This window comes from Budorcas taxicolor, chromosome 13 (genome assembly GCF_023091745.1).
Source record: "Budorcas taxicolor isolate Tak-1 chromosome 13, Takin1.1, whole genome shotgun sequence".
Classification (NCBI taxonomy): Eukaryota; Metazoa; Chordata; class Mammalia; order Artiodactyla; family Bovidae; genus Budorcas; species Budorcas taxicolor.
In genome coordinates this window covers 77,880,514-77,949,854 of record NC_068922.1, presented here as the reverse complement: position 1 = coordinate 77,949,854, position 69,341 = coordinate 77,880,514, and the positions used below count along the sequence as shown (strand labels likewise).

The window sequence follows — 69,341 nt, the reverse complement described above, 5'->3', positions numbered from 1 at the left end:
TTCCACTCCATCCCCATTCTCACTAATATTTTTTCTAAGATTTTTTTCAAAATATGGACCATTTTTAAAGCCTTTTGAATTTGTTACAATACTGCTTCTGTTTTGGTTTTTTGGCTGCAAGGAGTGTAGGGTCTTGGCTCCCCCTATCAGGAATTAAACCCGCACCCTCGGCATTGGGGGTCTTAGCCACAGGACTGCCAGGGAAGTCCCCACTCTCACAACATTCTGAGTCCCAACGTGTCACCCCTTTTGGCCCCCAGTCGGCCACAATGGAGACATAACTCTCCCAGAACTGATCTCATGGCCAACCTCTGATGTCAGTCCACGGGAGTCGGGTGAGGCCATGAGGGACCCTGGTCTCAGCTCCTTCTCGGTCAGACGTGCTGAGTATCTCTGAGCGCTCAGAGCTGCTGTGAGGATGAAGAAAGAGGACCCATGAGAGGGGACAAGGTGATGCTGGCGCAGGGTCACCCCATCGCCACGCTTGTTCAGACCCAGACCAGCTCCCTTAGCTCCAGCAGCCACAACAAATCGAAAACACGATATTCCATCGAACTTGTTGGACTTTGCTTGAAATAATAGTAATAATAATAACCTATTTTTTTTCCAGCCTTTAACCCATGCCGAGTACCTTACCCGCTTTAGAGTTTTCAACCCTCGTATGAACCACGTTACAGATGGAGAGACTGGGACACAGACAGAAGTCCCATGCCCAAGGTCACACAGGCAGGCAGTGGCAGAGCTGAAGTTCAAATCCTAACACTTGCACATTAAGCCACAGGGATGAAAGGATAGCAACAGAACTGCCAGCCAGTGTTCTCAGCATATGTTATAACTCTTTCTTCAGTCTATCTGCCAAATGTGTCTGATAGAGAATTTGAATCCAAAATATATAAAGAGCTGTCAAGATGCGATAAGAAAAGAAACCAATTCTAAAACAGACAAAGATTTGACTATTGTATATCTTCACTAATCAAGATCTGTGATTGTGAACAAGTGTGTGGAAAGAGGTTCAGTGCAATCTAAAGCCACGATGAGAAACCAGTAAACCGCAGAATGGCTAAAATCTAAAAGACTGGCCGTGTCAAGTGTTGGTGAGGACGTGGAGGAGCTGGAACCCTCGTACACCGCTGGTCAGAAGGCAAATTGGTGCAGCTGCTTTGGAAAATGGTTTGACAGTTTCTTAGAAAGTTAAGCCAATGCTCATTGTTCAGTCCAGCAATTACACTCCTATGCATTCACCCAAGAGAAATTAACACAGATGCCCACGCAAAGACTTATCCATGTCTGCAGAAGTCCTGCTTATAATCCAGCCCTCAGGTCTCTTCCTGAGGCCTGGAAGGCCACCAAACACAGGTGCTAACACATGTCTGTATTAATGCTTGGAATGTTCTAGAAGGGCCTCTCTACCTAGAGGAATTCTTTCCCACCCCATTGAGCCCCATTTTTTTCTTTTTTGCTAACTTTTACATTTTTATTTTTCTAAAAAACTTTTTATAATTTTATTTATTTGTTATTTTTGGCTGTGCTGGGTCTTCATTGCCATGGGAGCTTCTCATTGTGGTGGCTTCTCCTGGTGCAGAGCACGGGCTCCAGGGCCCATGGGCTTCAGCAGGTACAGTTCCCGGGCTCTGGAGCACAGGCTCAGTAGTTGTGGCTCACGGGCTCAGTTGCCGTGTGGGATCTTCCTGGACTATGGATTGAACATGTGTCTCCCGCATTGGCAAGCGGTTTCTTTACCACTGAGCCACGAGGAAAGCCCCTGAAAAAGCTTTCTGAGGACAAAGAAGATTAAATAAGGACCTATATAGTCAGACAGGTCCAGGTTCAAATGCTTGCTTGGCCATTATCACCCCAGGGGCAACTTTGGCAGATGCCTCCTCCCTCTGGGACTCAAGTCTCCTTATCCGTGTAGTAGGGATGTGATAGGAAGAGCCTTGGTGTCTCCCAAGGGCTGTTGTGATAACTTTCACAGAAGGGCTTTAGAACCGGTTGCTCCACCTCAGTGAAGATCCCGCAGAGCCTCTGCCCTTCCACAGGCCTGGGTGAGGAGAGGGAGAGTGAGAACTCACCCTCCCTTCCTCCAGACTCCTCTGTGGCTCCCTAGTACCATACTCTGCACCAAGGTCATCCACAGCCTCCTTTAACTAATTCACCACCTATTGACTGAGAGCCTGCTGCATGCTGGGCCCCGAACTGGCTGCTAGTCCTGCCCTCTCAGAGCTGGTGGCTGGTGGGGGAAACTCACTGAGGCCAGGGGAGGGACCCCAGGGAGGGAGTTGCGGGGCTGGGTGGGAAGGTCCATAGCGTGCAGGGGGCTGTCCACTTGGTTGCTCGTGGGAACCATCGAGGTCAGGCCTCGGGCTGAAGGAACATGGAGGTGGGGCAGGTCAGGGGGCGGGCTCCGGCAGAGAAGGCTGGGGGAGGCGCCACCGAGAAAAGAATTCTGAAAATTCCTCCATCTTCTTTCCACCAGCCCTCTTTTCCAGCCAGTCGTGCCAGAATCCTTCCTCTGCCTTGTCCCCTCCTTCCGTTGCTCTCTGACCCGGCCAGCCCACGCACAAACGCACCTCCCACCGGGTCTTCCTCAGCTGACTCTCCAGGCGGAAGCGGCTGCCTGCAGGTGCCTCCTCTTGTCTCCTGCTTCCTTTCAGTCCCCTCAGTCTATTTCCCACACACAGCCAAGGGGAAGTCTCTCCTCCGCATAAAATCCCCTGGCAGCTTCCCATGGCTTAGGATAAGATCCAAACACCTGGCCCACAATGCCCTGCGGGGTTGGTCCCTGCCCGCCTCTCCCATGCCCTCTGCCATCTCTCTCCCTTCCAGCCACACTGAACCACATCATGAACATACCAAGCACATTCTGACCCCAGGGCCTTTGCACTGGCAGTTCCTTCCACTGCAACTTCCTCTTCCCACTCAAGTTCTCTTTGCCCGGCTCACTCCTCTTCTCTGCCATCTTGGGACACCTCCCTAAATACCCCCACACCCTTAAGCTGGCACCTGCTCATGGCACCCTGCACCCTCTCACTCCCCTCCCTTAACTGTCAGCTCCCTGAGAATACACAGCAGCCTCTGTTTGCTCCTGCAGCAGGAGCACCTGGGACCAGGCCTGGCACACAGTAGGTGCTCTGTGCAGGCAGAACCGAGTTCCAGTCGCAGGGGCTGGTGCCTGGAGCTCCAGACCTTCTGCAGACCTGTCCTCTGCTGAGAGAAGAGACCCAGATGGCAGAGTCAGAGCTGAGGCCCACTGGACACTTCAGCCTCTGTGCCCCAAGGTGGTGGGCCCCACCAGTAGAAATCACCCTGGCCTTGGGGTAGGGCTGACCTCGGTTCAAATCCTGGTGCCTAAGCAGAATTACAACATGACCCCAAACCTCCTTACTTCCCAAGAGATTAATTTATCAAAAGGTATACTTTATCTTTGGCAGTTTATTATATATCGGTTGCATATCAGTTACATACATACACACATTTATGCGCTAAAGTGGCAAAAATAACAAATGCACGTGTGCTCAGTCATTTCAGTCATGTCTGACTCTTTGCAACCCCGTGGACTGTAGCCTGAGAAGCTCCTCTGTCCATGGGATTCTCCAAGCAAGAATACTGGAGTGGGTTGCCATGCCCTCCTCCAGGGGATCTTCCCCACCCAGGGATCGAACCCGCATCTCCCGTAACTTCTGCACTGCAGGGGGATTCTTTACCACTGAGCCACTGGGGAAGCCAAAATAACAAACAGAAACCAGTAATAACAAAATGCTGGCGAGGATGTGGTACAGCTTGAACTCTCCCATAGATTGCTGTGGTCCACGCAAGACCTGCTCAGGAATGTTCACAGCAGCCCTCTTCATTAGAGCCCCAAAGTGGAGACAACCCATATCCATCCAGCAGATGAATGGATAAACAATATGTGGTATATCCATCAGTGGAATCTTCAGTTCTGTTCACTCACTCAGTCGTGTCCGACTCTGTGACCCCACGGACTGCAGCACGCCAGGTTTCCCTGTCCATCACCAACTCCCGGAGCTTGCTCAGACTCATGGCCATCGAGTGGAACATTACTAGGCCATGAAAAGAATGAAATACTGATACAGTACAGCATGGATCAGCCTCAGGAACGGTCTGCTACGTGAAAAAAGCCAGGCATGAAAGGACACATGCTGATTTGTATGGTCCATCTGTGTGTGTCGAGAATAGGCCATAGAGACAGAGAACAGATCAGTGGTCGCCAGCGGCCAGGGGAGGGGAAATGGGGAGTGGCTGTCTCTTTTTCCGGTGATGAAACGTTCTGGAATTAGAGGGTGGGTTTAGTTGCACAATTTAGTGCATGTACTAAAAACCACTGAATTGTACCCCTTAGTGGATGAATTGCATGGTAAGTGAGTTGCATCTCTATAAAGTCGTGGCAAAAAGAAAATCCTGGTGCCGCCAGTGATCTCACAGCTGTATGTCTTTGGGAAAGTCCCTTGCATTTCCTGAGCCCAGGTTCTGCCTCTCTCAAAGGATTGACCAACTCACGGCCGGTAAGCAGCCATGCAGGGTAACCATCCACGCTTTCGGGGAACAACAGCCCCAGTGGAGCTGGAGGACGGGCTGCGCATAGACACAGGATACGTTCAGCCCACGGGCAGTGCCCGGGATGGGTGATGGCACTTAGCATCACCCTGCAGCCCTCAAGTAAGTGACAAGGTGGACGGGATCACCAAGCGTGACTTCCTTCACCCCGGGGACATAGCCAACTCTTGAATGCCGTTCTTCTGTGTGTGGGGGTGTGTGTTTCTGTTCAGAAAGAAAAACACATGCTCATTATAGAAAATTCTGAGATCTATGAAGAAGGGAATTGAAACCCCAGCAAACCTGCCATCCTCAGAGAACCACCTTTGACCCCTAGAGCACATCCGTCCTTCTCTATGAAGGCAGGGACGGAAAAAGATGAAGGAACATTTTTGTGCATCAGTTCCTTTTCAAATCAACTTGTGAACATCTAGTTTATTTGTGAAAATTTTGATTGATTGATTGATTGTAAATCAGGGGTCTTCCCTAGTGGTCCAGTGGCTAACACTCCACGTTTTCAATTCAGGAAGCCTGGTTCGATCCCTGGTCAGGGTTCTAGACCCCACATGCCGCAACTAAGATCCAGCACAACCAAATAAATAATTACCGAAAAAAAGAGAGAGAGATGCTCACCAGGGAAACAACGATAACACTGCAGTGGAAAAGGTTAAAAATGATGTGAAATAAAATGCCCTCCTCTTCTCTAGCACCTCAACCTACCTGCAGAGATGATCACTCTGGGTCATGGGTGCATGTCTTACACATCCTTCTTTTTCTTTTCTTTCTCTCCTTCCTATCAACAGTTAGTGAGAACTAACCACCCATGCATTTATTCACCTCATCATTCAAGAAATATTTAAAGTGCTTGTCAGACGTCAGACATTTGTCTTTCTCAGTCCACACGCTACCTACACAAAGTGCTAATTGTTCAGTCACATCCGACTCTTCGTGACCCTATGGGATTCTCCAGGCAAGAATTCTGGAGTGGGTAAGCCGTTCCCGTCTCCAGGGGATCTTCCCGACCCAGGGATAGAACCCAGGTCTCCTGCCTTTCAAGCAGATTCTTTACCTTCTGAGGCGCTCAGGAAGCCCCACCTGCACAAAGTATATTTTAAAGGTTGCCTGGACATGTATAAAGCAGCTGCAGAGTTCTCAGGATGCCACACGGGCCCCTTCCGCTGGGCACTGGGGTTGTTTGCGGTGTCCCCCTCTTCTGCAAAGTGCAGGTGAAGTGTGTTCCTGTCCTTTCTATTTTATGATTGGGCCAAGAGTTGAGCACGTTTTGCTGACGTAAAAAGGGAGAGCTTGGAAAGGCAAGGACTCATCTAGGATCACAGAGTGAGGCCTCAATGGCACTCAGACCCACAGGGCAGGGACTGAGCTTCTTAGGAAACCCCCTGCCCAGCCCCAGGTCATTTCCCCAAGGTAAAAATGGGTTTCCTTGGGGGATTCCCGCCCCAAGCACCCCCCTTAAGTGATACATGGCGCTCCTTTCTCCTTGCTGTTACCTTTTCAGCACCACTAAAATGTTTATTTCAGGCCATGTGTGTGTGTGTGTGCTCAGCCGTTGTAACTCTGCAACCCCACGTACAGTAGCCCGCCAGGTTTGTCTGTCCATGGGGTTTTCCAGGCAAGAACACACGAGTGGGTTGCCATTTCCTCTTCTGGGGATCTTCCTGACCCAGGGGTTGAACCGATGTCTCCTGCATTGGCAGGCAGGTTCTTTACCACTGGGCCACCTGGGAAGCCCATTTAAGGCCATAGCACCAGCTGCTGCTGCTGCTGCTGCTGCTGCTGCTGCTGCTGCTGCTGCTGCTGCTAAGTCGCTTCAGTTGTGTCCAACTCTATGCGACCCCATAGACGGCAGCTCACCAGGCTCCCCCATCCCTGGGATTCTCCAGGCAAGAACACTGGAGTGGGTTGCCATTTCCTTCTCCAATGCATAAAAGTGAAAAGTGAAAGTCAAGTTGCTCAGTCGTGTCTGAATCTTAGCGACCCCATGGACTGCAGCCCACCAGGCTCCTCTGTCCATGGGATTTTCCAGGCAAAAGTACTGGAGTGGTGTGCCATTGCCTTCTCCAATAGCACCAACTAAATAGAGTCAGATTTGACAGCACCTGTTGCCCTCACCACTTCCCTTGTGGCTCACCTGAGGCTCTTGCAGGTTGTCCCACAGCGGGGTAGGGGACGCAAGATTTCACAGAAGGTCTTGCGCTCCACTGGACCCTGCCTCCTGGCCACTCCAGGCGACACAGGATGCCAGACCCTGGGAGTCAGGCCTCAGACTTCAATAAGGGCCAGGAGACACAGAAGAGCCAGCATCATTAGGATGATCCTCTATGGGACCTTTGGAAAATACTCTTTTGGAGCCTCAGTTGCGCTATCTGTAAAATGGGCATAATAATAGCCAGTGTTTACAGAGGCTTTCCTCTATGCCAGGCCCCAGGCCAAGCAATTTATAAGTATCCATTCATTTAATCTGTTCAACAGCCCCCAGAAGGAGGGGCTGTTCTTCAGATGAGGAAAGATGACACAGAGAGGTTGAGCAATATGCTCCAGGTCACACAGCAGGGAGGCCATGGGGGAGACGTGTGAACCCAGGTAGTCTGGCTCTAGAACCTTATACCTGTATGGCCTAGGGTTGTGCAGATGAAACCAGGTAACCTGTGCAAAACAGACAATGAACCATCATGAGATGTTTACTGGTGTTATTATTACTGTTGTTATTATTTGCCTGATTGGTTGCTCTTCGCCTCGCTTAGTCTTATTTCCCTCAGTTGCTGAAAAGTCTCAACAAGGCCTGTCCTGGCCTCTCCCCATCCCAAGTGTCTCCCCATTGCACCCGTTCCTCGGCCTCATCTACACCCTCTCCAGTGGGCCGGCGCTGCCAGCTTTGCTCCTACACAACTTCCCATGGGATCTTCCCAGAGAATATATCCACTCAGGCTTCTCCCCTGCTCAAACCCTCCCATACCCTCAGGATAAGCCCCAAACTCCCTACCTGGCCCTGGCCCTAATCCCAGCAGACCCCTCCCTCCTGGCTCCTAGCCCCTCTCATACTTCTGAGACTAAGGGAGAGTGGAGTTTTTGTCTAAAGACTTCTATTTTCCAAGAACCACAGAGACAAAAATCCAGCTCCCCAGATCTCCTCCCTAGGGTCCTGTTCCTCCATGCCAGTTTTCCAGCTCTCCCTCCGAGTTCGTTGGTTGAATAATAAAAAGTTCCCAGATCCATTCCAGGCCCTGCGAAAAACTGGCCACACCCTTGGCTGTAATCACCTGTCAGGAGTTAAACTGTGTCCCCTCTCCACCAAAAAAAAAAAAAAAGAGAGAGAGAGAGATGTTTAAGTCCCACCCCACCCCCCCAGACCTGTAAATATGACCTTATTTGGAAATAAGACTCTCCTCGTGGCTCAGATAGTAAAGACTCTGCCTGCAGTGCAGGAGACCCAGGTTCGGTCCCTGGAGAAGGGAGTGGCAACCCACTCCAGTACTCTTGCCTGGGAAATCCCACGGACAGATGAGCCTGTCAGGCTACAGTCTGGGGTCGCAGAATCGAACACGACTGAGTGACTAACACTTTCACTTTCACTTCTTTATTAAGTGGATGTAATGAAACTAAGATGATATTGTACGGGGTTAGGGTTGGCTTTACCTCCAGTGACTGATGCCCTCAGAGGAAGGGGAGCGGCACACCCTGGAAGGAATAAAGGCAGAGAAGTGCACGTGAAGAAGGAGGCAGAGGTCACAGCCGTGCAGCCAAGGAGCGCCAGGGTTACCTGGAGCCTCCCTCTAGACGCTGGAAGAGGCGAGGAAGGACATACTCCCTCTAGAGCCTTTGGGATTCGTGGCGGCTCAGTGATTAAAAGAACCCACCCGTCAATGCAGAAGACCCGGGCTTGATTCCTGGGTCGGGAAGATCCGCTGGAGGAGGATATGGCAACCCACTCCAGTATTCTTCCCTGGGAAATTCCACTGCCAGAGGAGTCTTGTGGGCTATCGTCCATGGGGTTGCAAAAGAGTGAGACACGACTTAGTGACTAAATGGCAAGAGCCTTTGGAGGTAGCATGGCCCAGGTGACACTTGACTTTGGACTTCTAGCCTCTAGAACTGTGGCAGAATAAACTTCTGGGTTCCCCTTGGGCTGGGGGCATCCCGCACAGTATGTGGGATCTTAATTTCCCAGCCAGGAAGCGCAGAGTCTTAACCACTGGACCACCAAGGAAGTCCTGAATTTCTGCTCTTTTTAAACCACCCAATTTGTGGTAATTTTTTATGGCAGCTGTGCAAGCTCAGTCACTCAAGTGTGTCCGACTCTGCCACCCCATGGGCCCTGCAGCCCACCAGGCTCCTCTGTCCATGGGCTTTCCCAGGCAAGAATATTGGAGTGGGTTGCCATTTCCTCCTCCAGGGGATCTTCCCCACCCAGGGATCGAACCCACCTCTCCTGTGTCTCCTGCACTGGCAGGGGGATTCTTTACCACTGAGCTACCTGGGAACTGTACGGTAGCCATAGGAAACTAGTATATCACCCAACTGTGGGCACAAAGAGTGGGTCTCAGGCCCAGGGTACTGAAGGAGGTTGAGCAAATAACCTCTGGCCAAGTGGGTGGTCCTGCCCTCATGGAGTCTGGAAATTTTCCTAGTCCTCAGGGACCACACAGCATACCTCACCTCACAGGGCCGTATGGAGACTGAACTCTCTTTTCCTGGTCCTAACCCGCGCCCCCATCTACACACACCTTTGGCTATCTACCTGGCTGGAGATGGATGTTGAGGTTTCTATTAACAGAAGACTGGTTAAAGCACAGAATGAGACCGTCTATTTGAGACAGTCTAGACAGGCAAGTGTAGTAAGTAGACACCCAGATTATGTTCCACTTCCATTTAAAAAGTTTTAATTGCACCCACCCAAAGGGAGAAGGAACAAAATGACCACGATGATAAAAGAACTGAGATTTGGGATTTCCCTGGCGGTCCAATGAGTAAGACTCCGAGCTCCCCGCGCAGGGGGCATGTTTCGATCCTCGGTCAGGGAACTGGACCTAACACACAGCAACTGAAGATCCCGCAGGCCACAACTGAGGTTCTGCATGCCACCACAAAGGTGGGAGATCCTGTGTGCCACAACCAAGACCCAGCGCAGCAGAATAAACCAACACATGAAAACCAATACTAAAAAAAAAAAAAAATTGTTTCTTGAAGAGAAAGAATCAGGATGTCAATCCGAGCTCTGCCATCTGCTTGCTGTGTGACCTTGGGCAAGTTACTTAACCTCTCTGGGTCTTGGTTTCCTTTTTCTCAAGTCTGTTGTGAAGGTTTAAGGAGTCAGTCTATGCAAGGTACTCAGCACAGGGTCATAGAAGCACCCCATAAGGATGGTGGCAATGATGTATTTCCTAGGGACACACACATGTTCATCATTCACTCAGCAAGGTTTCACTGGCTGTGCTCCTCCTGTGAGAGAGACTGGACAATGAACAAAGCAGACACCGTTTCCACTTGCATGGAGCTGATATTCTGGTGGGGAAGACACTCAAAAGAGAGCAGTGACGAGTGAAATATTTGGGTGAGTGCGATGGTGACAAGTGCTACGGAGAAAAATAAAAGCACGGGGAGGGGCTGGAATGTGAGAGGGGCGGGGCGGGGCGGGGAGACCAGCTGTGTGGCTTCTCTGGGGGCTGAGTCTTCCTGGCAGAGGAATAGCAAGTGCAAAGGCCCTGGGGTGGCAGAGGGTCCCTCATGGCTAGAAGGAGGGGGACTGGGGGAGGGGAGGATCTAGGAGGCGCATTCCCCCCTGTGGGCCGAGGCAAGGGCTTTGGCTTTTCCTGTGAGTGAGATTGGAGCCATATGTGCATGTGAATATATGTGCTTATTTGTTTAACCTAGAAAGATGTCAACTAGGCGCTTCACAGAGTCACGATGGAGACAGTAAGGGCATCGGGGTGGGGTGTGTGGATCACACATCCCTTGAGCCTCATATCTACTCTTTTCATTTTTTTTTTTAATGAAAGAATAAATCCCCATAACATTTGTGCAATTGACCATTTGAAAGCAAAAAAGGGCAAGGACCCAGATCTCTGTTCGCCAGAGTACGCCCCCATCCCAGCTCAAGGGACATCCATGAGAAAGCCACTGGACCACTAATGGGGCCCAGATGTGCCCAGAGGTGGCCCTGGCCCCAGACCTGCCTGCCTGGACACTCGCACGGAGTTCGGCTTTACAGCCAGTTTATTTCCTGGACTTGTTTTAAAGAAAAACCCAGGGGAGGATCTAAGGGCCTGGCCAGCCCCTTGTGTTCCCCACCCAAGCTCTCCCAACCCACAGCTCTGAGCTGCTGCCCAGAGGAGGGCAGTTCTTCCCTACAGTAGAAAGCCAACCAGTAAAAATAGAAGGAATGATGGAGCTAGAAAAATCGCCATTTGGCAACCACCATAGTAATAATTGATTTAGGCAGAAATCACCAGCGAGGGCTAAACCTCGTGGGAGGAAGCTTGAGAAGTAACAGGATATTCACATGGTCCTGGAATGTCTTCCCGCAAGATACAGATTAAATACAAAAAGGGAGAAAGAGGAACTTTATCCACCTTAACCAAGTGGTCTAAGGTGACGTCACCAGGAATGGGACGGGCTGACGTCACGTGCCGCGTGATAACTTGCCCTGGGAAGGGCATGGCCCGACCACTGTGGTTCTGCCCACAGCGCACAGCCCAGATTTTAACCACGGGGAAGCATCAGAAAAGTCCAAAGTGGGGGACATTCCATGAAAAGACCTGGCTTGAATTCAAAAATGTCAGTCACAAAAGACCAAGGAAGGAGTTGTTCCAGAAGAGACTGAACAGACAAGACAAGGAAACTTCACGCGTGATCTGGATCGCTCCCCACCCCCACCCAGGAAAGTGCTGCGGAGAACATCACTAGGACAGTTGGGGAAGCTTGATTGTGACTGTGGATTGAATAATAGCATTGCACCAATGCTGAGTTTCCCAATTTTGATCATTAAACTGTGGTCATAGGAAAGAATGTTCCTGTCCTTAAGAAATATCCACTTACATAGTGGCAAAACGGCATCGTTTCTACTGCTTCCTCTCAAATGGTTAAAAAAAAAAAAAAAGTGGGAATGTGTACCTGTGTAGACAGAGAGAGAAAATGCAAACTTGATAAGATGTTATTCTGAAGAATCTGATGGAAAGATTCCAGTTTATTGTACTTTCCTTGCAACTTTTCTGTCAGGTTGAAATTATTTCAAAATAAAAAGTTTTAAAGAAATCTAAAACACCTGTCTCCCTTCTCTCTCCTAATAGTTTCTATCCGCCCCATTTCACCCCTACACCCCCCCTAGAGACCTAGGCTTTGATGCTTTATTATAAATCCTCCTAGAGTTTCTGTAGGCAAATGCAAACAAGAATGAAGACCATGCTCAATTCCACCCTTCTTCCCACAAAAAGGAGCATGCTCTGCATGTCATTTTTTTCCCTTAGCTAAATGTGGTTGAGTGGGGCGGGTCCACATCAGGACAGAAGAACCGTCAACTGTTTGATCCCCACTCCCGCCACCCGGTCCAACATCTTTAAAAAAAAAACCCTAGGAACTCGCACCCACCAGCACTCAGGTATGCCTGGCACAGGCCTAGAGGCTCAGCCGTCACACATTCTTCGACCCAACCTTCCCCGAGGCCTCCACCCCTCTGGGCCGGCTCAGCATCATCCCTCTTGCCTTGGGCCTTTCCCTGGCTCCCAGCTCTTGTTTCTTTTCCTCTTCTGACTTGGCTAACTCCATTCTCCACCAGGATGGGAGGAATCAGAGTCAAAGAAAAGCAGGCCTCATGGCTCGTCCGCTTAAAAGGCTCTGTGCCTGCCCTGGGGCTCAACCAGAGTCTGATTCCTCCTTGCCACCCACACAAGCGCTGCAGGACATGGATCATCTCATCAACCCCACAGGGTCCCCCCAGCCCCTCTCGGCAGGAGGACAAGCTCATTCCAGCCTCAGAGCCTCTGCACTTGCTGCTGGCTCCCAAGGCTGGAGCCCTCGCCTCCTCCAGCTCCACTGGAACGGGCTCTGGGCTCCGGCTCTCCGGGCCTTATCAGAGGGCGCCCCACCCCATCGCTCCGAAGCACATGCTCTCTTTAATTCCATCTTGGCCTGTCACTGTAGGAAAGCAGCTTGTTTATTTAGTCACTTGTTTCTGTCTCCCCCACTAAAACATGAGTTCCCTGAGCCCAAGGACTGTCTATCTGTTCAGGGCTCTAACCCCGGGGCCTCGAACACGCGGGTCTCACCCAAACCGACTGCATGGACGTCCTTTTCTCTCGGGGGAGGAAGGCACTATCATCACCCTATTTCAGAGGCAGAAACTAGAGGGGGTCTCCAGGGGTCTGAGATGGGGAGAGCTTTGCTCCAGGGCCTGCGAGCCAAGGGGGTGTGAGCCTGGTTCTTGACTCCTGGGATAAGGGGAGTCTGGTACACCCTGGTTGAATGCCGGCTGGGGGTTCCCATGAGGCCCACCCCTCAGGGAGTGTGTGAGAACGATTCTTCACCCCCCACGTGTCAGCACCTACTGTGGGTAGGTGGATGCCCCCCAGGGACCTGGGACACAGTAGGCCCTCAGCAAACTGATGCCCACCCCTCACCCACCCCCAACTCCCTGACTTCCCTTCAGGGAGGCCAGCTACAATTTGGCGATTGTTAGAGAACTTTTTTTTCTTTTGGGAGGAAAGCTGCAAGTCATTAAGGGCTGCTCCCGGCCTGCGGGTCACCATTTCCTGTTTAGAAGAAAGAATCATCTCTCCTTTGGAACACGAAGCTCCCCCACCCCCGGCCTGGCTCTGGGGCTCCGGGGCGCCTGTGACGCCTGCCCCGCTCAGCTCCCCGCAGGAAACTGGCACCTTCAGCACCTTTTGTGCTCAAAAAGGACACTCATTTTCTCCCGGCCCCAGGAGGGCCCCAGAGGTGAGGTCACCATGCCAGCCAGTGGGGAGTGAATTATCTCAGTCCCGGAACGCAGTGCTGACCGCCTTCCCGTCCTGTCCTCGAACAGGAAGTAGAATGACCCCTACCCTTTGGCCCGGCTTCTCACCCTCCCGGCTCCAGCCAGCCAATTTCCTCGCATCAAAGGCCATTTGGTACCCAGCAGTCAGACGGAGGTGTGGGCCTGCCAGGGAGGCCGGAGCGGGGCCTGGAGCCCTTGGAAACAGGAAGGACATCCTCTGTCCCTCCTGGCTCACCGCATTCCACTCTCATCTGGAGCAGCAGCCGCGCCCTCTCCAGAAGACCTGCCGGGCTGGGGAAGGCCCCACAGCAGGCCTGCTTGATAAGACCTGGGAGCCAGCTTCCTTCCCCGTGAGCTTGGTCGGCTTGAGAACAGGAGGGCCACAGAGAGGATAAGGAACCTGCGTGCACAGCTCTACCGCCCACCGGCCCGCAGGTGTTTCCCGACCTCCGCATCGGACAGGACGTCCACGCTCCGAGGAAAACCCACCTGCACAAACAAGGTCCCCTGGCAAACCCAGAGGGCCAAAGCGAAGACTGTGGGCCATTGGGAGCACTTGAGCTCCCTGTATCCCTGCCCCATCCTTCCTCCCTGGAGGCCATTGAAAATACCCCTGCTGCGATAAAACCAGGTAGACTTTTTATATATAAATTAACCACTTTATTGAATATCAATAAACCGTACATATAACTATACAAAACGTTTCCTTAGTACAAAATGTCGCTTGCGATATAAATACCAGTGTACCTTAGAAAAATTGTAAACATCTTCCTCCCGGGCCCACCTGTTGGGCCCCGAAAATAGTTCTGGGAGACACAGTGGTGGGGCTGGAGTGCCCCACTTGGGCCCCCGACAAGGGAAGGCAATTATTCACAGTCCCTTTGGAGACATCGTTAAATTGCCCGTGAAACAGGTGCCACCATGACACACAGGAGGCTGAAATAGCTGCCTGGGCCCAGGGGCATCCTGGGGTCCAGACGCAGTCCTGGCATCAGGGGGCACTGCCGCGGGGCGCCTGGGGGTGGCCGCTTGCATAGTGAGGTGCACTCCTGGAGGGGCGGACTGGGGTTCCCTGGGGGGCAGGCCGGGGGCCCCTGAGCGGGGCAGGAACTTCTCAGTCTGCCGGCTCTTGTCCCCGAGCTCCAAGCAGCTGCACCCGAACAGCTCTGGAGTCACAGAGCCGCGCAGAAAGGCCAGCTCCACGGATGCTGGGAGCAGCGGCTGCCAGGAGGGTCCCTGCGGCAAGCCACCCCCCCAACAGGAAGCGCCCCTGCCCCCCACCCCCCGCCCCGAGCCTGGCAGGGCATCCAGAAGACCAGGAAATGGTCCCCAGGGTCCACCCGGACTATGGAGCTCAGGAGGGGATGCTGTGGCAGTGACCAGGAGGCAGGGTACTTCCTTCTGGAGCCGGGGGAGGCCACCCCGGGCTGCAGGGAGGGCCCAGAGGGGCAGAAGGAGCCTTGAGAGTCAGCGCGGCCCCCCTGAGCAGCCCGACTCTTGGTGCTTGTGGAGCAGGGACATTCGGGAGAAGGTTCTGGAGCATGTCTTGCACTGGTATTTCTTGACATCCGAGTGGGTCTGGAGGTGGGCCCGAAGGTTGGAGCGGTCGGCAAAGGCACGGCTGCAGTGGGGGCAGGAGAAGGGCTTCTCGCCTGGGGAGAGATGACAGGAGGGGTTGGTGGAGGTGCAGTCACTCAGGAGAACAGCTGACGTCTGCTGACATCCCCAGCCACCCCCAGCCTCTGCCACCTGGCTCACCCCAACCTTGAAGGGCTCCCGTGACCCAGAGAAACCAGGGGCCTGGATTCGGCAGGGAGCGCTACCGCTTCCCACCGTGTGGCTTCTCTGAGCCTCCATTTGCTCATCTGTAAAATGGAGCCGTTCAGCCCCCACACACAGGGGTTGGTAATTGAGAGAAGGCTGAATCAAATACTTTTCCTGCCCTGCCGGCAGAAGTGCTCAACAATGACGCGGCAGTGACGGCCGCGTGTTTGCTGAACGCTTTGTGCCAGGGACGGTGGAAGCACTTCCCACTATCTCATTGAACCCCACCTTCGTCCTGAGTTTAGGGATGGAGAAACTGAGGCACAGGGAATATGCAGGGTCTCAGCAAGAACCAAGCAGCCCGACTCCAGCGCCCTTGGTTTTAACCACTACAGAGACTGCCTCTTAGTTAAGGAGGCTGAAATGGGTGTTTCTTATTATCATCCCTGTATTGCTTTCCTGTGGGGACAAAGCTTAGCTTAAGAGTCACCCTAAAAGCCCCCCCTCCCCTCCTCCCCAGGTCACTCCTTTTCACTGCTTCCCCATCACTGGGATCACACTCAAGAAAGTGTCTGTCTGTCCCCCCATCAGAGAGTCCCACAAAGGCAGGAACCTCCCCACCCCGAATCCATTCCAAGCTTCTAGAATCCCCAAGAGGCTACAGAAATCTTTTCACCTTGTGACTTTTTAAAAAAGAATCCCACCTGAGGCCCTCATGCCACCTGGGCGCCCAGGCTGTATTGGGAAGAGCCTTGCACTCAGGGCTGGATACACAGTAGGAGCTTTAAGTACTTGGACAACAAATCTTTTTTTAATAATAAATAAGAAAAGGTCTCAGAAGAGCCTGACTGCTCAGTCACCACCAGACAACACCATTCACCAGCTTTTCATAATTCCTGCTCCAATCAAGAGACTGTAACTCACATTCCAGAAACCTTCTAGCAAATGCTGCTTCGCTTTTCCTTGGGGCTGCGTTTCCCAAATAAAGCCAGAAGAGTAACTCATTAAATAAATACTAATCAAGCCTCTAACTCCACCCAGGCACTGTTCTATAATACTGAATATTCTTTTCCCAGAAAAGACATTCTCTTCTCCTCCCATTCCCCCGTGTCCCTAGGCCAAGGCCTCCTAGTTAAATCCTGGTGCTGGAAATAAATGAATGCCAGCAGCCCTCCTGGGTGCCTGGGGGCACTGCACAGTGCTGGGTGGGTGGGGTACAGAAGCCAGGTGCCTGCAGCCCACAGGGGAGCCTCGGTCACGGGCTCAGTCTCCTGGGGCCAGGAACCGAGGCACCAGCAGGACGGGGTCGGGGCCAGAGGACTGGGGAAGGGACGCCTGTGTGACCTGCTCTGCCATGACTGGAGTGCCTCTGCATAGAAGGCCCGAAGGCTCTGATGACTGCGTCCTGCAAGTTCTTCCTCATTCACACCATGCTCTGAAAACTCAGGCCCTGGGCTCTGCAGACCGGGAAAAGCAGATGCGGTGCCTGGGTTCCCTGCTTCCCCTCGCCCCCCTCAGGTGAGGTGCAGGAGCCCTGACTCCGGCCTGTAAAGCTGGGACTTGGGCAAGTGGCGGGCTTCTCTGCGCCTCCATTTGCTCACCGCTGAGACGGGGTGAGGACAGCTCCGCTCTCAGGGCGGCTGCTGGACTGACTGCTGCGACACAGGTGACGAGAGAGGTCTGGAGCGTGTGCCTTCCCGCCTACGGCGCTCAGCGAACGTTATCTTTATGTTACGTGTGATTAGACACAAACCTGGACAAAGGGGCCGGCTGGATGGGATGGGATGGGATGGGTGGAGGTCTGTGTGCAGAAGCAGGAGGCCCGGCAGGCCTCCACCCTGCACAGACCCACTCCCCAACCCTGGCCCGGCCACGTCTCTCTGGTGCTCCTGGAGTGTGAAATGGGCACCAGGCCGGCGGGGACAAAGGCCGCCAAGGGGGGCAGTGTACATGCGATACTCCCTGGATTAAAGGGGCCTGACACGCTGCAGGCCGGCAGCTGCGGCCCGGAACAGGTGCTGGGCACCGCTGCCCCGCGCACCTGCTCCAGCCCCCAGCCCCCGCCTCCCGGGCGCACCATTAAGACGCACAATGGGAGGCGATGAGGATGGCGCTGGTGCATTTCAACAGGCTTTGTGTGTCTGGGCCGTGCCTTTACATGAAAATAATGTCCGAACGGGTGGGGAGAGAAGCTGGGGAGCGCTGAGGGGAGCATCGCAGGGCTTCCGATGTCCCCAAATAGAGACCCCCGTCGCTGGGCAGCCACACAGGCCAGGCAATTGGACCTTTACATGTTAAAATCAGGGCTTTTGTGTACCAAGGAAGAAATTGCAGACACGGGCTGCAAGCTCTGGAGGTTGCCTGCCTCCACCCGTGCCCCCTCCCTCCCCCCCCCCCAGGAGGAATGACATCAATAATGCCTGCAAAATGCCAGGCTTCACACACCACCTCACTGACCCTCACAGCTCAGAGGTCAGCCCCTAGGCCAGGAAATGCCAGAACTGAGTCTCCAACCTGGCCAGGCTGACCCCCAAAACCAACAGTCATGACCCTTGAATCCTCTCTCTGAAGAGCAGCCCCAAGCAGAGAGGCCTCCCCCATTCACCCTCTGAAAAGGTGGAGTGGTTACCTTTTCTGCACTTCCGGAAAGCTAAAGGCTAGGACGGGTTCCATCTCACAAGTTTCTACACATTTAGCATTACAGTTTTTGAAATGCCAAGACCTAATTGTGTTTTCTGCCAGCAAAGGAGTTCCTGGGCCTGCATGATGGGATTAAGTTTATCTGTTCAGCAGTGAGTGGGGGTGGGGAAAGCAGGTCTGAGAACCATCATGATACTATAACAAGTCATTATCAAGTGACGAAGCAGCCGCTGAATCTAGACTGCGCCCTCTACAATACTACCGTAACCCACTCGGTATGATTAAGTTACAATCAGAGAGGCTCAGAGAGTTAAATCCCGTACTCAAAGACACACGGCTTGAGAGCAGAACAAATACCAATGACGATTTTTGTGCCTGCTGGTCGTGTCTCAAGCATTTTCCCAGGTTCTTTCTGTCCCAGGTGTCTCATTTAACCGGCACAGAAACCTCACAAGGTGTTTTTACGCTTATTTCACAGATGAGGATACAGAGGCTAAGGGAGGTGAAACGCCAGCCCAAAGTCTGGGGAGGATCCCAAAGCAGGATCCAGAGCAGAGGCAGGTGGGCAGGCTGACAACATCCTGTCTGGCTAGGGTGGGAGTGGGGGTGGGCCAGGGGAGGGTGGAGCAGGGTGGGCCCCTTCACACCTGGCCCCTACAGCAAGGTGTTGTTTATACCTTTCCCATATCCAGCTCCAACCCATTTGGCTGAGAGGAACTGAGCCTGCTGAGGGACATGTAAAAGTTATCTACTCAGCCCGAGTGCTTAGCTGATGAATGATGGCATGTTTCTGCCAAACTTCAGAGCCAGGCCTCCCCGAACTCTCGAGCTAGGTGTCAGGAGATGGCGGGGGCCTCGGTTCCCACAATCTGAAAGTAACAGCAAAGCCCATCTTACAAGCGCTGGCAGCGAAGGCAGAGAGAATGGGGGCTGGGGGTGGGGTGGGACTCACCGGTGTGGGTCCGGACGTGGCCCTGCAGCAGCCAGGGCCTGGAGAAGGCCTTCCCGCAGGTGCTACAGACGCAGGGCAGCGTGTGGCTCCGGATGTGCATCTTGAGGGCACCCAGGCTGACGTACTCCTTGTTGCAGTATTTGCAGTTGAAGGCCTTGCGAGACTGGGGGTCCTTGGCCACGGAGAGCCCGGTCAGCTGCTTGGGCAACTGGCCCAAGCCTGGAAAGGCAGCATAGCCCTCAGCCTCCAAGGAGGAGGCTGAAGTGGACGAGAAGGACGAAGGGGCCGGCGAGGGTGGGCTGGGGGGCTGGGAGCCTTTCCCGCTGTCCTCGTCGGACAGGGAGGTCAGCTCGCCAGCCTTGGGGATCTCCTGGGGCAGGAGAGAAGCCCAGCTGATGGGCTGGGCTTGGGGCGCCAAGAGAGAGTCCCAGATGAGTGTCGGCAAGGAGGCGGTGGGATTGAGGACCTCGGGCGGTGGGATGGCTGCCAGCAGGTGGGCCTGGTCGTAGGGCTGCTGGAAAGTGAGCTCTGAGCAGGGGACAGAGAAGAGGGCAAGGTCAGGCGTGAGCTCAGTCAGCCAGCAGACATCAGCCTGATGTGGGCCAGGAGCTGAACGGGGGCTAGCACTCAGGGCTTATCAGATGAATACCAGATTCACTACTAGGACCGGCAGTCTGAGCCCCTCTTCACCCAGGTCACCTGGTTCTCCCTCTTCCGGGAAGAACCCCCTTCCCTAGCTCCGACTCAAGGGGGTCATTTCCACATCTCCATCCTCCTGAGGTACCCAAGTACCCAGCTTGAGGCCAGACCCCAGCATCCTGGCCCCTCGTCTCCTCAGCTGCCAAGGCACCACACCCCTGTCCCAGGCCCCCTTCCATACACATTTCTTCGCCCACACCCTCCCCCAAATCCCCTGGACTCTTTCGGAGCCCTCGGCCCGGCGTCTGTCCAGATAGAAGGCTCCTCTTCTCACTTTTGGGAGGGGCGCCCCTCTTCTCTGCGGCTGCTAAGTTTCCGTTTCCTCAGCCCAAGACCACCGCCCTCCAAAAACCCTCTCCACATCTCCCAGACCCACCTGACCCGAGCTTATTCGCACCCAGGCTCTATTCTTTGACTCGACTCTCGCCCCTCGACTTCGTCCCCAAGCCCCCTGCTCCTCCAATGCTCTCCCCATGCAGCCTTCGCTTGCCTCCCCCGAACTCCCCAGGGGTCCGGTCCCCTCACCTGGAGAAGAGTCGTGCAGCTCACTGTAATTGGGTCTCCGGCGGGAGCCCGCAGACTTCCTGACGAGGAAAGAGCGCGGCATAGTGGCCGAAGCAGCGGGTGGGGGGGTGGGGGTCTCGCCGGGTCGCGCCGGGATCGCACAGCTCTCCACCCACGACGCCGTGCAGCTGCGCTGTGAGTGGAGACGGGCCGCCGATTCCCTTAAGTACGCCAGTCGCGGGTGGGCGTGGCCCGTCCCAGTCACGCCCCTTTGTCACCTCCGCGCCAATCGAGACGCGCCTTCGCCAGCGGCCCCGCCCCGAGCAGGTGCGCTGGGGGCTGGCGGGGCTCGCGCCGCGTGGCGCTGGAAGCCGGGCGGGGCCGCGCGGACGCCGGGCCTCGGGCGCGTGCATGGGCGCCGGGCGGCGGGCTGCCGGGGGCGGGGCGCTGGGAACCCCTGGACGAGGCGGGACCCCTCTTCAGGACACGGGCGCCCGGGCCGGCTCGGCGCGGCAGGCTCTCCCGCCTCTGGCGCCCCCTGGCGCCACGCGCCGCGGCTCTGGGCACCTGACTTTCGGAGACCGCCACCTCCTCGAGTGTCGGAACGGGGCGGGGGGTGCCTTCGCCCGTAGAGTGCCCCGCAGAGAGCGTGGGATTGACCAGGGGCAGCACACAGTTCGGGGGCGGAGAGAAGCAATGGATCCCTCCACGTGGCTGCTGACAGTGTGCAATGCCACGGCCCTTTTTTTTTTTTGCAAAGCAAACGGGCATCAGCTAGAAAAACGCACATACTGACTGTGTGCCCACTAACGAACCAGGCACCCCTCCCGGCGCTGGGGGGGATACAACCCTGAACAAAACACTCGGGGTCTCTGCTGAAGGGTCGCTCTCCCAGTCACGTGGGGGAGACAGGCGAAGTCAACAGCCAATTCCAATGCAGAGGGAAGTGTATTTCGATGGGTTGGGGGGGTGTGGGGTGGGGACCACAGGGCACTGTGACAGTCAAGAGGCGGGTCACCTGACCAAGGGTCGGGGCAACTTCCCAGAGGAAGTGAAGAAAATGCCGAGGGGAAAGGCCTGAGGTTAGAGGCAGTAACCATCTCAGAGTCATTGAGAGCCTCTCTCAGGATGGGGGTGGGGTGGGCAGGGCGGTAGGGTCAGGGCCTGGAGGAGTCTGGACTTTGCTCCAGGGGCCCTGGAGAGCCGAGGAGGGACCTGTTTGGAGTTTGGTTGAGAAAGATTACTCCGGGCAGGTGGGAGAAAGAAGTGGGGAAGGGCGGAGCTCAGGTAGTTGCCTCACTCGTCTGGGGTCATTGAAACTGTGTCTAAAGGACCTGAGGCTAGGCTCCACCGGGGGTTCACTGACTGATTCAGCTGTGGGCTGGGCCCAGGGGAGGGACTGACTTCACCCCCAGCTCTCCTCTGAGCCCACTGACTGTGAGAGCCACTCCTGTCCTGGACTGGGGATGGGGCACAGGCCTAAATCCAAAGGTCTCTTCAACTTGTTTCCACCTGTGGAAACCTGTTAAGTCCCTCCACTCACCACCCTGCATGAGAGCAGGGACAATTGTCTGGATCCTTAGGTGCTGTGAACAAAACAATCAACCTTTCCCTGTTCTAGCTGGGGAGAGGGGGAGGCGGGGGAGACAGGCCACACACAGTTACTACGAAGAATACGGCCTTCTGTACGTCTGTTTACTTACCATCGTGATTTTCCACCTACATCCAGAGGGAGGAGTAACGCCGTGTCCCTCTGCTTCAAACCTCCTGTGTCCCTATCTCACGCAGAGCAGAAGCCGAATTCTTCACCACCGCCCTCCACCTGCTGACCTGACCTCTGCTGCACTTATCTTGAGCCGCTCTGCCCCTCCCCCTGCACAAAGATCCACCGCCTTCTTTCTGTTCCTCCACATCCCAGCCCTTGGCACCTGCCGTTCATCTTCCCTGACCCCCTGAAATCTCTCTTCCGCAGGATCTTTACCAGAGAGTCTCTTTCTGTCTTTGTTTCAGCAGGAACTTCGCAACTGTTCAGCCTCATTAGTAAGGAGAGAAATGCAAATTAAAACCACAATGAGATACTATTTCACACCCATCAGAAAGATAAAAAGTTAAAATTTGGTCATAGCAAGTGTTGAGGATGTGAGGGCAGGAGGACTTTGGTTCCATGTGGGGGAGAGTGTTCTGGGTATGAGCCACTTTGGAAAAGTTTAGCATCAGCGAAGAACAGGTGACTCTCCTAGCGTTCTACTCCCAGGCCTGCTGCGTCCCAGCGGTTCTTAGCCCTGGCGGCAGATACCCTCAGGGAACACCAAAGCCTGGGCCCCACCCTTGCAGCCCTTCTGATTCAATTACTCTGGGTGGGACCCTTTGGTAGTAGCATTTTTGAAAACTCCTCAGGTGATTCTAGTGAGCAGCCAAGGTTGAGAACTGCTGCCCAGCTCTAAACCCAGAAGAAATGAGAATATTTCTTGCACCCTCGTTCATGATAGGAAACAAACAAACAAACTGGAAACAACCCAAATGTTTATCAACAGTAGAAAGGATTAATAAACTGTAATTAATAAATTACAATCTTATAATGGGATACTATACAGTGAGAAAAACAAACTAAAACTCCATGCAACAACTGGGATAAATCTAAAAACATGGTGTTAAGCAAAAAGAACCAACTCAAATACAGTTAGTTGGATTTACACAGGTTCAAAAGCAGGTAAATGAAACCCTTTATTGTCTAGGAATGTATATGGAGGTGGTAAAACTATAAAGAAAAGCAAGGAAATATTTACTGCAAAATTCTGGAGGGTGGTTAGTTGGGGGCGGAGGTGCTTCTAGAGAGGTTTTGATAATGTTTTGGGATTTTTTTTTTTTTTGAGGGGGTTAAAACATTTTTTTTAATTGGAGTTGCTTTACCATGTAACAGCAAAGTAATCAGCCAGAAACACAGATATCCCTCTTTCTTGGATTTCCTTCCCACTGAGGTCACCACAGAGCATTGAATAGAGTTCCTTGGTTCTCATTATTGGTTATCTATTTTATACATAGATATTTTATACATATGGATGTCAACATCAATCTCCAAATCCATCCCAGATAATGTCCTATTTTAAGCACAGAAAGATGTTATTATTAGTCTTGAAACTGTACAATAGGCAATTTAGACACTTTCTAAGAATGATATATTTAACACATATTTTAAGTCACCTGAAGGGAAGCATCTCTGAAGATCCTAGCCAAAGTAGGATCCTGCCTTACAACATATCTTTTTTATTCCATTGCCTGCATGCTCAGTCATGTCGGATTCTCTGCGACCCCATGGAGTAGTCCGCCAGGCTCCTCTGTCCATGGGATTTCCCAGGTAGAGTGGGTTGCCGTTTCCTCCTCCAGGGGATCTTCCCCACCCAGGGATGGAGCCTGTGTCTCCTGCACTGGCAGGCGGATTCTTGACCACAGAGTCACCGGCGAAGCCCTTTTATTCCATTTGCCCCATTCAATTTTCTTCAAAGCACTTAGTAGGGGCTCAAACAAGTGTTTGGTGAATGATTACTGGCTGGACCTTCTCCTAGTCACCCTGTGCAAGTCACTCAGCCTCTCTGAGCCTCAGTTTCCTCATCTGTACAAGGTCAGCTTCCTGTCTCCCTGCGATGCCGGATGGGTAGTGGCCGGAGGCGGCTGGTCCTCGAATGCCGTTGCCTGGGCCTCCTGCTCTCTCTTTCGCTGCGGACGGACACCCGCGCCCTGGAGGAGGTGTAAGGTGCCGGTGGCGGGGCCTTTCTCCGTCTGGCAGTCCCTTCCCTTCCGATTGAACTGTCCGGGCGCTTTATCCTGCCGGTTCGCCCACACACCCCTCCCTCCCAGAGACGGCGACGTGGGAGGGAGCTTTGGGCGAGGCGAGGCCCAGGGGCTCCAGGTCAGCTCCCGGGGATGCGGTCCCGGACGATACTTAAGATGCTGCGGCGTCAGGTCCTCCCGGAAATGGACCGGCTCTGCCCCCCGCCCCACCCCGCGCCCTGCGCCCGGGGCCGCGGCCCTGCGGCGCCCTCTGCTGGCTGTCATGTGGGGCTGGACGCGCGTGCCGTGGATGGGGATGAGAACTGTTCCAACTGCCTTGAAGAGCAGTTTGGGAACACTTCCTACAGCCAGGACGAGGTGGCCGAGTGGTTAAGGCGATGGACTGCTAATCCATTGTGCTCTGCACGCGTGGGTTCGAATCCCATCCTCGTCGGCTTGTGGCTTCCATGCCCTGCCTTTAGCTGGGGCTTCCCAAGTGGTGCTTGTGGTTTTTAAGAGGGGGGGAAAAAAAAACAAACCTCATCTGCCAATGCAGGAGACACGGATTCCATCAGGAAGATCCTCTGGCAACCCACACGAGTATTCTTGCCTGAAGAATCCATTTCCCTCAGCAAAGGCAATTATTTTTACCAGCGTCTTGTATGACCTTCCAGAGATAGTCTGTATAGAGACAAGGAGATATATATATTTGTGGATGTTAATATGTACACCTCTTTTTATATAACACCAAGGGGAGCCTGTACTTTAGCCTACTTGCTTTTACCTCTCAAGTAACTAACTATACTGCGTGTCTTGAAAGTTGTTCCATATCTTTACCCGTAGCTCCGGTAACCCCTTATAGGGCTGTAGACTCTTTCATTGTATGGATTATACCATAATCACACAATTTATCTTACAAGGGGACTTGTGATAGGCATTTAGATTAGAATATAATTTTTTGCTACTACAAACAAGGGGGCAATTTCAGTGAATGTCTTGTACACACATCTTTGACCTGAAGTGCAAAGATATCTCATAAAAAATATTGAGGGAATTCCTTGGCAGTGGTTAGGACTCTTTGCTCTCATTGCCCTGAGGGTCTGGGTTCAATTCCTGGTCAGGAAACTGAGATCCTGCAAGTCATTTGACATGGCAAAAAAAGTTGTTGATACATCTGTCCAAATGTCCTCTAACAAGGTTAAACTAAATTATACTTCCACCAGCAGGGAGTTGGGGGCCCTTTTCAAAACCTGGTAGAGGCAGGGTGTTGTCAGCTTTTTTTTTCAATCTTTCCCCATCTAATAAGGGAAAGTGAGATCTCCTAGTTACAATTTGCATTTACGTGATTGGGGTGGAGCAGTTTTAACAGCCTGTGTCCTTTTCCTTTTCTCAGTGTCCTGAACTGCATCTCTGTCGTTTGGTCACTGATTTGATGAACTTCTTAATCAATAAAAACTCTTTGTATATTAGGCTAGCTGACCCTGTTGATTAGATCATTAACCGCTGAGTGGATCAATCAGAGAGTTCATCTCTGCCGGGAAGAAGACATTACCCACGAAAAGTTCAATGAAGGAATCAAGGCTCAACCTCCACCCTTACCCTTGATTTCAAGAAACAAAACCTCTTGAGTGTCTCCCACCTGCCTGGACACAGTGATTCAGCCCTGGGCCTGACTCAGAAGTCCCTCTGAGAATCAAAAGTCACCATCTCAGAATGCGAAAGGGTTTCAAGGGAAGTTTCTGGGTCCAAGTCTGTTGGGCGTGGCCCAGAGCTGGGGACTCCAAGATGGATGAGCATTTTTTGTTCCCATTTGCTGAGCATCTGCTGTGTGCCAAGTTCTGTGCTTCACCCGCGTAGGTGTCCCGTTAGCATCCCCACGTGGTATTTGACACTCTTGGGGAACAGTTAATACATTACAATGCAGACAGATTAGCCATCTGTCAGAAAGGAGAAAACTCTAGATGTAATGGAGTGGCATCATATCAAGACATGAAGTGATAAAAAGCCAGGTGCAGAACAGCATGTACAATGTGATGGCATTTGCATAAAAGAGGGAGAAATATGTGAGTATTTCTTAGAAACACAGAAACAGCCTTTGGCAGGGGGACTGGAACTGAGGAGGGGATCTGAGTGGCAACCAGGCAGGAGCGGGAGAAGATGGTCTGTTACACGCCCTTTCCTGTGTCTTAAAAAATGTTTAAGTCACTTGCAAGTATTAACCTCATTAATTTTTAATAGAGTAGCAAAAGTTGTCCATCACAGATGATCTGTTAAATACATCAGTCCAATCAGTGGAATACTTTGCAGCTGGCAAAATCTCAAATCCTGTCTAAGAGTATATAGAGCCTCCCAGGCTCCCATCTCTCCCATAGAAAAAGCCAAAATGCTCATGATACCATGAGGCTCTGTGGAACTGGGCCCCTCGTGGCCCCTCGTGGTCCCTCTGAGCTCACTTCCAGGACGAGGCTGCAGCCACAGCGGACCCCGCCAGCCTCAGCCACTTGGCACGCAATGCTCCCTTTCTGTGGAGTATCTCTCCCGGAGACGGCCACCCGGCTCACCTCACCTCAGGGCCGTCTCCTCTGGCACCGTGCCACCCCCTCTACCCTCCGCCAGTCTCACACTCCTTACCCATCCACCCACCGCAGTATTCCACACATATCTGACACCGTGTGTATTTTATTTGTTTTGCTGATTGTCCTTCAGATCAGAGGTTGGCAAACAAGAGCCCCCAGGCCAGATTCAACCTGTGGTTTATTTCTCTATGGCCCTTGTGCTACAAATAGCTTTTAAAAAAAAAAAGAAAAGAAAAGAAACCACTGGACACCCAGGGAGGTCCACGAACAGCTTTTATAGACAAACATTTTATCAATTTGAAGAAAGGAAGCTCTGCCCAGGCAGGAAGTACCTGTTTAGTTCACTGCTGTGACCTAAGCCTGGTTTACAGTAGGTGCTCAATAAATGTTAGCTGAATGAATGAATGAACCGATATAACCTTTTAAGTGAAAACAAAACATTCAGGTGATCAGAATATCTCATAGGCTGCCTGTTGTGCAGAAGTTAATAAATAATATCTACATGTAGGCCCAGACTGTACAATTAGACCCAAGAATCTGGTTACTTCTGAGGAGGAAAGCAGACAGGGGTAGGAAGGAGACTTCTTTTTCTCCAAACTGTTTTGGTTTTTTAAAAATTATTTTATCATTCTTATTGTTATTTATTTTTTGGCCATGCTATGAGACGTGTGGACTCTTAGTTTCCTGATCAGGGATTGAACATGCGACCCCCTGTGTTGGAAGCATGGAGTCTTAACCACTGGACCAATCCCTCCAAACCATTTCTGAGTGGTATGAATGTTTTATTTCAGACAAGATCAGGCAGATTCAGGGTGGTATGGCTGTAGACTCAATGTCTATTTCAGATGCATGTCACCATTTCAAATAAAATACTTTTTCATGAAAAAAATCCAACCACAAAACCCAGGCAAAATTTAACTGTCTGCCGCTGAGACCTGGTTTCTTCATCTAGTGAATGAGGATAGTAAGTAGGGTGACCAGCCGGCCCTGCTTGCCCAGGACTGCGGAAGTTCTGGGATGTTCCTGGGCAACCAGAAAGAGGTGATTTCCGTGGTTAGAAGGCAGTCGTCCAAAGCCTTCAGGGTGGCAGGCGGATGTGTGGGGACTGGGTGGGGCCCTGAAGGTAGACGTCTCTACACCTGCTGGGCCAGCATCGTACCTGGAGGTCCACTGATGCTCCAGACCCGACATGGGTCCCTGGGATCTCGCGAAAGTGCAGTGCGCTTCTTGCCCGGCTAATCTCCGTGCGTTTGCCACGGGGGTGGCCACGCATTATCTCACAGAGTATCTGGAGCACTAATTTGCTTTGGCAGCCTCGCCCCTCAGACTGCTGATAGCGCCATTATCTCCACTTCTGGGCAGAAGGCTGAACCTGTTTCCAGGAAAAGCCCCAGGGCCTCCTCTCTCCCCACCTGCGCCCACCTGAAGAACTTTGTGCATCTCTGGACAAAGATGTGTGGGAGATACTGCCAAGGAGGGGAAAGTGAGAACAACCATGTCCTTAGGTCAAAGGCTGTCACAAGATGCTACCTCGCCTGGGGCTCATCTCCCCCTCTCTCCCCACTGCTCACCTGCTCCAGCCTCTTCCTGCTCCCTCTTCACGCAGGTTCTGTCCCACAGCAGGCCTTGGCCTTTGCTGTTCTCTCTGCCCGGAATGCCCTTTGTCAGCTCTTCCTAGAGCCGTTCCCAGCTCATCCGTCACCTCAGAAATGCTCCTGTCATCGCCCTTTGCCACTGCTGCCACACTGGCCCATCTGGACGCCCCAGCAAGCCCTGAGTGCTAGGCGAGGTTGTTGTTCAGGTCACTAAGTCATGTCTGATTCTTTGCGACCCCATAGACTGTAGCCCACCAGGCTCCTCTGTCCTCCACTATCTCCTGGAGTTTGCTCGAATTCATGTCCACGGAGTCTGTGAGGCTATCTAACCATCTCATCCTCTTCTGTAAAACAGTCAAGATTATCAACCCCATTTTACAGATAAAGAAACCGAGGCTCAGAGAGGTGACATGCCAACATGCTCAAGTTACAGTGAGCAAGCAATGAAATGTCCCTGGCTTAGTGGGTTAGGATTTAATAATAAACCAGCCAGACACAAACAAGCTCCTGTGCCCATGGAGCCCACAGGTGAGGGAGGAATCTTGCCAGTTTGAGGGACCCGGCTGAGTCAGAGGAGTGAGACCCCAAGGGACCCCACGCTGAGGTCACAGGGATGGGCAGGTGAGAGAGGGAAGTGAGGAGACATTCCCAGCAGCAGAGACTGCTGACCACCGTGACTAAGAAACCCGGGGGCAGCTGAGTGCTCCAGGATGTGAGAGCCCCAGGCCCCTTGGGCCCACTCCCCGAGGTGGCTCCAGCCACCGTGGGCCAGAGCAGGCACGCTCCGGCCTCAGCAGCTTTGCATGTGATATTCCCATTCTGTAAATAACTTCCCCACAGGTGGCCCTGGCAGTTCTTCAGATTGCCAGTCTTTTTTTAAAATTAGAAATGTCCAAATGAGAGTTTAGAAAACTATGGTCTGAGGACTTCCCCAGTGGTCCAGTAGCTGAGATGCTCCGCTCTCAATGCCCAGGTTCCACCCCTGGTCAGGGAACCAGATCCCTCACACTGCAACTAAGTTTTGTGCTGCCGTGAAGACTGACAATCCTGCGTGTTGCGACTAAGACCCAGTGCAAATAAATACTAAAAAAAAAAAAAAAACTGTTGTGTTTTTAATGTTTGTATTTAATATGTTAACACTTTAAAGACATGTACACACATCTCTGCAGAGCACAAAGCTAGGGTCCTGCCTAGCCCTACCACCTGTGATTGTATAATCCTGAATAGATCCCTTCTTTAGAACTACAACCACCACGTAGACTGGGAGCTAAAACCTGAACAAGCCGTCTCAGAAGCCCTCCCTGAAGGCACGTGTACACAGACACACACACCCTCTGTTTCGACTTCACCTTGCTGTTCTCATTGATTCTAGAGATAGGGTTGCCAAACAAAATGCAGATATCCACTGAAACCAGAATTTAGGGGGTCTAGGATGGTTATGCACACACTGCTATAATCAAAATGGATAAATTACAAGGACCTACTGTATACCAGACGGAACTCTGCTCAACGTTAAATGGCAGGCTGGATGGGAGGAGGGTCTGGGGGAGAATGGATACATGTACATGTATGGCCGAGTCCCTTCGATGTTCATCTGCAACTACCGCAACACTGGTAATCAGCTTTACCCCATCAAAATAAAAAGTTCTAAGTGTGAAAAAAAAGAATCTCACATAACCACAATAAACTTTTAGTATCAGACCGCACGGGACAGACTTCTTTATCTGAAATACAAAATTAACTGGCCCTCTAGTATTTTAGGGCTTCCCCGATAGCTCAGTGGTAATATGCACCTGCAACGGAGGAGATGCAGAAGAGCTGGGTTTGATCCCTGGGTTGGGAAGATCCCCTGGAGAAGGGAATGACTACCCACTCGAGTATTCTTGCCTGGGAAATCTCATGGACAGAGGAGCCTGGTGGGCTAGAGTCCATGGGGCCGCCAAGAGTCAGACACAGCTGAGCATGAGCATACACAAGCACAAAGGGCTCGCATTTTTATTTGCTAAATCTGGCAGCCCTGCTTAGAGGCTGGCGCTGCAACACTCAGAGTACAGTCCCTAACCAGTCCCCCACTGGTGACTTACTTCTCATCTTCTGCTTACCGGGAACGATAGTCCCAGGAAAATCCTTGCACAAAGGGCACTGACCTCGTCTACAATTGTATCTCTAGGGTGTGTTCCTCAGTCGCTTAGTCACTCTCTGCCTGGATTCCTGTGGCCAGAATGTCAGCGTGTCCACGCCTTAGACCCGCTCCATCTCCCCCGACAGCAGCCACCTTCTCTCTCTCAGGCTATCCCTCGACCTTGCGCTTTCTCCTTGTCTCTCCCCATCTCTCTTTCACTCTCTCTCTGGGTGTCTCTGACTCTATTTTTCTGTCTCACCTCGTGTACGTTTCTCTGTCTCCCTGGACTCTATCTGTCTCAGTCTCTCCTAGTCTTTCTCTATATTTCTGCCTCTCTCAACTTCTCATTTGACACAGCACCTCTCTCTATAAAATACTTAATGTTTTGAATTTTTTATAAGGGAATTAAAACCATTATTTTAAAATTAATGTTTTAATTGAAGGATTACTTGACAATATTGTGATGATTTTTGCCATACATCAACATGAATTGGTCACCGGTACACACGTGTCCTCTCATCCTGAAACCACCCCCAAGTTCCCTCCTCACCCTATCCCTCAGGGTTGTCCCAGGGCACTGGCTTTGGTGTCCTGCTTCATGCAAAGCTTTGAATTAAAAAGAAATTAACTTGGTTGCATCGGGTCTTAGTTGTGGCTCGAGGAATCTTCGCTGCACACAAGATCTTTTCGTTGTGGCCCCTGAACTCTCGTTTCGGTGTGAAGGTTTAGCTGCTCCACGGCATGTGGGATCTGAGTTCCCTGACGAGGCATCCAACCCGTGTCCCCCTGCATCGACAGGTAGATTCTTAATCACTGGACGGCCGGGGAAGTCCTGTATATAAAGTACTTAGATGGGTGGGCAAAGATATATTTGGAAGGATGTTCGCTGTAGCATGGCCCATAACATAGTTGTGAAAATTAATAAAGGGTTATTGTTGTTCAGTTGCTAAATCTGAATGATTAGTCTCTTTGCAGCTTCATGGACTGCAGCACACCAGGCTTCTCTGTCCTGCACTATCTCCTGGGGTTTGCTCGTTTATGTCCATTGAGTCAGTGATGCCGTCTAACCATCTCCTCCTCTGCCGCCCTCTTCTCCTTTTGCCTTCAATCTTTCCCAGCATTGAGGTTTTCCCCAATGAGTTGGCTCTTCACATGAGTTGGCCAAACCTCACTAAAATGGAGTTGGGAGGCCAGAAAGAGGAGCTCTCACGCATAGACCACTAGAAGTCAACACAGACCCCGACAGGAGATGTCCCTCGCATCTGCGGTAGGAAGGGACACTATTTTACTACTGCCAACAGTAATAAGAAAGATTTCCTCCTTACTCGTTAACAGCTTGGCCACTGAGAGACTGTCACCATGCAGCCAATGAGAAGGCACTGTCCTTCAAACTCCCAGTTCCCTCCAAGGGCCTTTGTGTTTACAACAGCCTCTCCCAACTTCCCCTTCTCCTCTATAAGAGTTTCCTCTCCTTTATTTTACTGGACTCGCATTGAGTTTGCCACCTGTGCATGTCTCGAGTTGAAATTCTTTGCTGTTCCTGAATAAACTCATTTTATTAGTTAAAATCAACAACAACCGATTGTGTTATTGTTTTAGGTTAACAGAGTCAAACTGGAAACCTAAATACTCATTGATAAATAAAAGTAAGGTCCATCCTCACCAGGAGGGTCAGGCAAGCGTTAAAAATACCACCACGATGACAGGAAAGATGTTGAGAGAGAAATCATGGAGTGAAAAATGCAGGTTATAATATAGACAAGAAGTAAAGCATTCACTTAAGTTTCAACCAAAACTATGACCCAAGGACATGTATTTCATTACTGAATGATCACTGATTGTCTGTGGGGTGGGATGAGTGGTTTCCACTTTTTTGTTTTTCTGCTTTACCTGTCTTCTGCTATTTTCTAAACAATAAGCATTAGAGTTGTTTGTTTAAGGGGACCCTGGTGACTCAGCGGTTAAGAATCTGCCTGCAACGCAGGAGATGCTGGAGATGCAGGTTCAATCCCTGGGTCAGGAAGATCCCCTGGAGGAGGGCATGGCAACCCTCTCCAGTATTCCTGCCTGGAGAATCCCATGGAGAGAGGAGCCTGGCGGGCTACCGTCCCTCAGGTCACAAACTGTCAGACACAACTGAAGCAACTGAGCATGTATTAGTTTTTAACATCGTACATATTTGCTCTTTATCATTTTATGTATTTATACACAGGGGCACATTATTTTTTCCTGAGCCATCTGAGAATAACTTGGAGACATCATGTCCTTTACTTACATCATTTTGGGGTGGCTGCTCCTCGTGGCATGCAGGATCCTAGTTCCCTGACCAGGGACTGAACCTGTGTCCCATGCAGTGGAAGCAAGGAGTCTTGACCCCTGGACCACCAGGGAAGTCCCATCACGTCCTTTAAACTCTTCCACGTCTATCTCCTAAGAGCAAGGACATTCTCTTATGCGACTGTGGTGTAACTCAAAATTAGGAAATCTCACACTGATAAAATACTGTTCCTTGTTCCACAATCCTTATTCAATTGTTAGCAATTGGTCCATGAACACCCTTTAGAGGAACCCCCGTAACATCAAGGATCCAAGCCGGGATCACGCAGCTTTGCAGCTGGTTGCAGCCTCTCTGGTCTTCTTCGACCTTGACATTTTGGAAGAGGTGGAGCTGTTTCGTAGCCTGCCTCCCAGTTTGGATGAGTTGCCTGACGTTTCCTTACAACGGTCTGTGTGTGCGTGCTCAGTCGTGTCTGACTCTGCGACTCCAAGGATCGTAATCTGCCCGGCTCCTCTGTCCACGGGATTCTCCAGGCGAGAACACTGGAGTGGGTTGCCATTTCCTTCTCCAGGGAATCTTCCTGATCCAGGGACCAAACCCGGGTCTCCTGCATTGTCAGGCGGATTCTTTACTAGTGCCACTTGGAAAGCTGTTTCTTACAATTAGACTCTAGTTAAATGTTTTTCTGTCGGGACTCTCAGAAGTGCTGCATTCTCCACTGTGTCCCATCAAGTCACCCGTGACTTGTCCCATTATCAGTGATATTAATTCTGATCCCTTGGTAAAGGAGGAGTCTGCTAGGTTTCTCCACTGGGAAGTTACTAATTTTCAGTATTTACTTTTACTTATTTTGCTGAACTGTCTTAGTTGTGGCACGTAAGATCTTTAGTTGTGGTATTCAAACTCTTAGTTGTGGCGTGTGGGATCTGGTTCCCTGAACAGGGGTCGAACTTGCGCCCCCTGCCTTGGGAGCATGGAGTCTTAACCACTGGGGCACCAGGGAAGTCCCAAAGTTAGTGACTTTTCCTTTGTAAATAATTTGAGGGGTGATCATTTGAGACCAAACAGTCTTGATGATTTTTATAAGCAGAAAACGTATCATTAAAGTCTTGCAACCTTTAAGAACTGAGCTTGCCCACCCAATTCTAACCAACAACCGAGTGGCTGCCCTACCCCAGCAGCCAACAGATGTGTTCTAAGACTAGCCCGTCTTATAAGACAGAATTTCCTACACTAGCCTAAGGACGGCTTCCCTGGTGGCTCAGGCGGTGAAGAATCTGCCTGCAATCTCTTTGCAACCCCGTGGACCATAACTCACCAGGCTCCTCATCCACAGGATCCTCCAGGCAAGAATACTGGAGTGGGTTGCCATGCCCTCCTCCAGGGGATCTTCCCGATCCAGGGATGGAATGCGGGTCCCCTGCACCGCAGGTGCCTTCTTTAACTGAGCCGCCAGCGAAGCCGCACAGGCAGAAGGATCCTCCATGAGCCTCTTTAGCTCAGAAGGGGAAGCACTTTCCAGACATCCCACAGCCGGAGGCCAAGTGCAGAACCGCGACAGGCCCATGACCTCAGACCTCCGCGTGTGGAACCCGCTACTGCGATGTTTCAGGGCTGTTGCTAAGGCACCGAAGGTCTTGTTTCATGGAACAGGGTCACTTCTTGCCTCACTGGAGCTCCCAAACGTGTGTCTGTGGTGGAGGACAGTGGGGACAGGGGTGGCAGGGAGGTGGGTCTGTTCTCCAGAGAAGACAGGCTCGGTAAGGCCAGCTGTTGAAGGGTCAGAGCTGATATCAGAGCCAGATGGGACTCCCTCGTGACAGACAAGAACTTCCCCTTAAAAAGCACAACAGTCTTCTGGAGGCTCCCCAAGCCCAGGCTTCAGCAAACTGAGGTTAATAAAAACAGGCATTACAGGGTACCAGTTGGATAAATCATGAGATTTATTTATATTTCACTTTAAAAGCCAGAACATAACAAACGTCATTTTCTGGAAAGTCATCTTATTAGAATACATGAAGTGCACTTAATACAATGAAATTCGTTTCTTGGTACCATTGTGAGACCACCATCAGGTTCCCTCACATGAAGGTTTTGTTAAATTTCCCTCTAAACCTAGGCTGAGATGATCTCAATTCAGGGGGATCAAAGCGAACTTTTTCCAGAAATTACAGTGAAGAAGCTGTTAACAACACCCGGGCCCTCCCAAGCGACAGCACATTAGAGAAAGTTACTTTGCCCCACAGGACCCGGTCCCTGCCGGTTCCTGAGCACGTGCGATCTCAGCGGCAGGGAGGGTGAGGCCCCAGGCAGCGGTGTCCAGGCCCAGAGCCCTGGGTCACCTGCAACTTCAGCCACTAACCAACAAAAATATCCCTATTCAGACAGGAGGTCTGATAGGGAAAAATGAACCTAAACAGGGAGCCTTCTGGTCTACCAGAGGTTCTGCTCCTCCAGATGAGACAGCCCATGGCCTTATTTGTTAACATTGGTGAAACAGGGTGAACGTGAAGCTTCTTGAGCTGTTAGCAAAGCAAGTTTCCGGCGAACAGCTTCCACGACCAACTGCTCCCAGAGGTGTGCTGTACCTCCTGACCTGCAGGTCTCATCAGAGAGACAGCAGGCGGGGAGGCTGACTTCCCCTAACCCCTAAGCCTCGAAGGCAAGTCTTCACACACTGATTTAATGTGTTGAAACCAGTTTTATAAGGAAAAAATTTGTGATAGGAAAGCAACCCTCAGGTTAATCTAAGCTGCCAAATAAGAGATGAAAGAACTAGTACCCACTGGGGCCCCAGAACTTCTTACTCATCTGAGGACCCCTCTTTGTGCTTCGAGGACAAGAATGTAAGCAGGTTCCCAAAGAGAGAGGCAAACAGGAATAAATCATTGGAAAATAACTCGCTGGTTTGAAAAAAATCAGAACCCAAAGCTGTGGCCCTCCCACCTCACTTAAGTTGACCCTTCTCCTTGCTTAGGAATAAATGGAGTTTAAGTTTCCTAAGTCAGAAACACCTCTTTTCACTAAAAATATGTGGTTACACCTTACCCTAAGGCACCATGCAGGCATTTAAAGTTGAACCAGTTAATCCCAAGGGTGTGCAGGAATGGGAGGGAAACAACCTCATCAGAACTTCCAGGATCAGACCACCGTAAGCTCAGGACACCTACTCCCACGGGACTCATGAACCGTTTCCCATGAGGCGACTCCAGCTTCCGGCGGCTGCTGCCAACAGCCAACAAACAGGAACTCACACAGCACGGGAGCAGCTCCATCACCCACGAGACGCCTGACCGCCAGAGCCCACACCGCCCGGGGGCAAGGAGAGGAGACGCTGGTCTCACCTGCGCTATTCATGACCCAGAAAAGGTCCTGGCTGGCTCGGAGGACCTGAGAGATCAACACGGGACAGGACAGGAGGCTCGAGCGTGATGCACGGACAGGGGGCAGCTGGGCTCCCTTCCGGAGACGGGACAGAGGCTCCTCGGGGCGGCTGAGGAGCAGGACGAGAGCAGACAGGAGACACGCAGGTGAGTGGAGCCCCCAGGGAGGGCGGGCCCGCTCCCTGTGCGAGTGACCCTGCCCGAACACCAGGCCCGCTGCACACTCGGGGGGCGAGTCCCATCCTCCACACGGAGCTGAGGCCGGGCGCAGCCGGGCGCCTGCTCACTGGTCGACGATGGAGCGCTGCAGCACCTGGTTCATCACGTCCTCTTCATCCGCGTCGTAATCCTGCGGACGACACAGACGCTCAGCGACCGTGTGCAGCTGAGGGACTCACTGTGGGGCGGAGGAGGAGGGCGTCTGAGTAGAGCTCTGGAGGAGGGCCAGGGCCCAGCTGCACAGTCTGCAAAGCCAGCTGCCTGACCCTGGGCAGCTGCTTGATTTCCAGGCTGCAGCTGCCTCACCCTGACCGTGAACATGCCCATGGCACCCTCAGATGGGCGGGCACCTGCGTGAAGCCTGGCACAGACCAGGCACTCAGAGCTGGAGGGCCCGGGGTGAAAACAGCCTCTCTGGTTCACTGAGGCAAAGCTATCTACTTTGGCCTGTCTTGGCAACTGTATTCATCTTTAACAAAAAGATGCTAATCTTGAAGTCTGAATTTCAGATACTCTCATTAGGACAAGAGTAAATTACTCTTTAGGACAACTCAGGTAAGAGTTATGCTTTCCATCTTAGGTCCTGAAACACACCATTGAGACGGAATGCTATTCTCAAATCCTAACCTGACACCTACATATGTAAATAGAAGGTTTACCTGAGACAACTAGCTGGATCTGCCACCATAATGCCAAGACAACAGTGTGCCCTTCAAACCACTCAGCTCCAGGGGAAGGGTGCAAACTTGATGACCACGTTTGGCTTTTTTTTTTAATTTTTAAATTGAAAAAAAGTTTGGCTGCACCGGGTCTGCATTATGGCACACGGAGCATTCAGTTGCAGCACGAGAAATCTAGTTCCTGATCAGGGATCAATCCCAGGCACCCTGCGTTGGGGGCATGGAGTCTTAGCCACTGGACTCCCAGGGAAGTCCCAGAGTGTTTGCCTTGACCTGAAGTACTTTAAGAAATAAATATGGGACAGTTCAGTTCAGTCGCTCAGTCGTGTCCGACTCTTTGTTACCCCATGAACGTCACATGAAATTCTGCATTTCCAGCTCCTTGGTATCGGGGCAGGAAGGAACCTGGCAACACAGTGCCCGGCTCCGCCCCCATCAGCTGGAGCCGCTGGCAGCATGATGAGTCATATACACTGTCCAGCTTGCGATTCCCCAGGACAATCACTTCCATGACTTGCCGGACCCATGGGCTTCTGGGCTTAAGGATCCCAAACCAGGTTCTGTAACAGCTAGAAGCCATATATGAAAGAAAGTGGATAAAAATCTTGGAAAACATAAAAGGAAGCTCACTGTCTCAGTCTCGATGGCTGGCCAGTTCCCTTCCTTCAACGCCACAGAGCTGTCATTTCAGGGAGCACATCAAGTCAGTGACAAACCCCCCGGGGGCCTGCAGTTCTCGGGTGAGGGGAGGGAGGGAGCCGTGTGGCCTGCCGGGTGCGAGGGGGCAGCCAGGAATCAGCGCCCGGGCTGCAGACTCACCACAAAGGTGTCGTAGGAGAACTGGTGCCGGCGCTGGAGGTGCTCGATGAAGTTGGCGCTGCGGTAGTTGGGGTCTCCCCAGGGCATCGAGGCGCATATGGGACACACCTTCCGACACAGAAGCATGGTGTCAGGGATGGCTTAGGTACTTGGTGCCTGAGCAGACCCCAGCCCTCTGGGGACTGTGTCTGGCCACCTTTCCTGACTCCCGGCGCAGCACCTGGTCACACCCTCAAGGGCACATCCACATCCCGGAAGACATCAATCTCCTAACGGACAGGCAGGGCAGGGTGTGGGTGGGGGGTAAAGGCTTAAGGCATGACACCACCCATTTCTAATCCCCTACTGAGGAGAGAACAGGGTGTCAGTGTGTCAGACCAGGAGGGGCCCAGACGGAGCCTTCCAACCCAGTGGGCAAAATGATAATAAAAGCACAAAGAAAACCAAGGAAATGACAGGTGAGCAACGTCCCAAGGAAGAAACACAGTCTTACATGCTATTTTTATCAAGTAAATGTTCAGATGAAGGGGTTCAGGGGGAAAAGCCTTCACACAAGAGGCTGATTCCGGCTTTGAAAAGTCGGAGGTATTGGAAAGACAAAGAGTACATGGCAAACAGCCAGTCAGTGTGGCTAGACTGGAAAATTCCTGGAGAGAGGCCGAGAGGAGTGGGAACAGGGAGACCAAGGCCTAGGTGGGCTGGATTGGCGATGGCATGTCACCATTTACTTTACAAGGAAGATACGGTAACAGAGGGGGTTGACATGAGAAGAATGTGACATGATGGGCAGCTCCTCGAGTGGAGCTGGTGCTATGGAGCAGAGCACGGTCAGGACCAGAGTCTGAGGAGGAGACTTCCGAAGGGCAGGGCTCAAACACTGACGGTTACGGAGTTCTGCAGGAGGGCAGAATGGGGAGGGGCAGGGGCTTTAAAGAAACAAAGTAATCAGAGGGATTTCAGGAAGACAAAGGAAGGGGGAAAAGGAGAAAACTAAGCTGTAGTATCAGACACCACAGAGGAGTTTAGCAATACCTATCAAGATTATGAATATAGTTAACCTTTGACCAAATTAATCCATATCTAAGACTTTACTAAGAATAATTTTTTTCTTTTGGTCAGAAGTAGAATTTACTGATGGCCTTGACTGAGGAAGGGACAAGGCCTTGTCCAGGGGCCTTGATTAGGGATGAAGCTGACCCTAGAGCCATTTGGGATGGGCCTACTTTTCAGCCCCCTGGTTTTCAAATTCATCTGCATTAAACTTAGCAAACCCCTACTTATTGAAGATATGGATCTTCTGGTGGCCAGAGGAACTTGAGCTTGGCCTTGAAGAGGGCTTCACTCACACGTTCCTTGTTCAGCAGCTTGGTGCAGATGGACATTATGACTTGGCCAATGTGGGCCCAGGCCACTGTGCCTTGGGGCTTTCCAAAGGCACCCTACATCCCGGTCTGGAGCCTAGACTGGGAACAGCATGAGGCCAGACAGGAATGTCCGTGGAAAAAGCCTGTCTCCAAGGTCCCTTAGGGCAACCCATCCAGGCAACAGGTTGCACACACTATCAGGGAGGATGCTGTCTGTGGTCACTGCACGCCAGGCCCCAGAGAAAGGAGCACAGTCGGCTTAACTGGCGTCAGTTCAAGACTTTGCTTCATAGACATAAAAAAATACAGGTGAAGGTATCTCAAAATCCATGGCAGGCTTTTCAAATGCACCATGAAAAACTTCACAACTATAGGAAATAATAATTTAATAAACTATTCGTTATCCCCAATGCCTAGATTTAAGTGTGGCACACTTTCTTCAGCAATAGATGAAGCATTTAAAAATAAAACAATTCACCCTTAACTCTTTCAGAACAGTCCTAAAAATGTGTTTCCTTTACAATATTACTTATTATCTCACCAATCAATCAACCATGTTTTAGTAGCAATTAATATCCAGTCCTTAGATTTTTAGATACTGTCAGAAGTAACACTGACATTTGTCAATAACGGACCAGTTAAAATCATGGTACAGACCAGTAATGGAAAACTGGCAGCTCATTGAAAAAAGAATCCGATCCACAGGTACTGACATGAAACCAATGTCAGCGACACTGGTTACAGTGTGCAGAATGCGCTGTCACTGGCATCAAAAGAGGGACAAGAAAAGGAGGACATGCATGAATCGTATTTCCGATCAAAAGCTAGAAATGTCCCTGGGTGACACATTTTGTACTTTCCACACACAGAGTGAGCACTACTCAGAGGCCAATGGGCAGCCCACAGAGGTGCCTCTGATGCCTTGAAGGCAGAACTGGTTTAAGTGCCAGGATACTGCTGGGTTCCAGTACTGATTTTGCATGAACCAGCTTCATCTACTTAGCGTGGGTACCATTTGTAGGCTTCCAGAAATGAGTGCAGGGAAGATGGTGGGGCAGGAAATGAATTAAAGTATCTCTGTCATTTGATTTAACATCCATTTTAGTTTTCATAATTAGCAACATAGGTAAGTTTACCTGGCTAACTTTAAAATTCAAATGGGTAGTGGGGGCAGGTGGTGGTGGCTGTCTGTCTCTGTGTCTAAGCTCACCTGCTCTTTCAATCAGTAATTAGTTATTAAGAACTGTAACTAAAACATCTTGAAGCTGCAGCCGAAAACTTGGCTTTGGGGTGTAAGATAAACGGGAAAATAGAAATGAAACTAGAGAGAAAGTTGTATTAAGACCCCGTCTGTCAATCATATTAAGAGGGTAGGGTAACACTGCTGAGATGGACCAAATTCGAACTTTTTTTTTAAAGAAAACCACGTCAGCCTTGATATTTAAATTAAATGTCAAAGACTGATAAGCACTTTCCTAATACTTCCATCTAAATTCTTTCTCCACAACTATGAAGAAGCTATTCAAACGGAAAACAGTAACTTCATGTAGAAACTTGGCAGACACCAGGAGATCCAAATTAACATTACCAACAGTGGGAGCAACAGAGGTCACTTGACACCCCTGATGTGTACGCAGAGGACAGAGCACCCACGTCCCAAATTGAAGGACAAGCTACAAAACAAGTGGCCCACCCTCTTTAAAAAATGTCAAGGTCATGAAAGAAAGAAAAACTGAGGACTAAAGGGACTTAACATTCAAATATAACACAGATCCAGGATCTGCGGGCTGGGGAAAACTGACTTGAAGGACATTTCAACTGTTAAAATTTAAATGTGAATTGCAGATCAGGTATTGGCTTGTATCAATGTGACAATTCCTGAGTGTGAAAATTAAAACACACAAAAAATGTGGTTTTCTAAAAAGGTACACTTCTTCCTAGGAGATACGTGTTGCAGTATTTAGGGGCAAAGGATCACGGTATCTGCAATCTACTCTCAAATGGCTAGCACAAAATATGTATACAGAGTATGGTTAAGCGAATCCGGTAAAATCTTAATCTGTGAGTCCAGGTGAAGGGTATATTAGAGTTCATTAACTAATCCTGTAACTTTTTGTAAAGTCTGACTTTTCCCCCACAAGAATTTAAACAACAAAACCCACAAAACAAAAAAACTCAAGTTTCTCTTACCACAGATTTGGTGTCCATGCTATGGGATAACTTGCAGTGTTCCACAAGTCCTTCTTGATCAAAATTCTTCTCAGGACAGTAAGGACAAGGGAAAGTGTACCGGTTTGGGACACTTCTGGAAGATGAAGGCAGGAAAAAAGAAGAAACTTCTCTGTGGGCACCTTTCCACACAATTTCAACCACTGGCCCCTCCCCAAAGTAGCAAAGTTCACTCAATGCGTTAGGACAGGGATTCTGGTGATCACTTCTGAGTCAGGTCAAATGTTTTGAAAGTAACAGTCTAGCCCGCATTTGAAGCGAACATGCGAGTCCTCCATAACCAAAAACAAAAACTTACACCAGCTTTAGCCAGCCTAACAACTACACCTCTGTTTTCCAAAACTCATGAAGACAGACATCGACCGGAGAGAGTGACAGAACCATTTACCTTGGCTGACGAGACGCGTCCTTGGTGGTGGCCTTCACACCTTCCATGATGTAATTCTGGTATTTGGAACAGGTAGCCACATGTGCCCGGATCTTGGACAGGAAGAACTTAGGTGGGAAGGATCAGAGCCCACAAGTTAGCTGGGATCTTGTACCCAATCCAACACAGTGCCAAAGCAAAGGCAAGATGCAAACTAGACCTATACTGCCCTGGGGAGGCGAAGAACCTCACGAGACTCCTGGCTCCCCTGAAGGGACTGAAACTCGGACTTTTTGCAGGGTTTCTCTTAGTATCAAGGCGGATGTTTTACTTGAGCAAACCAGGATATCTGCTTCCACTTTAAAATCACTCTTGGAGAGGTTTGTTTCATTCATGGTATGCTCTCTGCTCACAGAGACACTCCAAACCCAGTGAAGTGTCTAAAGTTTTCTACCCCAGCACTTAAAATTAGTCTCCTTTCAGCATGCCAAGAACCATATTCTAAGTGCAGCAGAGACAAGTGATGATTTACATAAAAGGGATAAAGGCCAGTAATCCTAGTTAAATAATAATATTCTGTCACCAGATTGTGACAAATGAAATTACCAAAAAAAAGAAAAATCAGATTCTGAATTCTACCTAATTAATAAAATCTAGTCTTTGCAAGACAGAAAGACAAAATTTTACTTCAATATCTTGAGTTTCTAAATCAAAAGAAACTGGAAGGAAAAATATGTTTCAGTACTTGCGCTCTGGCTTATCATGATGCTTCTGTCTTATCGCTAGCTGAAGAACTTGACTTCAAGCTGCCAGTCAAAGAGCTCCAGGTTAAAGGGGATGGGAACTAGCTCTACTCAGAACTATGGCCAATGTGTACCCGTAGCGCCAAATCCTCTGAAAGGAGGAAGGGTAAAGGGACACCCAGTCCATGCCTGCTCTCACTAAGGTTTAAACTGAAGAGACTGGTAAGTCATGGAGTGAAAGAAGTTTTCGAAAGTGCAAAGAAGTTGTAGAAATACATATTATAGTAGGATCCTATTTTGTAAAAATCCTACATCTGTTTATATAAAACCCACACCTGTGTCAGAGAACAGGAAAATGTTTTGCAGCCTTCTACACTGAAGTATTTTTAAAAAGGTAATCTCTGGAGTGGGGAACAAGCCTACATTAATTTCTATTTTTGTGCTGTCGGGAATTAATGAAATCACAATTATTTAAAACCCAGTAATTCTGTATATATCATTTTTGAAAATAATAGTATTTTTCCTGTGCAGTTATAATTATTTTAAAATAAATATTCTTGACTCTAATATGGTCATACAAAAAAAGAACATGGATGCATTTCAAATACTGGACACTGCTATTATCAAATGTCCTACTGACCTTTGTACTATAATTCCTCCTTGCCAAATGCCAAAAGCTGAACAAGTTTTACATCTGTAGTAAAATACATCACAAAATTTCCCCTCAAACTCACTGCAGCAGGTAACTTTGAGGCATTGACTTCATTTCATACTTTAAAAAATGGAGAAATATCACTCTGTCATATTCTAATTAAATTTGTGTATGCTGCTTTGGGAAAAATGGGTCTTTTACAGAAAAAAACTGGGATAACTGATTTCTATGGTTTTCAAAGCTAAGCTATGTAATATGCTAAACCAATTCTTTAAAAGAAAAAACCAAACCACACAACCAATCAGGTTACCAAAATGCAACAGCACGGCCAGGGCCAGCCAGCATGCACACGTGCTGCTCATCACTCAGCCACGCTCCAAGTTCCGAAACAAGGCGGCAAGCCCGTGCTGCCCATCTTACAGAGGCCGACTGCTCCGCCCCACTCCCACATACATTTTTACGGCAGCCGTGGCAGGAAGTCTCTGTGCTCTCAATCTGCCGCTCGAGCTCCACGGCTCGGACGCCAGGCGCCAGAGCGCTGCGACACACGCCACAGACAGGCTTCTTCGGCTTCAGACATTCCTGCAGGCATGCAGAGCAAAAGCTAGAACAAGACATACAGAGAACCTGCGTCATGCGTCGTGGAGACAAGACAACAAAAATGGATCAACTTCTCAAAATGACATCAATGGAAAATGAATTAAAAACTACTCGATCTCTGCTCTCGATTCAGTCCTTCTGGGCAAGAAGAATGGTGGCAGTAGGGTAGGGGGAGGCGGGCAGTGTTCCTTGCAAAGGACACACAGGTCCAACAACAGAAATGAACGCAAACTACCACGACACATGGCAGAAGGTACCATGGCACAGTCTTCAGTCCTTAGCCCTGGCCACTGAGGGATCCTGCTGGGCTTTCCCGAACTTCAGCTTCTCTTCTGTGAAGTGGAGACCGCAGTGCCTGCCTCGAGAATCTAGGGAGGATGGGTTACGTACAGTGGACTCTGAGGACAGTGTCTAGCACGTATGAAATGCACCATAAGCAGGAGCAGCCATCAACAGAGGTGAATGCAAAGCACTATGGAAACACAAAGTCAAGAGCAGCCAGCTGTAACCCGAGAAAGACAGCAGTGGTTAGACTACAGACAGCATACATGAAAGAGCTTAGAAGAGTTCAGTGGCAGAGGAGGGGAAGAATATTCCAGGCCCCTAGACTTCTATTTCTTTACATGCATTGTGCATGTTTACCACTACCTCATAAGCCCCAGGTACTTAAAGCAAGGTACCAACGAAACCAAAATCGAGTTTTAGAAAAATAATTCTGGGATTAGCATGGACAATAGAGTTGTCAGTTTAAAATTTTTTTTTTCAGATGAGAAAAGAAACCAAATAGATGGCCAAAGGCAAGAGATCATGAGGGCCTGACTGAGGCAATAAAGAATTCAGGAAATGATTTGGGGATGGATTCAGGAGGACTTGGCAATTTACTAAATTTGGAAAAGAAAAGAAGTTAAAGATGACCAACTTTCTGTATATCTGAAGCCTAGACTGGTGGTGATGCTGAAATAAGGTACAGAAAAAGAAGGAATAATGAGGCATGAAAGTACCCCAGCTGCATTTGCAACCTCAGAGATCTAAGGCAAGATAGCAAGATCTGCCAGGAAGAGCTCTGGATATGTAATCCAAGGTAATCTGCACGTTTGTTTTGGTTTTTACTGTCTCTAACATTTTTCTCCTTTTTGTCCTTTAGCTAGATGTCAACGCTGCTTTTTATAGCTGTGACTCAGAGATCAATGTTCACAAGCCACTCTGTGCCTGTCACGCCTAACAAGCAAGCCTGCTTTTAAATGGCCCCTGTATCTTGGACGGGCTTCCCTGGTGGCTCAGTGGTAAAGAATCTGCCTGCCAATCCAGGAGACACAGGTTCGATCCCTGGGTTGGGAAGATCACCTAGAGAAGGAAATGGCAACTCACTCCAGTATTCTTGCCTGGGAAACCCCATGGATGAGGCGCCTGGCAGGCTACAGTCTATATGGTCGCAGAGTCGCAAAGGACTCAGAGTGAACAGTGCTGGTCTGGCTTTCAGTTTCCATTTCCTACTGATGGGCCTTTCGCAGTCTTCTAGATGCCCCACCCTTCCTGTTACAATTCTCCGCAGACAAGCCGTCCTGGGCATCCAGCCACCTGCCAGCCTCCAGCTGTTCCACTAATGTGGAGAGGGATGTAAAAGTCAGGGCTTGAAACAAGTTTTGTAAGAACCCAATGCCCCGTGCGGCTAGAGCTGCAGTGATGCTGTTTTCAAGCACAAGAGCTAGCAAAAAGCAACCAGGCAGAGCAAAACGCACTCGGTGGGAGTTAAGGGAGATGTGGGGGCCCTCACAGAGATCCTGCCATCTGTTTTCAATCAGCAAACTGATGAACATGTGGAGCTAGTATGGCAAGTACAGACAAGAGCCAAGGTTTGCATATCAGTACTGCCCCTTGACCTCTGACCTTGGAAAGGTCCACCTGGCTCAAGGAAACCTCAAATTTTGCTGCTCTTTAGTTGGTAACCTGGGCTGGGTGAAGCCTCTTTATAAGCGTTAAATGTAAATTAAATCCAGTGAAGTAATCCAAAATTAGGTAACCCTAATGAGGGCTGATTCACAGAGAAGAGAATTCAACTGGAAAGCTACCTAGGGGCAACTCAACTCTCACAAAGTGAGCCTTCATCAGTTTCTTAGTTTGTGCGGCCTTTACCCGATCACCCCCCATCCCCCACTCACACGGGCTTTATCTCTGTGATACTTTCCCAGTGGACAATGAGTTTGACTGACAAGAGTCTGAACACCGCTAGTACTTACTTATCATCAATTCAGTGGACTGTGAACTTTGAGGGCAGAATCACCTTGTTTCTTAGGATGTTCGCCAACCTGGCACATAGTGTGTATACAAGTATTTTTAGCTAGTTGAATATAAGATTGGAAGATGGTTGCTCAAACACTACACTGGGCACCTGGGACAGAAAGAGGTGCAAAACACTGCCCTCATGAGCCCTAAGTTTTGCTCTTTGAAAAGCAGGAGAAGGAGTGCCCCGGAGAGAAGCAGGGAGGTAACTGAAACGGGGAGACTGACAAGGGAGGTTACTAGAACTGGGCCTTGAAGTCTGGAAAGGATTTGGAGCGGTGACAGGAGAGGGGCTGAAGGAGCAAGAAGACTTCCAGGCTAACCGAACTGCAAGCAGGAACAGCCTGAAGCTGGAAAGAGCGTCCGGGTGGCTGAGGAGCCCTTGCCAGGCAAACAGACACCCGGTCCATCGGGGAAGGGCAGGTGATGGTGAGCCAGCCCTGAGGGAGCCTCGGTGCCCTCACCTGCAAAATGGCTGCCACGTCTCTGCTCCCACAGGACTGCTTCAGGAGCAAGAACGCCCAGCAGGCGCCTTCGTGCCTCCTGACCAGCGGAGGGGTCCTAACACCAACCCCAAGCGATGCCCGCGGTGATAAGCGCTGCGGCAGGCCACAGAGCAAAATCCAACCCCCAGCGGCAAAAGGCGACAATTCTTTCCACTCCGCCGTTTTGCGGGTCTGATGGAGCAAGGCTTCCATTAAAATCTGGCCAACCTCAAAGCCCACCCCAGAGCCTGTTACTGCACATTCTCACACAAGCTCCTTCCGTCCTCACGACCATTCTACTAGCAGCATGGAGGCTCTGAATTTCAAACACAGCGCAACACGCCCCGCACGCCTGTGCGAATGCGGGCCACCGCTACCTGCCAGCCCCCGACCTCCCCCCCGTGAAGGGCAGACGGGTCAGGTCTCCTTCAGGACTCCCCCTTTGTCCTTTTGGTCCAGTCGAGCGTGTCTCCAACCTCCGAGCTCACTGAACTGGCGGGCAGAGCCGGACACAGGACACGGCATACCTGAGGGGCCACGGGCAGCCTGGTCGCGGGGACCCGGCGGGGCTCGGGCTCCACCAAGCCCCCAGCAGGGCGCCACTCCGCCATCACGCGTCGGAGGGGGCCCGGGACACAGCGGACGCTCAACCGAAGAGCCGGACGCTGGGGAGGAAGCGGGGCGGAAGAGAAGAGCGCCCCGCCGACGTCCACGGGCCCCCGGGAGCCCCGCGGAGACGCGCCTCGAGGCCAGGCCTCCCGCTCCCGCCGGAGACCCTTCCCGCTGGGGCCTCACTCCTCAGCTCCATTTTCCTCCTCCCTGCCCACCACCACCCCTATCGGGCCCCAGCCCGCCACTTACACGTGTCCGCAGGGCACCTGCACCGGCTTCTCGTACACCTCCAGGCACACGGGACACGTGAAGCGGCCCAGGGGGTCGGCCTCCGCCGCGGGTCCTGCCAGCTGCGCACCACCATCACGGGCCTGGGGCTGCGCCTGCGCCGCCATCTTGCCGCCGCGAAGCGCCGCGCCTCAGCGGCCGCGGAAGAGGCGAAGGGGCGGAGCGAGAGCGGTGAGGGCCGCTCGGGGCGGGGCTTATGGAACGTATGCCGGGATGGGGGCGGGGCCAGCGGGCTGGTCACGCCTCCCGGCCCCTCAGACGCTAGGGAAAAGGGCGGAGCCGGATCCAGAGACTGGTATGAGGGGAGGAGGGTTTGTGCTTCAGACACTTTCGCCCAAAATTTAAATGGTTGTTACCATTGCTTAATATTTACGTATGCACTATTCTTTAGTCTTTCTCTTCAGTCGAGTTTCAGCAAACAAATTTTACAGGGAGATTGGATACCACTCCCAAGCTACAAATAGAAAATCAACACCACTGATTTCCACAAGGCAAGGGGAACAAATACGATAGAAACTATATAGTCTTATGAATTCGTGCCGGATACAGTTGACGTAGAAAAGGGAGATTAAGCGTGATTAGAGAGGTGTTGAAGACAGGCTATCACCACATTGAGACTTCCTAGTGAAAGCAGAAGTGATAAAATTACTTAGTATTGTCTTCACGTGCCTCCTGGCCACGGGGTCCAACTCTAGCTCTGTAGAAGATGGGGAGCCTGGGGTTTGGAGAGAGAGACTAAACCTCGATCTTGAAAGAAGCAGGCCTAGAACCCAGGCGTTCTGAATCTCATCTTCCTTTACTTCCCACTGTACCCAGCTGGCTCTCATATACAGCCTGTTATAACGGAAGCTACTTTTTTTTTTTTTTTTAAGGCCGGCTTTGCTAACAGGTCTATGCGGTTTTCTTAACCAGGAAAGTCAATGATCAATTAAACTCTATCCTGTAAGGCCACAGAGGCCTCACAGTAAGGAGTCTGCACAAGACAAATAAATCAGTTTGCTAAACCAGGTTAACTGAATGCAAATTTGTGCCTCATTTGGGCCATTCCCAGTCCTCTGGATTGATTCTGCTTGACCTGCTGGCAGCAGGAGGACTATTTTTAACTAGCCATGTGGGCCATCTTTTCACTAACCAGTAACTTGGTGTGTAGGCAGCAGCCCAAGAGAGCCAGTGCTTCCACTTTACCATTTCTTTTTCTTGTTCCGATGACAGGCACTGTGCTTCTGATATCTCTCTGGCCCAAAAGTGCCGTCTCCCCATCAGGAATGCGGGTGCTTCTGTCGCGGCAGAGACGTGTTGCAGGTGTTTATAAGCTTTTGTTTTGGCCTTGTAACTGCCGCCAGACTGTGCTGTGAGCAGGGAGGGTGGTGAGGGAAGGGGAGTCCCAGACTCGGGCTTCAGATCCACTGAGCACCTCCAGTTTGAGCTCTTGAAATGAACTTTCCATAAATTCATACATACCTTACCTGCCTCTTGAGAAACCTGTACAATTAGAGCTGGGTATCGAACAACGGACTGGTTCAAAATGGGGAAAGGAGTACATCAAGGCTGTATAGTGTTACTCTGCTTATTTAACATATGCAGAGTACATCATGTGAAATGCTGGGCTGGATGAAGCACAAGCTGGAATCAATATTGCCGGGAGAAATTTCAATAACCTCAGATGTGCAAATGATACCACCCTAATGGCAGAAAGCAAAGAGGAACTAAAGAATCTCCTGATGAAGGTGAAAGAGGAGAGTGAAAAAGCTGGCTTAAAACTCCACATTCAAAAAATGAAGATCATGGCATCTGGTCCCATCACTTCATGGCAAAAAGGGGAAAAATGGAAACAGTGACAGACATTATTTTCCTGGGCCCCAAGATCACTGAGGACAGTGACTGCAGTCATGAACTTAAAAGATGCTTACTCCTTGGAAGAAAAGCTATTACAAACCTAGACAGAGTATTAAAAAGCAGAGACATTATTTTGCTGACAAAGGTCTGTATAGTAAAAGCTATGGTTTTTCCAGTAGTCATGTACGGATGTGAGAGTTGGACCATAAAGAAGGCTGAGCACCAGAGAACTGATGCTTTTGAACTGTGGTGCTGGAGAAGACTCTTGAGAGTCCCTTGGACAGCAAGGAGATCAAACCAGTCAATCCTAAAGGAAATCAACCCTGAATATTCAGTGGAAGGACTGATGCTGAAGGTGAAGCTCCAATACTTTGGCCACCTGATGTGAAGAGCTGACTCATTGGAAAAGCCTCTGATTCTGGGAAAGGTTGAAGGCAGGAGAAGGGGGTGACCGAGGATGAGATGGTTGGATGGCATCACCGACTCAATGGACATGAATTGGAGCAAGCTCCGGGAGGTAGTGAAGGACAGGGAAGCCTGGTGTGTCTGCAGTCCATGGGGTCGCAGAGAGCTGGACACGACTGAGTGACTGAACTACAACAGTGAAAGAGAAGAGGATAGGGTTGAAATAATAGTATATTAATAGTGAGCTTTGGGGCGCTTATTATTCTAAGCACTGTACATGAATCCTCACAGCAAGCTATGACAGTTTCTACTATTTGCATTTTGTGTGTGTGCTTAGTCTCGTCCAACTCTGAGACCCCATGGACTGTAGCCCACCAGGCTCCTCTGTGCATGGGATTTCCCAGGCAAGAACGCTGGAGTGGGTTGCCATTTCCTCCTTCAGGGAATCTTCCTGACCCAGGCATAGAACCAGCGTCTCCTGTGTCTCCTGCCTCAGCAGGGGAATTCTTTACCACTGAGCTATCTGGGAAGCCAATTTGCATTTTACAATCATGCAAATAGACGCACAGAGGTATTAAATCACCTTTTAACACAGATGGAACACAGGAGTCAGGATTTTCCCCAGCAATCCAGTGGCTAAACTTCTAATGCGGCGGGACCAAGGGGAACTAAAGGCCCATATGCCACAGGGTGGGGCTAAAATTTTTTTAAAGTAAAAAACAACCACAAAGGAGTGCCAGTTGCTCTCAAACTCTAGTGTACATCGCAGTCACCTGGGGGGGATTCTGAAAATAAGAGTTGCTGGGGGCAGCCACCCAGAGTTTCGAATTCAGCTGGTCAGTAAATCTAGAGCGTGGCCCAAGGATCTGCCTTTCTAACATTTTCTCCAGGTGGTGCGGGTGCTGCTGGTAGGGGCTGCACTTTGCGAACCATTAACCTACATTATCGGAGAAGGCAACGGCAGCCCACTCCAGTACTCTTGTCTGGAAAATCCCATGGACGGAGGAGCCTGGTGGGCTGCAGTCCATGGGGTCGCTAAGAGTTGGACATGACTGAGCGACTTCACTTTCACTTTTCACTTTCATGCATTGGAGAAGGAAATGGCAACCCACTCCAGTGTTCTTGCCTGGAGAATCCCAGGGACGGGGGAGCCTGGTGGGCTGCCGTCTATGGGGTCGCACGGAGTCGGACACGACTGAAGTGACTTAGCAGCAGCAGCAGCCTACATTATACCCCACACCCCGCCCCAGTCAATGTTTCTGTTGTTGTTGCTCACTTGTGTCCGACTCTTTGGGACCCCATGGACTCATGGGACCCCATAGTCCACCAGGCTCCTCTGTCCATGGGATTTTCCGGGCATGAGTACTAGAGTGGGTTGTCATTTTCCTACTCCAGGGGATCTTCCTGGCCCAGAGACCAAACCCGTGTCTCATGTCTTCTCTGCTGGCAGGCGGCTCCTTCACCACCGAGGCAGCTGAGAGTCTAGCCCAGGCGGTTCCCAGCCCTCAAACCAAGTAACTCAGAGTCTTATCTCTCAACCTCAGGTCACGTGTAAAATGTATTTATTACTATGCTTATCTAAAGTAGGTAGAACTTACACCATTATGCATTTCTACCTTTATTAATCTATGGGTAGGTAATTTCATCTCAATGTCAGCAGTTCTTCAAGACTGCCAAATTGCTAACAGAAAGCTGTAGGACTTCCCACGTGCACCACTAGGGGGCAAACGAGTATTTCACAGGCTCGCCACACCTGGCCCAGCTAGGTGGAACAAGGCTTCCCTTGTTCTTAAATCTTCCCAGTTGCTTAAATGTTGACTACTCCTATCCCTTATAGCTTACTCACGGCAAATAGATGGGGGAAAAAATGGAAACAGTGACAGACTTTATTTTCTTAGGCTCCAAAATCACTGTGGATGGTGACCGCAGCCATGAAATTAAAGATGCTTGCTCCTTGGAAGAAAAGCTATGACAAACCTAGACAGAGTATTAAAAAGCAGAGACATCACTTTGCTACAAAGGTCTGTCTAGTCAAAACCTTAGTGTTTCCAGTAGTCATGTATGGATGTGAGAGCTGGACCATAGAGAAGGCTGAGCACCAGAGAATTGATGCTTTTGAACTGTAGTGCTGGAGAAGACTCTTGAGAGTCCCTTGGACAGCAAGGAGACCAAACCAGTCAATCCTAAAGGAAATCGACCCTGAATATTCAGTGGAAGGACTGATGCTGAAGCTGAAGCTCCAATACTTTGGCCATCTGATGCGAAGAACTGACCCACTGAAAAAGACCCTGATGCTGGGAAACATTGAAGGCAGGAGATGACAGAGGATGAGATGGTTGGATGGCACCACCGACTCAATGGACATGCATTTGAGCAAGCTCCAGGAGACAGTGAGGGACAGGGAACTCTGACATACTGCAGTCCATGGGGTCGCAGAGAGTCAGACATGACTGAGCAACTGAACAGCAACAACTTAGGATGGAAATAAAAACCAAAAAGGAAAAAAATACTGGAAAAAAAAAAAACACAGTCTTGGATTGCAAGGACTTTTAACATGAGTGACACTGGCATGTAAATGTCTATTTAACCAATAACTTCTGTGTGTCAGGTATCCTGAGAGGTGGCGGAATTTGGGCAGTGAATGATTCAGCTATAAAAAGGAAAGACACAGGAGGATGACCGCATAAAAAGGCTGCTTCCAGAATATTGTTCATCAGTCACTCCACCAGCTCACCACTTTTGCACAGCATTTTGCAATTTGTATTATATCAAGCCATGTAATGAAGTACAAACAACATTAACCCAGCAAGATCTGATAATGACTATAACTGAAAAGTAGATATTATGGTTGCCCCTGGGAATGTCTATTCTACTTTCTGTCTCTTTGAATTTGCCTGTAATAGGCATTTCTGGTAAGTGGAATCAAACAATGTTTGTCCTTCTGTGACTTGCTTCTTTCACTTAGCACAGTGTTTTCAAGGTTAATTCATGGTGTAGTATTCATCAGAACTTCATTCCTTTTTAATGGCTGAATAATATCCCATTGTGTGGAAATACCGTTTTGTTTTGTATATCCACTCATAAGTTGATAGACACTTGGGGCCTCCCTGGTGGCTCAGACTGCAATGTGGGAAACCGGGTTCGATCCCTGGGTCGGGAATATCTGGAGGACATGGCTACCCACTCCAGTATTCTTGCCTGGAGAATTTCGTCGACAGAGGAGCCTGGCAGGCTACAGTCCACGGGGTTGCAAAGAGTCAGACACATTTATCGACTAAACACTTTCACTTGGGTTGTTTCCACTTTATTGTTGTTGTTGATTTCTTTTTGGCTGCATCACGTGGCATGCGGGATCTTAGTTCCCTGACCAGGGATCAAACCTGTGTTCCTGCAGTGGAAGCAGAGTCCTAACCACTCAAACTCCAGGGAATTCCTTTTTTTTTTTTTTACAGTGGTGTCATTTCTCATAGGCTCCCTTTGTTGGCAGAACTAGGAAGTATATATATATATATAATATATATACACATATATATATATATATTTTTTTAAGTGGGGGCTACTCTCTAATGGTGATCCACAAGCTTCTGCTTGCTGCGGTTTCTCTTGTTGTGGAGCACAGGCCCTAGGGCATGCAGGCTTCAGTAGTTGTGGCGAATGGGCTCAGATGCCCCGTGCCATGTGGAATCCTCCCATACCAGGGATCGGACCCGTGTTCCCCGCATTGGCAGGCAGATTCTGTTCTTAACCACTGGCCCGCCAGGGAAGTCCCTAGAAAGTATGTTTACATATGGTGTTTATAATTGAGAAATTTCACTTAGAAAGCTGGACCTCTAGCTTCTCCTCAGAAACCTGAATGCCTGATCACGATAAGCTGGGAAACTGGCGATAATCAGCTGGCAGATGGTAGGGGTTCAACAACATTTGTTTTCTCAGTGAAGTATTTATTGCATGCCTACTGCGGGCCAGATACTAGGTTGTATGACAGTTCTTCTAATTTCTGGCACTATGTAGTATGAGACAATAGTACTCTAGTAGCTAGTTACACCCACTGTATATACTTGTAGGCAGTGGAATTTCAGCAGTCTTCACTTTTAACTGCTTTCTTCCCTCCAGCTGGAAGGAAAGCTGGATACCCTTACATGTCCAAAGCCCATGCCACCTCCTCCTTGGGGCTGTCCCCAGTGTGCCATCTCTGACATCACTTCTCCATTCTCTAAGCTCTTTGTCCTTCTCACAACATTCATCACCTTCTCTCCTGAATCACTGGTTTTCAGTTCAGAAATGCCACTCCAGTGCTCTTGACTGGAAGATCCCATGGACAGAGGAGCATGCTAGGCTACAGTCCATGGGGTCGCAAAGAGTCGGACACGACTGAGGGACTTCATTATCTTTCTTTCTTTACTCCTAACTTATTAATCTTCTCTTTCTGGTAAGGAGACGGTACACTCTTTGAGGGCAAGCACTGTATCTGTCTTTCTTGGGTCTATGTCCTTAAATCTAACATCAGTCCTGGCACATTGTAGGCATTCAATGAAAATTTCAGTTAAAAACAGTTGCTGTTGAACTCTCTGATGGGTACAGCGTAGTGTAGCATGGCATGGAGTAGTAACAAAATTGTAAGCAAAACAGACATAGTAGTTTTGTCCTCAGAGAGTTAACTGACTTCTACGGGAGAAAGATATTCATAAAATCATATAATTTGTATTTGTAGACTGATTTGAAAAACATGATCTCTATTTGCATTATTGTCCCCAGTTGGCTTCATACATACACACCCTTAGAAAATATATAGTGTTGGTTGATGTTGTGTCTTCCACTTCAGGGTATTGCTCTCTTTTTTCCTTCCAAAATACATCTTGCAGAGTTATGTAGGGTTACATCACCCTTTTAAAGTGATAGATAGTAGTCATTAGTGTGGCTACACCATTCCCCAATGATGGGCACTTAGAAAGTTTCTGGGTTTTGTTTTTGTGTTACAAACAATAATGCAACAGGTCATTTTGTGCACTTCTGCTTTTTCTCTGGTAGATTCCAGGAAATCAAAGTGGTGGGTCACAGGCTTGCTTTTCTTTTTCATTTTTTGTTCTACACATGCCTATGTCATTAGAATTCATACAGCACTTTTGTGATTTAAAAAAATACGCTAAAAAATAGAAAGAAGTAGGTAGATGGCTCCTGTTGCTGGCTTTTAGAAAGCAGAGGTGCCTGATCACTGTCACATGACTGTTACATAATCCGCTACCCATTATGTAATAAAATCTGCAAAGGATGCCCCTGCGATTACACGTCACCAAGCAGAGAAATCTCAGGCCTCCAGCCCTGCTTTCAAGATGAGAAATATGTCTCCCTTCGGAGATTTTGGTATTTTTCTGATACAAAATGTCACCGAGAATCAGTGACCAGGGTTTCCTCCCACTAAAGCCTTCTTGAAGCTTTTGTTTTCTTTTTGGCTGTCACAAAACCACAGAGCTGGAAGGGACTTATTAACAGCCTCATGCACTCTTGTAATGGTTTCCAAAGTACAGTTCTGAGTTGTTGCAAAGGCGGAGTTTGGGTGGGGCCGTTTTTCTCAGCTGGGCTTCCTATGAACACCATCACCTCAGGAGTGACTAAGACAGGAGCTTAGGCATGAGCTGGTGACAGCAGAGGTGCACAGCGATCTAACGCGATGTGCAGACAGCAGCAGATAAATACAGTGACTGCTACTCTGAATAGCAGGTTCTTGGTTCTCCAAATGCCCTCCAGGCACCAGGTCACCAACTCCTGAGACAACACCCACTGACTTTCGCTGGGGACGCCAAGGCCTAGAGGGGGAATCCTGCACTCACACAACACCTGTTGGACAGCTCCTGATCAGACATGTGCAGCGCTCATGGGAAACACAGGTATTATGAAACACCGGGGACTTCTCTGGTAATCCAGTGGCTACGACTCTACACTTCCAGTGTAGAGGGCAAGGGTTCTATCCCTGGTTGGGGAACTAAGATTCCCACGTGGAGCGTGTCAAGGTCAAAAAAAATTTTTTTAACTTTTTAAATTATGAAAGATGTTCTTGTGGGGTGGGAAAACAAGGGGAAGGTGGGTCTTCGCCTGAAGAAAGCAGAGAAAGCTTCAGAAAGGATATGACGACTCAGTTGGGGCTGGAAGTCAAGAAAACAAGGAAGGGAGGAAAGGAAGAGCATTCATACCCTGTGAACAGCATATACAGGCACAGAGGCCAAAGTGGTAGAAGAGTATGGTAGGTACAGAGAGCCAAGACCATGCTGGAGAAAGAGAACTCGGCATGTTGTGGGCCCTGAGTCTCCAATACATATCTGGGGTGAGTTAGAGAGAATGAGGGGTTCAGTGGTGAACGTGTTCAACAAAGTCTTGCGTATGTGCTGGACACTTTGCAAGTACTAAGGGTTCAGCGAGTGATGAACCACAAAAGCAAAGTTCACAGTTAACATGGTGTGTGTGTGTGTGCTAAGTAGCTTCAGTTGTCTGACTCCTTGCAACTCTATGGGTTGTAGCCCACCAGGCCCCTGCGTCCATGGCATTCTCCAGGCAAGAAGACTGCTGCTGCTGCTGCTCAGTCGCTTCAGTCGTGTCCGACTCCGTGCGACCCCATAGACGGCAGGCTCCCCCGTCCCTGGGATTCTCCAGGCAAGAACACTGGAGTGGGTTGCCATTTCCTTCTCCAGTGCATGAAAGTGAAAAGTGAAAATGAAGTCGCTCAGTTGTGTCCGACTCTTAGCGACCCCATGGACTGCAGCCTACCAGGCTCCTCCGTCCATGGGATTTTCCAGACAAGAGTACTGGAGTGAGGTGCCATTGCCTTCTCTGCAAGAATACTGAGTGGATGCCATTTCCTCTTCCAAGGGATCTTCTTGACACAGGGATCAAATCCGAGTCTCCTAAGTCTCACTGCACTGGTTGGTGGGTTCTTTACCACTAGCCACCTCTGGGAAAACCATCAGCATGATGGGTGGAAGACAAATCCATGAAGTGAAGTGTGACAAGCCACCAGAATTGATGCCAGTGTAGTCTACACTGCAGGTGTCTGGTGAAGTGACAAGCCAAGGAGACAGTGTTTGGCTTGGTCTTCCTCAATACTGGTTTCCATTCAGGGAAGTTGAGGGCTGAGGAAAGTCATTTCCTTTGACTTACCAAGATTTTATTTTATATTTTATTATTTATTCATTTATTTTCTGGCCGTGCCATGCAGCTTGCAGGATCTCAAGTTCCTTACCAGGCATTGGACGCAGTCGCTCAGCAGTGAAAGCATGGAGACCTAAACACTGGACCACCAAGGAATTACCAGCTTAACCAGATTTTTAAAACAGTGTATTTAGAGATTATTACACTAATGCAACTACTGTGGGGTTGGAGAAGACTCTTGAGAGTCCCTTGGACTGGCAAGGAGATCCAACCAGTCCATCCTAAAGGAGATCAGACCTGAATATTCACTGGAAGGACTGATGCTGAAGCTGAAGCTCCAAACTTTGGCCACCTGATGCGAAGAACCGACTCACTGGAAAAGACCCTGATGCTGGGAAAGATTGAAGGTGGAGAAGAAAGGATTGAAGGAGAGGACAGAGGATGAGATGGTTAGATGACATCACCGACTCAATGGACATGAATTTGAGCAAACTCTAGGAGATAGTGAAGGACAGAGAACTCTGATGTACTGCAGTCCATGGGGTCGCAAAGAGTGGGACACGACTGAGCAACTGAACTGAATGTAACTACTTTAATAATTTTAGTAAGTGGCTTCCATACTCACTTGAATCCCAGGAGGCAGTATATTATTATTATTGCATTTATAGGCGAAAAGGCCGAGGCTCAGAAAAGTAACTATTCCAAGGTTATGTTGCTTGTAAGTGGTAAAGGCAAAACTGGAACCCCTCTTAGACACAGCCTGTAACACCGCAAGTCCCCTCAAGGCTGGATTCAGTCTCACGTGACACTGGGCATCTCATTTGCTTTTTTTTAAGCCTTGGTATTTCCATCTGCATAATGGGGGTGAGGGATCCAACTGTCAGCTTCTACTCTGGCGCGGTCGGGAGCTCATGGTCAGATCGCATGGATAACGGGGAAGACCGGGAAGTGGAAGCCGCGAATTTCTCCATCTGAGCACACAGCTCCAAGTTACCACCTCCGGGCTCTAGCCAGGTTCCCATGACAACTCGGCCAGCCGCCATCCTGGGACCGAGGGCCTGCGTCACTTCCGGCCCGTTTATTTCCGGGTCCCAGCCCCAGCCCCGCGGCGGCGGGCCTTTAGGCTCCGAAGCGGGACGCCGCCGCTTCTCGCTCACCTTTCTGCCTCCGGCTTCTTCTCCGCCTCCGGCGAGTGCCGGCCTCTCCCCGGCCCAGCGCGCAGCCGCGGCCTGGCCTCCCTTTGGGCCCGCCTTCGAGACGTCACTTCCGGACTGAGTGCTTCCGGGTCGCCGCGGCCCCAGGGTACTGGTCTCTGTCTCCCGCAGCCGGCCGGAGCTCCGAGCGCCCAGCCGGGCCCGGCTCCGGCGGCGGCCGCGGCTGCTTCCTGCTCACCTCGGCCGGGGCGTCCTCGGCGGCGGTGCCGGGGTAAGGGCGGTACGGCCGCGGGCGGAAACGGCGTCTGGGGCTTCCCTGGGCGGAGGGGGCGCCCGATTCGGCGGGGCTCGGCCGGTTCGGGAGCGGGGTCCCTTCGCGGCCGGTGAGGGGGCGATGAGCGAACCCGCCTTTCCGGCACTCCGGGGCCCCGGCTGCTCCTCAGGATCCCGGCTCCCCGCGAGGGCTGCCTTGCAGCCTCCTGGAGACCGGCGGTGGGAGGCTCGGGGCAGCTCAGGAGGAGCACCCCTTGTTCGGCGACGGCCGCGGCAGCAGAACACCCCGATCCCAGCTGCAGGCAGTTACCGCGCAGTTGGTCCTCAGCCCGGGCTCCGGTGGCAGACCGGGGTTTGTACTCATTATGTGACCTTGGACAAGTCACTCCATCGTCTGAGTCTCAGTTGGCTGGTTAGTTCAATGGGGAGTGAACCTGTCTGCTCGGGGCCGGGGTGGGGATGAAGGGAGATGCATACGAAGCACAGCCTCTGGCATACAGCAGCCTTCCAGTAAATGATGCGTGCGTGCTCAGTCGCTTAGTCGTGTCCGACTCTCTGCGACCCCACAGGACTGTAGCCCCGCTAGGCTCCTCTGTCCATAGGATTCTTCAGGCAAGGATACTGGAGTGGGTGGCCATGCCCTCCTCCAGTGGATCTTCCCAGCTCAGGGATGGAATCCGGGTCTCCTGCGTTGCAGGTGGATGCTTTACCATCTGAGCCACCAGGGAAGCCCCCCACCCCCACCCCCGCCAATAAATGATAGCTGCTGTCGATTCGGCCACAGTCCCTGGGGAGGGCCCGAGATTGGGACTAGGGTGTTTTGCACAACTGATGTGGCGCTTAGAGGCTGTAAGAATTACCAGACTGGGAATAGCAGTTGCCAGCTTCTGTGTGCTGCAGGGAGGGGAGCCTGCTTGCTCCAGAACCCCTCTGCCAGCGGCAGTTGCCACTGGGGAAGCCCAATTTCAGCATCAGCTGAGGCTATTTTCAGAGGTCGGGAAGCCCTCTCTCTGAATCTCTCTGGGATTGGGTTGGGGTGTGGGGACCCTTTGGTGTTTTCACTGCCAGTGGAAGGTTGCTTAGGATGTGTCTCAGGGGCTTGGGGATGAGTGCCAAGGAGTGGGGTGTGGAGGTGGAGGGGGTTGATGGGCACTCCCCTTGCTGCTGTTTGGAGGCCCAGGGAACTCTGAGCGGCCTGAAGCTAGACCAGGGATCTGTAAACCTGTGGACTGGGGCAGTTCCGAGCCCAAAATAGCTTCTGCCTGTGCAGGGAGGAGGAAGCCTTCAGATGCTGCTTGGGGAATGTTTCTGCTTGAATGGGCCAGCTGAGGTAAAGCCAAGCTCATCCTTTGCTATCCAGAATCATTTCAGTTCCGTTCAGTGAGGTTTTAAACAGATACAGCTTTCCTCTGAGATGTTTAAAAAATAATTGAAATACCACCACCACCCCTCCCCCCGCCCCCGATTGCAATATCTCTCTTCAAAGGGGGGCCCAGATTGTGGGTGCAGGAAGGTGCTGACCAGGTCTCTTGGCTCTGGACACCCACCCGATTCTGTTAGGGATGTTCATGGTACCATGCTTTTTTTTTTTTTATTACTCTTCCACCAGCCTGGCATGTCTTGGCATTCCAGTCCTTGGGTTGCTTGGAGAAATTAACGGCTTCTGTCACTGCGCTGTCTTGGTATCCTGTAACCACGCTGTTTTTGCAGAGAGCGTGTTTTTTGTTGTTCTTGCAGAGTGCTAGGAATAAATTGCTGGCTCTGTGCTCAGAAGAGACATCAGCTATGACCAGCTACAATGCAGCCTGTATTCTCAGAAAATGAATTCAGGAGGGATGATGTCAGCTGCTTTACCACTGGCCAGGCGCTGGTCAGCCTCCCCTCTCAGCCCTCGAGCTTACGTCATAGAGAGATCTGTGCTCTTCCAGTCCTGCTCCGTGTGAGAAGATGGGAGTCTTGCTGCCACCGAAATTTTTAGAACTCAGCTCTGCTGGCCCTGCCATAGGGCGTCTGCCTTAGTCAAGCCCTTCTGAGAAGAGCTGTCCAGCAGCTGGATGGCTGTGCCTGAAAGCAGTGCAGCTCAGAGCTTGAGTCAGGGTTTTGGCATCAGACCCAGGTTCAGATCCCTGAGCCCCTCCTCCTTGTCCTTATGGCTTAGGGCGAGTGACTTGGCCCCTCTGTGCATGCACGCTGAGTCGCTCAGTTGTGTCAGATTCTTTGTGAGCCCATGGCCTGTGGCCCGCCAGGCTCCTCTGGCCGTGGGATTCTCCGTGGCCGTGGGAATACTGGAGGGGGTTACCATTCCCTCCTCCAGTTGGCCCCTCTGAGCCTCAGTTTTTCCTTGTTTAACCTTGGGGTTGTCGAGTGGATTTAGTTGATTTTCACGGGGCACTTAGCAGAGGGCCCTTCTGTGCTAACCCCTTGGTGAATGGCACTCATGGTACCCACAGATGATGAAGTAAAGGAGGAAGATTCCAAGCCAGGGGCTGGCCACCCCAGGGTCCAATTCCAGCTCTGACCTTTTCAGGCTCTGTTGAGCAGGTTGTTTAGTGGCAGAGCCTCGGTCTCTCTCCTCGTAGAACTGTGAGGATTAAACTGGATGATGCAGTTAAAGTGGAAAGCCCGAGGCCTAGCGTACAGTAGGACCATGATCATTGTTCGCCTTTCTTCAAGGATCTTGTAGCATTTTCTTTCACCTTTTTCCTCACCAGTATCGGCTGGTTCAAATTTCCCCTTAGATGTGTTTCCTGCCCTTCACTTTAGGACTTTGAATACAAACTGGGCTGTTGCAGTCCTTTTGTTTGTTTATTTGCCAGCCACAAACAAGGGTGGGGACTGTGGTGTGGTTACAGCGCTGAGCAGACGCTGAGCTGAGCTTGAGGGTGGCTGACTCTGTTTTTTAAAAAAAAGTCAGTCTCTATTGGCTCAAGCCTGACTTCTTTGGAGAAAAATCATAGCAGTGTTTTGGAGGCTTGATGTCGCTCTGTCTAAATTGTTCTCAGATGTACTAAAAAACAGTCCCTGGGGCCAGAGGCCGGATGGAAGCCTCTTTTGGATAAATTTAAAAAAAAATGGTAAACGCATATGGGTTTTTTTTTTTTTTTTAGCAAGGACAGTGATGTCTTCTCTCAGGTTGCAATGCAGTTTTATTTTTAAAGCGAACACACATACTTTGATACTGAGCAGTAAGCCTGTTCAGCTAGAATTCAGGGCAGAGCTCTGTCTTCTCAACCGCTGTGCCCTCCTGTCCCCTGCTACGCCCTGTCCTCCCAACTGCACCAGCCTGGGGCCTGGCACCATGGAGGCCTGAATATCACTGAGCTCAGGAATCATGGGGTGGCGGGAGGAACACAGCTTTCCAGTCCTCAGGCCAGGCTTGGAAGCTGGGGTCCGCCTTTTCCTAACCCTGAGCTTATATAACCCTGTGGCAGATCATGTCATGGAGCCTTGCTTTCTTCCCTCTCCTGCTGGCCTTCCAGAACTCTAAGGAGAGCTAAACGAGAAACGCAAGCATGGTGAATGCTGACGTGCTTAGCATCATGTGTTTTGCCTGTTTTATCAAATACCTACTGTGTGCCAGGTGCTGTGTTAGGCATCATGGTGAACAAAACAGATATTGTCCTTGCCTTTGCAGGGTTGACTGCTTACTGGATATTGAGGGGAGACAGACAGGAAGATAGTAAATGAATAAAGTTGAAAATTTCCCAGAGTATTTTTTTTTTTTTGGCCACAGCCAGCAACATGCAGAACTTACCCCACTAGGGTTCGAACCCATGCCCCCTGCAGTGAACTGTGGAATCTTAACCACTGGACCCGCCCGGGATGCCCAAAGTTGATGATTTCAGATGGTGATTACCCCAGGATGATGGGATGACAAAGGCCAGGCAGGTGCGCTTTACTGAGCTGGGGTGGTCAGGGAGAGCCTCAGAGGAGTGATGGTTGAGTTGAGACGTGAATGATGAGAGTGAGCCCGCGACAGGAAGAACATGCAGAAAGAACAACATGTCCAAAGGTCCTGCGATCAAAACGGGCTTGATGTGTTTGAGGAGCAGGCAGAAGGGCCTGTGTGGGTGGACCTTAAAGGGCAGGGATGGCTGTTCTGAGGGCCACAGCGCCCTTGGGTAGGAGGGAGAATCTGATCCCAAGTGGCACTGTTCACCTGTGTGCGGTTCAGGTCTGAGCCTTGGGCTTCCTTGGCAGGGCAGTGGGTGGGAGAAGGTGGCCTCTCTGTGTCCCTAATTCTCCTGCATGTCTTACCCCCCGGGCGTCTCCCCAAAACTGGAGAAGCCAGAGGAATGTCCATTACCGCCTGCATGATTTTATGGACTTCCTGATCGTCGCCAGGCTGATGGACACCTAGGACTTCTGAGCTGGACTCAGAGCTGCTGGAGGACTGTGCAGGTCCATCCCATCCCACCGTAGCTTGTTTTGGTCCCTCACCATCTCCCACAGCCAACAGGAACCGCCCCCCCCCCCCCAACATCTCCCACAGCCAACAGGAACCCCCCCCCCCCCAAGACAGTGGCAGGTTTTTATGAAGTGTGTGCCCTGCCCTGGCACTGTGACCTTTCCTCAGTCACTTGGTCACCATCTCTGCACCCATGGAGCTTGTGGGCAGGAAGGGCAGGACAGGCGAGTGTGAAAGCACATGCCCACCCCAGTGGGAGATGTTTGCCTCACTCTGATCTCACCTCTGGGAACGCTTGGTAGGTGTTGCACCTTCCAACACTGGGAACGTCTGCTGGTGTGCCTCGTGGGCCTACTCTGAGCTGGCATTCTGGAGAGCGTTCTTTTCCTTTCCTTCCCTTGGCTGTACTGGGGCTTCGTTGCAGTGTGCGGGCTCTTTGTGGTGGTGCACAGGCTGCCCTAGTTACCCCGAGGCGTCTGGGGTTGCAGTTCCCTGACCAGGGATGGAACCTTCACCCCCGGCATTGGAGGGCAGGTTCTTTACCACTGGACACTGGGGAAGTCCCTGAAGAGCTTTCTGTACTGACTGCAGAGAATCCTTCTGCCAGCTCTGGACTGTAAGAATTATTAACCCCCTTTTTCAGATGAGAACACTGAGTTGAGTACTTGGCCCACATAACCTGGAGAAGCAGACCCAGGGTTCACTCCCAGGCAGGCCAGCTTTGAGGTCTGTCTGTGACCCCTGTGGGCCGTGTTGCCGCCCCTGGCCCTGGCAGTATCCCTCGATGGATACGGATGTGCTGCAGCATCGTAGCGCCAAGAATACTGATGGATCTGTGCCTACTCTGCTAACAGGTGGCCAGGAAGACGGCAAGAGTGTGTGAATCCTGTGCATCCAGCCTAGAAGATTCTGTCCTCTCACAAGAGGGAACCGTAAAAAACAAAGATGGAGTGGGATTCCCTCGTGGTCCAGTGCTTAGGACTTATGCCTCCACTTTAGGGGGCACAGGTTCAATCCCTGTCGGGGAACGAATATCCCAGAAGCCACAGGGCATGGCCAAAACCACCACCCCACGCCCCACGCGCCCCCCCCCCCCGGCAGAAAAACAAAGGCAGATCAAGGGACTCTCCAAGAGTCAACAGCCAACGTAGCCTTTTTTTTTTAATGATCATAGATGTGATCATGCTCCTATCCTCCTTGCTTTGAACCCTTCAGGGGCTTCACGGGGCTCTTTGAATGAAATGTCTGACTCGTTGAGACCAGGGGCTGGGATCCTGCTAGTGTGGGCAGCCTTGTGTCCTGTGACCCTCCTCCTCTCTCTTCTTCAGCCTCACTAGCCTGCTTGCTGTTCACATGCCAGCTTCTTTCTGGCCTCAGGAAAGGGGTGTGGCGGTGAAAGGCATGGACTTTGTAGCAGCCTGCCTGGGCGCTCACCTCAGCCCTGCTTCCTGATAGTCCTATAACTTTGGGCGCGTTTCTTAGTGTGTCTGTGTCTCAGTTTTCCCATATGTGAAATGGGGGTAATTATGCCACTGACCTCCTAGGGCTGTTGAAGACAGGATGAGTTAGGAGGCGTGGGCACCTGGCGTGTGGCAAGCACTCATAATGTTAGCCTGGGGCCTGCCTCCTTGCCAGCACCTCCTGCTTTGGGTCTAACCCTCACTTTCTCAGGGGCTTTTTAACCCTCCCTCACCCCTGTGAAACCAGGCTCGATGCCCCTAATCCTACTTTCCAGCAGCATCAAGGACCTTGCCCGTCCTGTTTCCACTCCTGTCCGGTAAGTGTGTTGAAGCCCTGGTGTAGCTCAGGCCGGCTCTGCTTCTGGTTTGGCCTCGGCAGCCACCAGATGGGACGTGGACCATTTCGAGGAATGACGTGCTTCTCGGTCTTCCCTTCCAGAGCATTCTGCGGGTCCAGGCAGGCAGCATGTTGACGCTTCTGGCAATGTCCCTGCCTCTAAGCCAGAAGCCATGGAGGAGATAAGGTAGCCCCTGTTCCTGGATTGGATTGGATGGGGAAGCCCAGTTCAATGGATGCAAAATACAAGGATGACTTGTTCCGGAAGTATGTGCAGTTCCACGAGGCCCAAGGGGACGCCACCCCCAGCAGTGATGAGTCCCTGCGGGCGGCAGCCTCCACCCTCCTCAGCCTGCACAAGGTGGACCCCTTTCATCGATTCCGGCTGATCCAGTTCTATGAGGTGGTGGAGAGCTCCCTGCGCTCGCTCCGCTCCTCCAGCCTGCGGGCCCTGCGCTGCGCCTTTAGTGTGCTTGAGACGGTGGGCATCAACCTCTTCCTCTGCCCCTGGAAGAAGGAGTTCAGAAGCATCAAGGTAAGGCCTGGGGATGGGCCCCGCATGCTGCTCTCCCCTCTTGCGCCTTGCTGTCCATCGGGAAGAGGGTTTGTGACGGTGTTATCTCTTTCCTCTGCTTGGGCCTTCCTGGCTTCCCGGCTGCCTCTGAGATGAGGACCAGAATTGCCCACCTGGCCTCCCTGCATAGTGCCTCCTTCGCTGGTTGCTCGCCCCTGGCAGCTCACCTCTGAAACTGTGAGGTTGGAAAGTGGGGCAGCAACCAGTTACACAGGGCCTTGGAGCCCAGAGTAGGGGCTGGAATTTATTCTAAGGGGGCTGGGAAGCGGGCAGGGCCGGGATCCGGTTTCCACTGGAGAAGACGACTCCTGGTGGTTGTATGGGAGGTAGACAGCGTGGAGGCCTTGAGGAGGCTGCCCCAAGAGGGAGACAGGGATGAGGGGGGAGGAGGAACTGGAGACGGAGAGTTCTGAATCATTCCAAAGGCGGTGGTGGCTCAGGAGAGTTTCCCCCCGGTCAGGCTGAGTCTCACCGAAATACCAGAAAGGGTACTCGCATTGCTCCTGGGTGTTTCTGCCTCTGACCCAATTCCCTTTCTCCATCAGTGTTTGCCCTGCACCTCCCTAAGGAGCAGGGCCCCTGCAGCCCATGTGGAAGGCCAGTGGCTTTGCTCCCTGCCCGTCCCCCCCCCAGGGTCATTTCCCTCAGACCCCTGCGCTGAGTTGTTGGGGAGCAGTAGCCTCCACTTGCTGCCCCGACCCCCGCTCCCCACGTGCCCGTGTGCAGACTGGGTGCGCCCTGCCCGGGTACAGTCTCCGCGGTGTGTCTGGGAGAGAAGAACCCACCTCTGCTCCTCTGCCCTCCCTTCCCCTAGACCTACACCGGCCCCTTCGTGTACTACGTCAAGTCGACGTTACTGGAGGAGGACATCCGAGCCATCCTGAGCTACATGGGCTACGTGCCCGAGCTGGGGACCGCCTACAGGCTCAAAGAGCTGGTCGAGACGCTGCAAGTGAAGATGGTCTCCTTCGAACTTTTTCTGGCCAAGGTGGAGTGCGAGCAGATGTTGGAGATCCACTCGCAGGTCAAGGACAAGGGCTACACGGAGCTGGACGTGGTGAGCGAGCGCCGGGGCAGCGCGGAGGACGCGCGGGGGTGCGCAGAGGCCCTGCGGCGGCGTGCCGAGGCCCGCGAGCCGCTGTCGGCCTCGATGGCGCGCGTGGTGCTGCAGAAGTCGGCCAGTGAGCGGGCGGCCAAAGACTACTACAAGCCCCGCGTGACCAAGCCCTCGCGGTCGGTGGACACCTACGACAGCTACTGGGAGAGCCGGAAGCCTCCCCTGAAGACCTCGCTGAGCCTCCGGAAGGAGCCGGCGGCCGCCGAGCCCGGGGACGAGTTCAAGGACGAGATCGTCCGCCCGACGCCCTCGCTCCTGACGGTGGCCGGCTCCCCGCACGGCGGCGCCGACGACCTGCCGGCCCCCGCTCCCAGCAACGGGCTCGGCCTGCTCCGCGGCCCCTACCTGCCTGGCCCGGACGACGTGGATCTGTACACGGACGCGGAGCCCCGGGCTGCCTACCGGAGGCAGGACGCCCTGCGGCCCGACGTCTGGCTGCTGAGAAACGACGCCCACCCCGGCTACCACAAGCGCTCGCCCCCCGCCAAAGAGTCCGCCCTCTCCAAGTGCCAGAACTGCGGCCTGGCCTGCAGCGCCGCCCTCTGCCTGCGCTGCGACAGCCAGCTGGCCTGCTCCCCGGCCGCCAAGCCCAGCGCCTTCCCCGGCAAAGCCTCCGGCCACGACAGCCTGGCCCACGGGGCCGCCCAGCGGGAGAAGTACGCGGGCCAGACTCAGGGCCTCGAGCGGCCGCCGCACCTCCACTCCAAGTCCAAGCTACCCGCCGCCGCCGCCACCTCCCGCTGTGGCTTCTGCAACCGCCCGGGGGCCGCCAACACCTGCACCCAGTGTTCCAAAGTCTCCTGCGACGCCTGCCTCAGCGCCTACCATTACGACCCCTGCTGCAAAAAGAGCGAGCTGCACAAGTTCATGCCCAACAACCAGCTGAACTACAAGTCCACCCAGTTCTCCCATCTCGTGTACAGATAGATGCCACCCCGCGCCTCCCTGCTCCAAGGGCTACACCTCCGACCTTTCTGGTGTCACGGGGAAGCAGTGTTAAGGCCATAGATCTCAGAAGCAGAGCCCTGCCCTTGACCACGCGGGTGTTGGGAGATCCTGGGACCGGCCACCCCACGTGGGAGTTCCCTTACCGACTCAGATTATTTCAACTGATGGCTGCTTTGTCGTCTGGCAGGAGAGAGGGTGGCGCTTCGGTTGGGATTCCTTTTTTGCTAATCTCTCCACTCCTTGTTCTTTTTTTTGGGGGGGGGGCTTGTTTCTTCAAGATGGTTTCTATCTCTGGGACTCTTGCCGACCCCTCACTCCCATGGCGAAGCCAACTTGGATTGGGAAGGGCCCCCCCGGGTCGCTTCCAGATGCACACCTGGAGCGGTGAGCTAGAGGCCTGTTGGCTTGTGAAATGAGCCCTCCTGCCACACCGGGCCTCCTCCACTGGCTCATCCCTCCGCCGCTGTCCCCAAACACCGGGACCCCCGCCGGCACCCCCCCGCCTGCCTTCCCTGCCTCTATGCGTCAACGGTGACCCGAGCCCAGGATTCACTGAATGTCATGCTGTTGCCTCCACAGCTCAGCGCAGCCGTGGGGTCTGTGAACTTCGCCCTCACGCTCTGCAGTGTGGACCTTCCACCGCGGCACTGACCTCCCCCCTCCTTCTGTTGTTTGCACATCCTTCTCTTCCTGTATTGTACATAGATATTTTTGAGATTTATTTTTAAATAAATATTCAACTTGCCGTGTGTTTCAAAGTGGTGAAAACATTACCGATGTAGCTATTTATAAAGATGCCCCAGGTTCTTTAGTCTTCCAGGGGAGGGGCTCATGCCCTTCCACCTTGTTGCCTCTGCTCGCCACCGCCCAAAGTTCAAGTGGAGCGTGCAGGCTTGGAGAAGGAACAGAGATGATGTCCCCTGGGCTCGTGGAGAGCCGCTGTCTTCCCTGCAACCAATCTCAACACCTACCTCCAGTGCGCACCTCGGGGGGCTCGTCCGGGCTGAGAGGTCTCTGCGCCTGCAGACTGTGACCACCCAGTGACGAGTCGGGAACCTCACCCTGCGGACCTCCAGCCTGGTCTTCGCCGCTTGCTGAGTGTGGGCCTTGCGCTGCAGTCTCCTCGAGTCTCAGTTCAGAAGGAAGAGGGTTTGGATCCCCACCACCCCTCCACCTCAGTCCTCTCCTCTTCACCTGTTTCCAGGACTCCTCTGTAACCTACATGACCTTTTTGCACTAGAGGTGGGCAGGAGTCGGCATGCGCCCAGCAGACGGGTGCCTCCTGAGATTCTTAGCCGAGCCTCAGCGCTTCCAAACCCGAAGGCCCCTTAAACTCCTTATGTGAATTAACTGACCCCGGATTATCCTTTTGGGTTACAGAGGAGGAGCGGGGCAAGATTCTGAAAATAAAACTGCTTCCGTGTGAACTAATAATATATTTTAGCCATAAGTGTTGGTGATGTACAGAATGTTACGGGGATTGACCTGCAGTGGGTTTTGTGATGGGAGGAGGTATTCAGCTCCTGAGCACATTTCCATCTGGCTGAATCCTGAGGCCACTGTGAATTTGCTGATGTTCTTCCAACTCAGTTGAGAGATTTTAAGGTTTTCAAAATCTTCTATGGCTTTTTTATATATATATATCTCTAGTAGATCACTTGTAGATATTCCATGTGTATATAAAGCTGAGTTTCAACCAACTTGATTACTAAGGCCCTCCCACTGGGGGCACCCATCTTCGATGTCCTCCTTCCTTTTCACATCTCAGAGGTGTCAATGCCTGTCCCAGTCCTGACTTTTCCAGTTTTCCATTTTCAGACTGCTCTAGCACTACACTAACTCTTAACCAACCGTGATGCCACGTAACTCACACAGCAGACAGAAGCAGGAATAACCCACTTGTTCTGGAAGAGAAAGTCCAGCGTGGGTTATCATCACGGAAACACTGTGTTTGTGGGTTGGAATAGGAAATGCTGTGACCATGCTCCTCGGTGTGTATCTTTAATTGTATGAGGTTGCTGTGATTGAGATAAATAGATGCTAATTTAAAAATGCAGATGTTTGCATTTGATTTCTACCAAGAGTTGAAATGTTGAGAGATGCTTTAAAAAATAATAATAAAGTGTCTTCCATTGTTAATGAAGTGTTTGGGCTTTTATGTCTCTCCCCTCTGCCGCTCTGAAGTTTGGGTTGCTTGGGTTTGTTTTTTCGCTGTTTTTGTTTTTTACTCAAACCATGTTTTGTTCTTTAGTGACAGGACTCACTTCTCCTCCATGAAACTCACAAATGATAACAGCCAGCATCTGAGTGCTTGTTCTGTGAGACAGACTTTAAAAAAAGAACAAAAAGATTTGTGAATGTGTTCAGGTTGCTGCGGCCTCTGCTGCGTGGCCTCCTCTCGCTGTGGTGGTTCGGGGCTGCTCTGGTGGCGGTGCGCCGGTCTCATTGCACTGGCTCCTCTTCTTGCCAAGCACAGGCTCTTGGTGCCCACGCTTCAGTAGCTGTGGTGGGTTGGCTGTTTTTGCAG

The 69,341-nt window shown here is 51.3% G+C and overlaps 3 protein-coding genes and 2 non-coding genes across 8 annotated transcripts; 2 read left to right on the top strand and 3 right to left on the bottom strand.

Annotated features, from left to right (window-relative positions):
• Window positions 1-14,891: 14,891 nt before the first annotated feature.
• Window positions 14,892-20,205, bottom strand: SNAI1 (snail family transcriptional repressor 1). The gene is made up of 3 exons (XM_052650536.1): window positions 20,124-20,205; window positions 18,900-19,427; window positions 14,892-15,195 (listed from the first exon to the last, which is right to left on the bottom strand). Exons 1-3 carry the CDS (start codon window positions 20,203-20,205, stop codon window positions 15,011-15,013), a joined length of 795 nt encoding a protein of 264 aa, XP_052506496.1. The 3' UTR covers window positions 14,892-15,010.
• A 4,037-nt stretch (window positions 20,206-24,242) lies between these two features.
• Window positions 24,243-24,324, top strand: TRNAS-GCU (transfer RNA serine (anticodon GCU)). Its single transcript has one exon. It is a non-coding gene; the product is annotated as a tRNA-Ser (tRNA).
• A 10,042-nt stretch (window positions 24,325-34,366) lies between these two features.
• On the bottom strand, window positions 34,367-47,306 carry RNF114 (ring finger protein 114). The gene is made up of 6 exons (XM_052650537.1): window positions 47,124-47,306; window positions 43,351-43,501; window positions 41,524-41,630; window positions 41,097-41,211; window positions 37,543-37,650; window positions 34,367-36,173 (listed from the first exon to the last, which is right to left on the bottom strand). The coding sequence occupies exons 1-6, from the start codon at window positions 47,267-47,269 to the stop codon at window positions 36,108-36,110; spliced, it is 693 nt and encodes a 230-aa protein (XP_052506497.1). The 5' UTR covers window positions 47,270-47,306; the 3' UTR covers window positions 34,367-36,107.
• LOC128058991 (small nucleolar RNA SNORA70) lies at window positions 39,048-39,179 on the bottom strand. The gene has a single exon (XR_008200578.1). It is a non-coding gene; the product is annotated as a small nucleolar RNA SNORA70 (small nucleolar RNA).
• A 10,565-nt stretch (window positions 47,307-57,871) lies between the features above and the next one.
• SPATA2 (spermatogenesis associated 2) lies at window positions 57,872-68,953 on the top strand. Of its 4 annotated transcripts, XM_052650534.1 has the most exons (4): window positions 63,423-63,525; window positions 64,114-64,155; window positions 64,278-64,710; window positions 65,564-68,953. In XM_052650534.1, the coding sequence occupies exons 3-4, from the start codon at window positions 64,390-64,392 to the stop codon at window positions 66,791-66,793; spliced, it is 1,551 nt and encodes a 516-aa protein (XP_052506494.1). In that variant the 5' UTR covers window positions 63,423-63,525; window positions 64,114-64,155; window positions 64,278-64,389; the 3' UTR covers window positions 66,794-68,953. The 4 variants fall into 4 exon arrangements, with proteins under 4 accessions (XP_052506492.1, XP_052506494.1, XP_052506493.1 ...); XM_052650532.1 differs by lacking the exons at window positions 63,423-63,525; window positions 64,114-64,155 and adding an exon at window positions 57,872-57,968; XM_052650533.1 differs by lacking the exon at window positions 63,423-63,525 and having other exon boundaries at window positions 64,018-64,155.
• The last annotated feature ends 388 nt before the right edge of the window (window positions 68,954-69,341 follow it).

Bases quoted from the DNA above. Each gene is read 5' to 3' on its own strand.
- SPATA2 (XM_052650532.1), top strand. From the start codon at position 64,390: ATGGGGAAGCCCAGTTCAATGGATGCAAAATACAAGGATGACTTGTTC. The intron at 64,711-65,563 runs GTAAGGCCTGGG...CCCTTCCCCTAG, and splicing joins AGGAGTTCAGAAGCATCAAG to ACCTACACCGGCCCCTTCGT.
- SNAI1 (XM_052650536.1), bottom strand. From the start codon at position 20,205: ATGCCGCGCTCTTTCCTCGTCAGGAAGTCTGCGGGCTCCCGCCGGAGA. The intron at 19,428-20,123 runs GTGAGGGGACCG...TCCCCTGCTCAG, and splicing joins GCTGCACGACTCTTCTCCAG to AGCTCACTTTCCAGCAGCCC. The intron at 15,196-18,899 runs GTGAGTCCCACC...ATCTCTCCCCAG, and splicing joins CCACGTCCGGACCCACACCG to GCGAGAAGCCCTTCTCCTGC.
- RNF114 (XM_052650537.1), bottom strand. From the start codon at position 47,269: ATGGCGGCGCAGGCGCAGCCCCAGGCCCGTGATGGTGGTGCGCAGCTG. The intron at 41,631-43,350 runs GTATGTGGGAGT...TTCCCACCTAAG, and splicing joins GCCACGGCTGCCGTAAAAAT to TTCTTCCTGTCCAAGATCCG. The intron at 36,174-37,542 runs GTGAGTCTGCAG...TGTCGTCCGCAG, and splicing joins TCTCCTACGACACCTTTGTG to GATTACGACGCGGATGAAGA.